Genomic DNA, 58,837 nt, shown 5'->3' with positions numbered 1-58,837 from the left:
TGTGGCTGATCATGAGCTAAGTTTACAAGAAGCCTATAATGATCTATGTGAAGAAGTAGTCAAATTGAAGAAATTAAATAAGAAGCTGTATAAAAAGCTCACAGCTATGGAAAATGAGAAGAGCAACCTGTTCGAGGTATTAAAGATATCTGAAATTGAAGTATCAAGGTTACATTCTCAACGATGAGTACTTGAAAATGAGTTCAAAAAGATTCAAGAATGCAAATAAAAAAATACAATTCAGAAACTTGACGAGATGTTGAGTTTTAAAAAAATCTAGTTGTGATCGCACGGGTTTGGGTTACATGTATGGAACTTAAAAGCTCATCATCCGCTGCCACTTTATCAAAATGTATCTTTTTTGTTATTGGAAGTCAATATGAGGAAGTTTCAAAGAAGGCCATGTCTAAAACTCATTTTCCAAGAGCCTCACATGATAGATCAATGACAAATAAGCCCAACCAAGATAAGTCCAAAAGTAAGTTTACTCCTATTTGTCATTTTTGTGGTATGCTTGGTCATATAAGATCACACAGCTTTAATTTAATAAAAGTGCAAGAAAAAGAAGGAAAAAGAAAAATTACAATGAGGGAAAATAATTTAGAAAATAAAGTTGAAGAGTTGAGTCATCAAATAACCTCCATAAGCCTTAAGCTTAGTGAACTAGCAGAATTTTGTCTTCTCAACAAAGGAAAAAATGTACAAATTGATATGGATAAGTCAAAACTTAAAGCAAAATGGGTGGCCAAAGAAGATAGTGAGTGGACCTTGTCAAAAAAGAAAACTATTGGTGTGTGTAATATCAAGTGAGAGACACCTTATATTATTGCTTTAGTTTAGGACATGCATTTTTTTTTTTATGTTTTTGTTTTTCAGTTTAAAATACATTATTTTTTCTGGTTTGTTTTAAGTTTATTTTTTAAGGAAAGTGCATACTTAGTGTGTCAAGGTTTGAATACTTGAGCTCTCACATAGTAAATTTTTGAACTTATACATCTCTTTATTTTGTACAATCAACTTTGAGCTTACTAACCCTATGGGTCATCTTGACAAAGTTCATTTTCAAGCACTATGAGGAACGTATAGTTATGCTTATTATAATTATGTTCCATATTTATTATTGAGATGCTCACCATAGAGGGAGTTCTTGCCTTAAATTGATTAATACTAGTTGAACCTACTACTAAAAGCAAGAATTCTCCCCTTACCGAACATAAATGGTTGATCCATATATAAAAAGTAAGTATTTAATCAATGCGGAAAAAGACAAACACCCTACACGGATCTGTTCCTTAAGTTCTCATAGAAAAAATCATTGTGGAAAAATATGAGCAATAAAAATTGACATATCAAATGGTTGTGCAAACTTGTGTTTGGAGGAGATACTCTTCCAAGTATCTAGGTCCTAGTATAAAATTTGACTTTTAAAAGTGAAAGACAATCTCTTGGGAGTATCTATGGAAAGAAAGAAATAAAAAAAAAGAGATGAAATATATATATATAGATGATTTCTTGAAGTAAGTATTTTCACTCACACACTCACATGAACTTTGATATTGATGATCTTATGAAGTGTGAACAATCATTATGATTGTTACGAGAGTGTATTTTATTTTCTGTGTGAGTGTCACTAATACTATGCTTGAACTGAGATGCATTTAAGTATGTTCATTACCTAATTTTTTTTTTAAAAAAAAAGGGGAATAGTTTTTTTTTAAAAGGGGAAAATATAAAATATATTTTATATTCTTTTTATGGTTTTCTTTTTCTTACTCAGTTTTGAGTAGTTTAGTGTCTGGTGCATGAGTCTGGGAGTAATTGTTTCTAAGTCCCAGTGAGACTCTATAGTGTAACCCGTGCAAGGCACTAGTCACTTAAGTGACTTAAGTCATTTAGTCCAACTCGGTTTCACGCCCAGACCCCCTTCCCGATATACTCTCTCACCCACACACGGCACTCACATTTCAAGAGTCCTAGCCGCAACACCATTCCGTCTTACCTCTTTCAATTTTTTTTGTAAAAGTAATAGTTCTGATTATCTTGATTCATTGGTCTATATCACAGTAAGATTACTTCGTTCAAGTCCATCTCTTTCTCAAGTTCTAGAGTTCGGCGCACATATACATGGAGATTAGGATTTTGGTTTTTGATGTGTGAAGATGGCACTTGGATATTTGTTGATTTGAGCATGCATACGTTCCCATGGATTTATATAATTGATGTATAAAGGCTTGATTTTGGTGGGGTATGTGATTACTCAGTTCGGTTTTAACCTGGTACCCACCAAGTATTTGTGTTTATATCTCAACCAAACCATGATACTTATTTATTCATAATTTTTTGTGGTTCTCTTAGTCATACATTTAGAACATAAGAGTGGTTGGTTTTTGTGGAGAGTTGAGACACTTCCTACTTTCAAGTGGTTCATCATGTCATGTACTTCATGGTCCTCGAATTGCTCTAATTCTGATCATTGTTATTTTTATTCTAACCTTGTTGGTGTGGTCATCCAGATGAGGTTCAAAGAGAGAGAAAATAGGAAGAAATATACTGCTACAATCACTGACCTTTCACATATGAGATTCACATATGACAGCTATTATTGGAAATACAACAGGTGTTGGATATTATCATTGAAAATATAATGATTTTTGTCGGATTAGTGACAAAAAGGGGGAGTGAAGAGAATAGTTGCTTTGATTTTTTTTTTTAATTTTTATTTATGGGAAATTTAGTGGGAGTTGATTTTTTTTTTTTTTTTTTGGTTTAAGATAGTTTAATATTGAGGGGGAGAACTAACTATAATATTGAGAGGGAGAACTAAATTCTGATTTGAAAAAATTAATTTAGAAACTTTTACTTTATGATTGATTCCATTTAAGTTTATTTTTCTAGACATAATTTTGATGTTAGACTAGAACATTCTTAGATTTTGGATTAGATTTTAAATCTAGTGAATTTGTATAGTACTAATCTTAGTTACTATTTTATGTCAATATTTTTTATTCTTGATTATTGTCTTGGAATTTCTACTAGGTTTCTTGGTCTGCAAGTTGTATTTTGCCAGGTCTATATTACATTCATCAAAGTTGATTTTGTCATCAATCTCCCAAAGGGGGAGATTGTAGATGCAAGAGTTTGTCACCGATCTGCCAAGAGGGGAGATTGTAGATACAAAAGTTTAGCTAGTATTAAGCGACTAAGTTGATAAGTTTGGATAGAACTAGGTAACTAAGATGATAGAATTTATCCTATCATTAATTTTGTATTTTGGATGAATATAAATTATATTGACTTTATCTATAATAATATTGAGTTTATCTAGGTAGTCTTAGATGTTATTTAGACAAGTCATAAGTGTGAAAATCGAGTCCCAATGAAACTGCTCTTATCCAGAAAAGAAGTTGAACTGGGTTCAGTTTTTGTAAAGAGAATTTATCGCGGGTGTCAACATTCCGTCAGGAGAATTTTTCACGAAAGATTCGCTCCGTCAGTAGAGTTTTACTGAAACTAAAACTTCTTTTAGATTGTTTATTTAAAAAATCTTATTGGTTATGATCGGTAGAGATTCAGTTTTGAATATTTTCTAGAACACTTCCAGTGCATATTTTGGTGTGAAAAGTTTTTAGATAATTTTCATATTGTTTCTCTCAAAGAGTGTGATCGTTGATCTAAGATTGAGATGGAGTGATCGTGATTCGGCCGGCCACTAGAGTTCTAGAAAAAAAGTCAATATTTGAAGATCATCAGAGATTCTAGTTGTTATTGCGGTAAAAGACAAATGAGTCATTTGTTTGGTCAAGTAAGAGTGTTAATTGACAAAGATTTTCTAATTGAACTTTACTTGTAATTGCTTTTCAAATAATAAAATTGACTTTTCTGGGTTTGGCTGCTCCGTAGGGTTTTACCTTTAAAGAATTCTTTAAAGGGTTTCCCTTCAATACCAATCTTGGTGTTATGCAATTTATTTACTTTACGTTATTGCTTAATTATTAAATAATTGCATGATTAACGATTAACCAATTTGTTAAGTGAATCGGTAGATATTTATGCTGCGTTACGATACAGGAGTAATTGGATAATTTCACTTTTTATTTTTTAATAGGCTATGAAGAATGTCCTAAACTTGGTTACTATCAAACTAGACGGCGCCCATTTCATTCTCTAGGAGCTTCAGCTTCCTCTAGTTCACAATCAACAATTGCTTGGTTTTATTGATGGAACAATGCAAATCTAAAAAAAAAAAAAATTCCCTCCTCACATACAAAAAAGTCTGACGAAGTGGCAGTATCTCCATTTAGATCTCTCCATTTATTTTGTTAAACAAAACTATGAATTTGGTTTGCCTTTTGTATTTTTCCCAGAAAATGAATTATTAAACAAAAGAATCTTGTGTTTTGTAAGTTCTATACAACTTCTTGTTGAGTACTGTGAGGAAGGAGCCGACGTCAAGCTGAGGAAGGGGACGGAGGCTTCAAGCTGAGAAGGGGACGACGGTGCTTCTCTAAAGGCGACAGCAATTTAGCAAAGATGAAGAGATCTAAAGCATGTGTTTATCTTGTTGAAGAAGGGGATGGAAGAGTTCTTTCATGTTTTTTAATAAAATGACAGCATACAAGCCATTAATAAAAAGACTCGTTTAGTCGTGCCCAAGCAATCCCTGAATGGAGACTGCATACATAATTTTTCTTATTAAAAACGTTATTATCTACAACAATTTCAAACGATCATATTTCCGAATAATTTACAATTGATGACTATTTTTTTTTAGGGCAAATTGAATTTTGTCGATGAAATTCTCTACAAGAGATATTGAATACAACCAAGAGTTTCCTCAATGTTAATGATGACATCTGAAATAGCCAAAGCATTCTTACCAAGAGCATGATCTATATTATTGGCTTCTCTTTTGATATGTTTAACAGACCAATTATCAAACTTAGCGAGCATGTTTTTTACATCAGAAATAAGCATTCACTTGTTGTCCCAACTATCTTTTATTCCATTGATTACCTTAACAACAAGTAATGCATCCCTTTCAAGAATGATCTTCTCAATTCCTAGCTCGAGACCAAGCATAGTGGCCTGAAGAGCAGCATAGAATTATGCTAGTAATGGGTGATATAAGTATTAGTGAGTTTTTAATACAAATATGCAATAGTCTCATCTTATTATAGAATATTATATATTTATATGAGTAATTTTAATTAAATAATAAGTATTAATAAGATGTATGCTACGCTATTCATGTTACAAGAGTTTTTAAAAATTTTACAAGTAGCATAACTTTTAAGAATGATTTAGGAGTTTTTTATGAGTTTTTTTTTTTTTATTAAGATATAGAATAAATAATAAAATTTACTTCTTCTTATCAGTGTAAACTTTTAGAATAAATGAAGATTTTAGATAATATTCAGAACAAAAATCCTAAATTAGAACTCTAACCCTACACTTAATCTCATTAGTTATATATTTCACGTGTTGGGCACTGGTTTTACATTATCACGCAGCAAAAGAAACTTTGAATGTGTAGATGATAAGGACATAGAGATGCAAAAATGGCCATTTTAGATGCTGAATAACGCCTATACAAAGATGAAATTGAATATATAATTAAGCTTGAATTGAGATGAAATTATGGTCATTGAATCATTATGACAGTTTGAATCTAGAATTTTCTCTAGAAATCTCATGCATGGACAAATCTTAGAAGCTGCCAAAAACAAAAACTCAATATCTTCCAAAAATGAGTAAAACTTTAGTTCTAGTTTATATACTTAGAATATATTTGTGAATAGTAGTGAAATAGTTTGAGTTAAAATATTTTATTAAGTTTCAAGAAATGAGAGAAAAAAAGTTGAATAAAAATATTAAAAAGTTTAAAAAATGTTTAAACTATTTTTTAATATTATTTTTATTTTGAAATTTAAAAAAATTGTATTGTTTTTTGTATTTTGTTTGAGAGTTTTGAAAAGTTATAATGATTAGGTAATGATTAGATGAAAAAGTTGAATATTAGAAATTGAAAAATATTTTGTTTTTGAGTATTAATGTTTGGGAATGAAATATATAAGAATTTCTAAGAATATTCTAGAATAAATATCCTAGAATACTTGACAACAATTGTGTTGCTAAACAGATAAGAGTCTGTTAATTGAGAACATAATTGTTCTCAGATATTCTCAAACGATTTTACTACTATTCACAAACTATTCATTACTATTTTTACTACTATTCACAGATTATCTAAAAATATCTAATATACTCAGTATCCAAACGAATCAATATCATATCAATATTTGATATGATATAAATGTATTAAACAAAGTGTTTGAGTTTTAGGCCGAGACGAGATGTTGATATGATGTGGAAAGCCATATGCAAGTGGTTGGATTAAGATAGGGGGCATTGCTTTTTCTGGCTTCCCTTTTGATGCTTAGTAGTTGACGAGGCCATGAACCTGAACCCATTCTGGTGTCGAAAACTACCAAAGGGGTCCCGGAGATGGAAACTAAACATAGAAACTCTCCCACTACATTTTTTGTTCTTGAAGCCTAGGGCACATTTTCTGACAGAAAGTGTTGAAAACTTGGTCTCTTCTTATGGCACCTAGGATTTTTATCTAAGTTTTGGGTTCGTTTGGATTCGGAGAGTGTTTCATCTCATCTTATCTCATCATTACAATTTTCTCAAATTTTCATATAAAATATAATAAACAATTTAATTTTTTTAAATATCAATTAAACTTTTTCAAATTTCAAAATAATAATAATATTAAAAAATAATATTATAACAATATTTTATTCAACTTTTATCTAAAACCATCTTATTTTCTTACTATCCAAACCAGCCCTTAAACTGGATAGGGAAATAGATACATAATGGGAGAATTACAACATTTATAGTTACCCGAGTGAATAAACCTAAACTAAATGATGAAAAACTTCATCACTAAGGGTGCAGGAAGCTGTTTGACCACTCCCATTCTCCTATCTGTGAATCATAATATGTTAAAGTGCTGTTACATCCCAAAAACTTAATTTGGAAATTATGCAGTTAAGGACTTGTTCTCCAAGAAGGGAAAACAAATATATGCCACTGACTTGAATAAATGTAGCCAAGAAATAAAATAAAAGAAACTAATGAAATGCAGAGTTGATGGAGTACCTCAGCAAAGCAAAAGAATCATTTCTGCTGTGCAAACAGTTTATGGTTCACTAAAGACTGTTAGGCAATCTTATGATTGTGTTTTCTTATTATAAAATAGAGGCACCCATGGTGGGCACTATTTCATGAGTCTTGATGGCTGGTCTTTAATGTCCAGCCAAAGGGACTATATATATAGCCCCTCCTCCCTTTGGATGAGATACTTGCATCACAAATTATGTCTCTCTCAAATGGTTCTCTCTAATCCCGGCATCTCGGCTATGGAATATGTGAAAATTGCTTTAGTATATTACCACATAGCACACTCTACCATCGCGGAGAGGATTACGGATGAACAACGACGACGACAGAAAATTTGTAGAACAATGACAAATTGACTGTACGGCGCTTGTGCAATTCACGACTGAATGTAACATTACTCGTATGGCATATACAGATAATCCGGTTACTCTTTTCACCTAGCATATTAAGCGCTGTAACTGGCTCTAGAATAAATTGATGGTCTCCGGCTGCGTTCATGCAAAATCACTACTGATATTGGTGTTATTCCCATATGAATGGAGGGAGTCACTCCAATTGAGATCTTCCCTAATTTCTTGACCGAATTAGAAGGTCCAATGCAACGAGAAATAGATACAACATTAAATGCGCATGTGGGATTCAAGCTTCTATACGGATAGTGCTAAACATTGTAAGTTCCACATGTTATGTCTATTTCTCTCCACAATTAAATCATCCAATTTGATCAGACAATTGAAGAGGATTTCTACTTAAAGAGAAATGATAGTTGCAGTCGTAAGTGTGCAAGTACCGTGTAATCATTTTGAAAAAAGTGAATAAATACATGATCACATGAAAAGAAAATTAATTTTTTAATAGTAAACCTCACTCTTTTTCAAAATGACTGCACACGGCATTTGCATTCTTCACGATTGTATGTAGCATTACTTCTATCCAAATCCCTTGAAACATGAAAAAACTAGCTACCCCTGCATATGGCGTGGAAAGGATTGATTTATTGACATCAAGACATTCTTCCTTCATTTTTGATTTCCTTCAACATGTTCTTCTTGTGGTGGAAGTAAGTCTGGTTCGTTGAATGAGAGGCCCCTAGACAAAGATATCATACTCGGGGTCCTAGGATGGTATGCTGAGATCCTTTTTCCCTTGCCATCATAAATAACAGCATCTTCCTCGTCCGGTACTTTACATTTTTCCCCTAATATAATCGTCTTCATCCAAATAGAGTCCTCCATCTTCAACTCCTCTTTCCTCTGACGATTTTCCTCCCTTCTTGCCAATGACAAGCTTCTTGGAAGTTTTATACTTAAATTCATCGATGCTTTTCGGTAAGACGAGGTCTTGGTCATGTTTCTGCAAGAGTAACTCTCTCTCACTTGCTTCATTGCAGGTGGAAGTGGCAATTCTTTGACTTGTGGTTCTCTGTTCTCCAAGATATCCTCAGATTCTACTGGTTCTGCAGCTTTTGTAGGTGGAGAAGGAGATGTCATTGTCATTGTCATTGTAATTGCTGTTGAATCAACCAAACCTGGCTTTTCTGCCGTTTCAAATGGAGGGGGAGCTGAAGAAGGAGGTGATGTTCTTTTCCTAAACCGAGATCCACATAGAGCTGTGATCGTAGCAATGGCTGCTGCTATCCCTACAACTAGGAGTGAAAATGAGAGCAATGGATGTATTAATGGCTTCTCATTCAAAGGGATTCTCCTTCCCATGACTAAAACATCCAAAGAAAGATAATGCAAACTTGTGACCTCTCTTTCTTTGGATTTTCTCACTTGTCTGCTCTCTCTATATGCTCTTTATTTATTTATTTTCTTTCTGATGTTTGAAAATGGTGCAACGAGGTTGTTTGGATCTTGGTAAAGGAAAAAAATTTAGTCTGAAAATGAAGGTGGGTGTTTTTGTTCCTTCTTGGTCTCTATAGGAGTATCCGAAACAATTTGCTTGAATTTAGGAATTGAGAGGACATAAGAAGAGGAGGGGAGGAAGAGTCATACTATTCTGAGGCTTTCAAGACTTTGTATTTTGGCCAAAGCAAGACCATTCAGACGGTTAAGTTAGTTAAACCATTCATCTATATATATCTTTACTCTCTAAAATACAACTGCAAAGTGGACAATTTCCTCACTCCCCCTTTTCACACATGAGCTTTTGTATGATGCAGCTCAAGTTAAATGGGAGGCAGAGTGGAGTCAGGTTCCAGCATAATGTCTGAAGTATATAAGAAATTCATTTGTCATAATTCCCAATATTCAAAACATCTCTCTCAGGGTTTAATGTATTGGGTTCATAACAGAAAGAGGAAATTCATAAAAAAAATGTCTATAAATTTGACGATCAATTGGCTGAATGGTAGCAATCCCTGAATACAAAAGAATTAGAGAACTTTATGGCTTTCTTTCTATACAAGTGCATGGAAGTCCCCATTTGGAAGATTGTCTCAAACATTCTCAAGGGCTGTCCTCCTCTCCCCTAGTTTAGTATATATCTATTACAACCTTTGATTATCACATTAAACGATTAGCGGGTAAGTGAAAAAAAAAATTTAATAAATAGTTTACTAGTTGTTTGATGTTTCTTAAGGGATGATGAATAGAGATAATATTTACAGTCATAGCATGTGCAGGTTTCACATACTCTTTTTGAAAAAATTGGTTAAATTTGAAACTTACATGAAAAAATCATTTTTTTAATAGTAGATCTTACTTTTTTCTTTAGAATGAGTGCGCAAAACTTGTATACCCTAATATTCTATCTAGCATTACTCGATGATAAAAGGATGGTAACTAAAAGACGAATATCATTTTTTATATAAATTATTTATACTTAATTTGATATTATGAACTTTCCGAATTTAATATATATATATTTTTTTAGTAATGATATTTGCGGTCTTAGGATGTGTAAGATCCACACATTCCTTTTGAAAAAAGTAGGTAAATAAGGGATTCATATGAAAAAATTATTTTTTTAATGGTGGACCCTATTTTATTTTTCAAATGGAGTGTGCAGGGCTTGTATACCCTAAAACTGTATTTAACATTATTCTATTTTTTTACTTACCATTAGTACAAAAAAGTTTTCACTACATGCCTTTTTTTCTGTCTTCTGTGGTTGATGCTAAATTAATTCAAGAAATTGTGAAATTACCACTTGTCTCAAAAACTTAAACCAATAGAAACATGTAAATTTTATTATTTATTTTTTATGAGAAATACTTTAACTACAAGTGATTATACAAAAGTAATTTCACAAACTGACGTAGATTGATATGGTTCATCAGATTGTAAAATTATTTTTATTATAAAATAGATCTAATAGATCAGATGAAGTCACGTCAGTTTGTGAGATTATTTTTATATAATTCCTATATAGATGTAGTAGTACTCTTATTTTATATCTTAACAGAAATTAGCTGAGGCAAAGATGGAATTATAGATAAAAAGAACTCAAAGCACCGCTCCCCCCTCAAATCCTAAGAAAGTGAAAAATAGAAAAGAGAATAACATTAGTAGATTTGGGAAAATGTTATTTATATTTATAATTTTTACTTATATAACAATACGTGCTGACGTGTCAATTATTGATATGTTGAAAATTATAAAATTTAAAATTTAAAATTTAAATTTAAAAAAAAAATTAATCAAATTGATAAGTAAAAAAATCCAGGGAAGACTAGTATTATTCATCTAATTACTAGATTTTTGTTTGCATATAAGTGAAGTCCAACCAAAAGTAATCTTTTTTCCCCTTTGCCGCTTCCTTTACACCTAATAAAACTATTCTCGCTTTTTGGATTTAGCACGTGCAACTCTACTTTGGATAGAGAGGAACAAAGAAAACATTTTTTCTCCTTTATTATTATTAGATTAGATTTGTTTGTTATCTCTCATATCTATCTGTTTATCTTTTTCTTTTCAAGTTTTTTGTATGATAATTGTTTATAAAGCCGACAGAAATAAGTTGGATTAGAAATGAAATGTATATATGTGGGGTTCTCGTGGTCCCATTTGACAAATATATAAGACCCATATATTTATAGAATTCTTTTTTTTTTTTTTTTTCTCTTTTTGGCATCTAATTTATCGAATTTATTTCCTGTTTATATCAGTATAGAGTCAATCCAGATAGCCTTTTGAAGGCCTTTATAATCTAATTTCTTTTGTTTCATTGATTTATATAAGTTTAGGGTGGTTTGCAATCGAAGTACCATTAGTCCATTAACTGCATAACAAGTTTTGCCTTCTTGTATTGTTTTTTCCTTCCCTTCCAACTGTTTGGGACCGGATTGGGGAAACAAAAAAGAGAAAGCAGTCGTGAATGGAAGAAAGCAACACAAGAAGCAAGTTCAGGAGGGTTTGTGTCTTCTGTGGGAGCAACTCTGGGCACAGAAACGTCTTCAGTGATGCTGCTCTTGAATTGGGCAATGAACTGGTTTGTTTGTTTCTTTTATTACTCTCTTCCTATTTCTCTCTTTGCTTAAGTTTAATGCAGTCATAAGCTTTGCTATATGTTCTCCGATATAGTTTGTTTTGATGATAATGTATTTATTTTTAGCTGCTGTTTACTGGGTGTTTGATGTTTTGAACTGGGATTGTTTCTTGGGATAATGGAACTGTTCTTTGCTTTTGGGTTTTGGCCTTCAATTGAGTTTCTGATGATTTCTGCTTTATGCTGCGAGTTGTAAAATGACAGTTTGATGTGTTAGTTGGTTCTGTTTGGTAATGAGGCTTATTGGGTTTTGGTTTCTGGCCACAGAACATAATTTAACCAATATATTGATATGATTTTGAATTGTGCATTTCAAATACCGAACAGAGCATTTCCTGTCTCATAAAGGCATGTTCTTGACTACTATCCTTGATTGGATCATTCCTAAAGGTTTATTTGTTGTCGGTGTTGGGTATCCATAACAGGTGAAGAGGAAGATAGACTTGGTGTATGGCGGGGGAAGTGTCGGGTTGATGGGTTTGATTTCGCAGAGAGTTTTTGATGGAGGTTGCCATGTTCTTGGGTATTTCTAAGAAACATGACTGATTACCCTTCAATATTACATTGTCTGTGTCTTTCATATTTAATCCTTTCATTTAATGCAAGATTGGTGTTGATCACATCATATCACTTTGACAAATTCTTAACTGCTTTTCACATGCAGGATCATTCCAAGAGTTCTCATGCCTCTTGAGGTATCTCTTTGTGTATTGAATCAGATTGTAATTCTTAGCTGCCCATAAGGGTTAGAAATTCTTATTACATCCTATATAATATTAGTTCTAGTCCTCTGCGCTTATATATGTTGTTAGTTGAAAAACATGTTCACTTGTTCATTAGAATATTGTTGGCTAGCACTGACAGATATCTGGTCAACCTGTGGGAGAAGTAAGAACTGTTTCGGACATGCATGAGCGTAAATCTGCAATGGCTCGAGAAGCTGATGCCTTTATTGCTCTTCCTGGTAATCACCTGGAAAATTCTCGTCAATAATCAAAAGAAAATGAACAATCATCCCCAAGTGTTTTGTTCCTTGAAACCATTGAGTTCTTCCTTTACAAATCAAGATGGCTATTCTCTTAGTACTTAATACCTACTATCTTGTTCTTTTCTGGTTTTAGGAGGATATGGGACCATGGAAGAGCTGTTGGAAATGATAACATGGGCCCAACTTGGAATTCATACAAAACCGGTAACCTATCAATTTCACATTTGAAGATATATTGGGAAAATTACCATTGCAACTGGATGTTAATTTCTGTAGGTTGCTCTGCTGAATGTTGATGGGTACTATAATTGCTTGCTGGCATTATTTGACAATGGGGTTGAAGAAGGATTCATCAAGCCAGTTGCTCGGCATATAGTCCTCTCTGCTCCAACTGCAAAAGAGCTAATAATTAAGATGGAGGTATCCTTATAACCCAAGTAATTTTCTCCCAGAATCAACTAGGCTTAGTGGAAGGAAACACCCCCTTCCTTTTGAAAGGAAAGAGAAAGAGAGATAAATTCAAGATTAACTTATTGTAATGCATGTTCTTTGCTTCCCCCAAGTGGAAAAAATGGATCAAGCTTCACCAGATTTCAGGAAAATGACTGAACTAAAATTGTTGAACTAGCCAAGTTTCTTAAGAAACTCTTGTTGAGCTTGTAGAGTCCTCAAAATCATAATTACAAAAGCATACCTGCCCATTAAATGGATTTGAGTTGTTAATTAATTGATTCACCAAGTGAAGCACAAATATAAAATGAGTTTGGTTGGTTGCTCTGTAAGCTCAAAGGCTTGGGGGATGAGATGAGAATTTTGTGTTTTGTTTGAAAGTATAAAATATTATGTTTTAATATTATTATTGTTTTGGGATTTGAAAAAGTTGAATTGTTTATTATATTTTGTATGGAGATTTGAAAAAAGTGTAATAATGAGATGAGAATTTTGTGTCTCATTCCGCCCCCCAAACCTGCCCGCGCAAGACTAAAATTTCAATTTTTTGACTGGGAGATGATATTGAGTGTAATAAAATCTTCTGACTATATATCTCATCAAATTCTTTGATATGTTTCTGCAGCAGTACATTCCTTTCCATGAACATGTTGCTTCCCATGAAAGCTGGCAGATGGAAAAACTTGGTAATTAATAATTATGCAGGGCAAGAAAAGGCACTCTGATTATGGGGTTAGGTCTTTCTCCTAAATTTACTTTCCGATGTGATTCATCATCAAGTAGTGCTATTTGAAGATCTTTACACCACACACCATCCGCATGGCATAATTTGATTTGTAAGATTCAAATTTTAAAATTTATTTTCCAGATCAAATTATGCCACGTGGATGGTGTGTGGTGTAAAGGACTTCAAATAAAATTATTCTTTATCATTATCCAAGTGGAAAAGTCTATATAGATATAGATGGGACCATGTATTGTTCATTCTCTGTCTGAATTGCAGTGAATTCGTATAAGCAGCTTTCTTAGGTGAACTTGGCCTTGCATCAAATGCCAAACTGCAATTCACATGGATTTCTCAAGGGATCATCAACTGAGGGGTCCTGATGTCATGGGCACCTTCCCTCTGATGAGTCATGACTCATGACTGACTCCTCATGGACTAGACGGTTGATTGTGAAGTAATAATATAAACACAATCTTCTTTGATTGCTGAATGTAATAAATTAGATATACATGTAAGAAGACAAATAATTATGCAGAAAATAAGTAAAAATCTCTCAAGCTTTTCAAATTTCAAATTGCATAATATTAATCGACAATTAGCTTTTAAATTACTTCAAATTCAAATTACCAAATTTGTAGATATTTTTAAATTAAGAATGGATGATGTGGCTTTAACATGAACAAAATTCATGCTTCAAAAATCAAAAATGTAATAAACATTTATTAAGTAATACTAGATACAGTCTAAGGTGTGCAAGCTTCATGCACTCCATTTGATTTAATTTTTTTTAATGGCAGATCTCACTTTTTTTCAAAGGGAGTGTGCAGGATTTACACACTCTAGAACTGTAAATATCATTTCTCATACCAAATAACCTCTTTTTTTTTTTTTTTTATAAGTAATGGTTATAGGGATACAATAGAATCATAGATTTTACTACAAGTCTGGTATAAATCGATGTGATTTACCTGTAATGGTGCTAAAGTGTATGGTACTTATCCATCATGAACTCTACGTGACAAATTCATAGGATACAATATTCTGCTTGTTGTGGGCTTAGTGGGACCCATTATAGTTATTAAAAAATAATAATAATGTGAATACCAATCAATTTTCTTTGATAAATGTGATTTTTGTAACAACATGACACAATGGTCATGTAGCTTGTAATTAAATTGTCCTAAATATATAGTACTCCAAGCATCTATCTCTGCCAAAATGATTGGTCCCTTTACCATGAAGTTTCCTATTCCAAAATGGTTTTGTTCTGGCATTATGGATGGCTTTATTTTCCCGGATCTGGATATGCAACTAGAAAAATGATAAATACACAACACTTTATATAATATTTTATACAATAATGTTTTAAAAGGAGGGGTATTTTTGTAAAATACCTTATAAAACTAACATCATTTTACAAAAATACTCTTATTTTATAATGTGTTATAAAAAGTATTGTGTAAAGTGTTGTATGTTTATCACTACTCATACTCAAATAAATAAATAAATAGAACTTTTAATTTTTTACAAGGTAATTCTATCATATTGGTTGATTGTAAAAGAGTTGTAAAATGTTTAAAAGTATATCATTATTTAGTAGATAAGATAAAATGAATTAAAAGAGGAATATGACTATTTTTTTAACTTTTTTTAAAACTGAAAAGTATAATCAGGTCTAGTTTGCTCAGCAAAATAGTGGAAAAAATAAGGTCTAGTTTCCCAGAAATTACCATCATTCTGCTGTCTATCATAGAAATGTCGAAGAGGAGAAAGTGCCAGAAGAAAAAGGTGAAAGCACTAAAACGGTTACGCAATTTAGATGAAATAAGATGAGATATTTTGTTGAAAATTGAATAAAATATTATTATAATATTATTTTTATTTTGAAATTTCAAAAAGTTGAATTGTTTATATTATATTTTGTGTGAATGTTTGAAAAAATTGTAATGATTATATGAAATGAGATAGTTTAATTTTATGTAACCACACCGGCCTTTAATGCGTGACTATGCTTTGTAGGTTTGGTGATAGAGAGACTGAAAAATCTCATGCGTAATATGGGACAAGTGGTAAACTACATTTACGAGATTACCTCCTAAATGGAATATAAGAGGACAGAGTTTCAAGTTACAAGGATTTTACAATAAATCAAGCAATGGATGTCTTATAGAAAGAATGACCTACAAAATTACACTCCCTCTAAAATCAGTAAACATGATCGTACTATACATCTCACCCTCATTAAAGCCCCGGTGGAGTGACTCAGTGTCATCTACAAGCACATCAACAAAAATCTTGACATATTCAAGTGACAATCTGCTCCCTATTGTCAGTTCAAGCCTTCTCTTTAGGAGGAGATGATATCAAATGATGCAATGTTGCTGCCTGGATAACAGCACTTGGGCTTGTATCCCTAATTCGGACAGACCCGGACCGCCTAGTGCTGAAACTCCTCTCAATGCCACTTGGTAAGAAATTCTGTAATGGCCAAGGAAGGTATCTCACCAGCCGTGATGAACATACAAGTAAAATCACGCCTATAATAATAAGTAACCTGCAGTTGAGAAAAAGAAAACAGTAAATAACGAACGCAATGGCACGCGGATACTGAATGTAAGCACTCGTATCTCCATATGAACCTCAATGCACGTGGACTAGATGTTGAAAAATCAATGATAGGGACTGAACAATTAATGGATCCTTCGAACAAGTGAGTAATTGACAAGTAAATAATACGACCAATTATTTTGAATCCCATCCTTCTACCTGGTTAACACTTAGGCTGATAACCATGATATTGAGGATGTGCCGGGTAAGGTTTCTAAAACGAGGTAAATTGACATTCACTGAGTATCAAGCTTTAAGAACTCATGCTTTAGGCCCAAAGATTAGACTCGTGAAGGTATCTTCTGTAAGCACATTGAGTAAAAAATAGTGTAGCATTTTCAATTACCACCCAAGCAGAAGTGAAACACGAGCTGTTGGTGCCGAAGGCAATTGTTCACCTAATGCAAGCATACCAGCAAGAACACCAGTCACAATTGATGCCACAGCAGCACACGTGGCTACTACAATTGCTCTACCATGCTTTAGACCACGAGTCTGTTAAAAATAGAATGAAAATATGTCATGAAAAGGATATTCGCGCAATATTTTGACACAAATCCACCATTTTCAACAAAAATGGTTTCTCATAAACAAGTATACAAACTGGGGACCGTGAAACATTGATTTCTTATGAGTAATGAGTGTCAAACATATAAGAGAACACCCAACCAATTCCCCCCCCCCCCAAAAAAAAAAGAAAAAAAAAGGAGAAGAAAAGAACAGTACAGACATGATACAACATGGTTTGAAGGTTATTTAGCTCAAAAAGGTTAAATGGTTCAGATGCAGTTCTGTCAACAAAATGAAATCAAATTGTCAATTTGGTCAACTGTTTGAAATACCTGATAATAAAAACCTGTACCGCTAAAAGATACACTGATTGAAATGCATATAGGTACCAGCATCCTGTGGAAGCCCTGCTCCAAAAATACAAATCCCATCTTTGATATTACCGATGCCATCCTGCAATTATGTGTGTTTAACATTACTTCAAATATTTTAAACAAATAATTTTGCTTCAGGAATCAAGTTCTGCTCTTTATACATGTTCAACTTCATAACAGAGACAAATTTGACCATAAATTGCTCAACAAATTTTCATCTCAAATGGAAAGAAATATTATGATCTGGCATTAAAATATGTATTATTCAGGTTTGACAGATCTCACGAGAAAGCATGAAAAGATCCTAGTTGTAGATGCTGCAAAGCTTTCCGTTAAGTAGATTAAAGGTTTTCTATGTACTCTACCATGTTATTAAGATGAACTGGCATGTACTATATCCTTAGAAGTTAGATCACATGAAAAGGAATAAGTTAGAGAGAGAGAGAGAGAGAGAGAGGATAAAGTACCCAAACAAAACACCAGATTCCAAGCCATATATAATTTCTTCAACAACCTCATATTCCATCTGAATTGAAAGGGCATGTCAATAAAGGATAGAGGTGGAGGAGGGGGAGAACCATGGTAATCAAACACCATGGTATCGAAAAACAACGGCATAAATCTTGCTAAGTGCAAAATAACTGAATGGGAATTTTTACCATCTCCTGTTCTCTTCGGTGTCGTTTGTAGATTCGAAGCCATCCATTAAGAAGCACCTAAGTAAAAGGATTCTACAAGGCTTACAATCGTCACATAATTGATAAACGAAACCACGTGGAGTGCTTGTACTATTATGACAAATTTCATCCAACTGTGATGTCATAGATAAAATAGCAGGAATCAAGGTCGTCTGAGCAAAGCATAAGGTATAAAAATAAGATTTTTGCTATGTACAAGCAAGTTTGTGTATCAATCTGCGTAATAATGTTGTTGCCTTCATATTTTAAATTCAAATTAGCACCGTTTTCAATAAAATCTACTTTTTAACCAATCATATTGAATGGGTGCGCGTATTAGTATGCAGAATGGCTTACAATTAGATTTTTCCTAAAAATAATCAGGATTTGAGGTTTGTTGAGTCTCACAGATATCTTCCAATTGAAATCTAACGCATAATTATTGCCATGTCTCACAGGCATATTGTTTTTAGAGGTCCATATGCCAGGTATCTAAGACACGTGTACAGTTAGTAGCAATTCATGCACCATGAACAGGGGTAATACTACTATTGACACGAGGTCTTACAACACCTCCATCCAGATGGGCTTTTTATATGAAATCCAAAAACAAATCCTCCTAACTTTCAGATTTGCAATATCAGAATCTGGCCACGTGAGCAGAGTTGAGAAACTCTTAAATGCTTTTGCAAAATTTATGAAAAGAATCTGAAAGACATGTCAATGCTAAGATCAGATGGTGCATAGGATAAGGTACCTACAAACAAGATGACAACTGCAAATGCTAGCCATGGTAAACGAAACATGGATATGGCAGTTGCCTCTTGCTCCTCACCTCCAGCACCAACTCCTGCAAATGCAAAAACATGCACAAATGATTAGTTTATATAGGTCAATCAATAAAATAAGAAAACTAAACAACTAACTTTAAAACATTAGACTGTTATTATCAGCCGGGTATTTTGTTTAGACATTTGGTGACCAAACAGAAAAAAAGTTTGATGGTTTTCAGATAATAAAAAACTGAAACCCAACTACCACAGAGACAAGAATTCACCGATATTCACACACCAGACAGGCCTCGAGCTGAATTTTTTTAAAAATAAAAATTCTTAACCTTTACTAAATATAATTAAGATGAGGTCAGTATTCCAAATTATATGAGTGCCTATGAAATCAATTCCACTGTAAAAAAAATATAAAAATAAAGAGCTTAAATTACCAATCGTGCCAATACCCGCAAAAGTAATTCCCACCCAGTCAATAGCATTCATGACTTCCTTCAAATAAAAATGGGAAAAGATGGAAAGAATAGCAAGTCCGCAACCAGAAACTGGTTGGATGACAGATACCTGAGAGGAAATTGTTAAGAAATAAACCAAGTTTAAGAAACAGGTCAAGATCAGCATAATATGGATCCAAAGTTTCACCTACAACAACACAGGAAGCAGTAAAAAACTCATCGTTGATATTCGTATTTCTAGAAGTGCCCGGAACTTCATCTTCGATTCAAAAAATGACAATTGACAAGGGAATTGGCAGATTTCTATTTATAATATTATTTTTGCTGTGGATAGAGTACGAACATAAATAATATAGATATGAAAGCTTGATGTAAATGCACTTACAGGGGCTTGAGATAGTGCCCTCAACATCAACATTGCTCCAAATATATCCATTAGAAAACCGATCACCCAAGTTTTGTTGGAAGCATATGCCTTTATCACCTAAAAGAACAAATAATGTACATTTATAACAGCAGCAATCGTTGATCAGATAACATGCAGATGCTACGTTTGATTGCATGGAACTGGGACATATGAATTTCAATTGAATTTCTATTCCGTGGAACTACACTGCAATTCCGCATGATGGGTCATCAAATCAAGCGGAAATCATGCATCGGACTTTCACAAAGTTGCGTCTTTTCAGGTTCATTTTCACCGTATAACTTTATATTACCCAGTAAAATTCAGATCAACTAAAAAGAAAGAAATCACAGAATCACAGAAATGAATAATGGGTGGCGAGAAAATGTTGAGAAAACAAAGAAACAAGAGCAAAAAGGTTTTGGGCGTGCCTTGAACTTGAAAGAGAGAGGGGGAAGAATAAGGGTGCCCTTTTTCTGAAAGACTTTGCCGATGTTGTTACCAGCCGTCGCCGCTAACGTTAAACAGATCGATTCCCACATCTCTCTCTATTTGTCTCAATGATTTTCAGAGGCGATCAATTTCATCGCTCCATGGCGGTAGCAACGGCCTATGTGGCCAATGGTTTTTCCTTGAAAAATAATACTAGTAATCATTTTCAGTATCATTGACAAGTGTCAAATAGATAAGTATAAAAAAAGTAATACTATATCTATAAAAGAATTATATCAAAATAATCATATAAATTAATATGATTTTATTTAATTCGTTAAATCTACTTTATAATAAAAATAATTTTATAATCTGATGAATAATATCAAACCACATCAGTTAGTAAAATTATTTTTGTATAATCATTTTGTCGTTAGGAAAAATGCTATTAGGAACACTAACAATGACTTATTCATCTTTATCTTCATATTCATATTTACATAATTTGTCTTTAAATTCATCTACATTGATAAATGCATCTCTAAATTTTTACATAGCTATGAATAGTACTTTTTCAAGTTTGAAGAAGCACTATTCACTCTCTAAATATTATTTTTAATGTTTTTTCTCTCTCTTACCCATTAAAATCAATTTTGTGAAATTTGTATTAAGATGATTTTGATATATGAAATCTATATTAAGTTGATGATACAAAGTGTTTTTTAGTACATATTAATATTTATTGATAAAATTGATCATTTTGATATATGAAATTGGTAATATTTAGATATATGAAATTTGTATTTTTAAGCACATGGTACTAATTGTAAAATATATAAAAATATATTAATTTTAAGAAAAAAATTAAAAATAATAATATTTTATTATTATTTTGTTCAAAGATGCATAATCCAATGTGAATATTTTTCTTAATATGCCAAATCAATCTTCAAAATATATGATTTTGAAAATGCATATAGAAAAACCAATGTTAGTGCTCTAACCGGCTAGAGAAACCGCCAAGGAATCGCGTCATACATGGCAAAAATGAAACAACCATGTTTCATTCAACTTATCAAAACGCATGGTTTCTTCTTCATCTTGTTAGACCCAAGAAGCCCCCATCTCCACGAAGCAAGAAGTCTTCGTCTTCTCCAGAGCAACTCCCTCGTCTTCTCCACGAACCCAGCGAAGCCCCCTTTGTTTTCGCCACCCACATTTGAAATCTACGAACCCAAAACCTACAGAGGTCTACATCAAGCCCCTTCGTCATCTCTTCGTCTTCCCAAGCATTCAGATTTAAAATCCCCTTCCCACAAATCGAGCATAGTTCATTGTTGTTGTTCTCTTACTTATCTCCACTCCTTTATGATGAACTCCACCTTGTTGTTTTCTTTAACGTCCTATACTTAAACAGGTAAATCTCAAAGACAAACACGCTCAAAGACCAAACAAAAGAATCCGTAAAAGTGAAACAAGAGAAAAAGAAAAAGAAAAAGAAAAGTCAGAAATTGGGTTTGGAGAAGCAAATAGAGATAGAATCTGCAATTCTCAGATTCCCATAAAAGTGGTGAGGGAGAGGGAAAGCTTTTTTGTGGAAGAAAATAAGAGAGGAAACAGCAAAAATGCCTAAAAAACTTACAACCAGATGGAAAAGCAACCGTTGAAAGAGAGACATAGTGGAATAATCAGATTATGGATAAACAGTTGAAAAATCAACAGTCAAAGCCTTATTTGTCCCCTTCAAGCCACGAGCCATCGACTACAACAGAGTACTCAATTTCAGTTGGCATTATCTCTTAGTGAAAGCAATACAACTGGCCCTACCTCCAAGTTAGCTCCACGCAAGGTCTCCTCTGCACAAGACTCCAGCTCAACATCATCCTTGTCAACCGAATCCTCTAGAATTTCTTCTCCTTAATTATGTTTTGGTTCTTGTTAAGTATTGTACAAAATGAATATTTTCTGTTGTAACAAATCATACTCTAGGTTGGGTAGCACTAACGCACGCCACCTATTTGCCGGTGTGCCTCACTTGTGCCGTGCACCTTTTCCTCTTTAAATAGGTCACTGCATTCACTGTAATCCTTAAGACATTTGAATATACAAAGTCTTCAATCTTTCATGGTAACCTGGCTCATTGTTAATTCATGTAAGCAAATAGAAAAGAAATTCAGCAGGGGACAAAGGAGAGCCAGCAGCACTCATGGTATCGGAAAGGTGCTTAACCTTCTGGAAATAATCTGAAACAGTGCTAAACCCTTTGGAAATGGTGGCTAGTTGATACCTAAGTTGGATGATACGAGCATGGGATTGATAGGTAAAAAATTTTTCAAGGGCTTGCCAGACTTGACGAGATCTAGAATAACCAACAACTTGAGCAATGAGGTTATCTGACAGAGAAGAAATCAGAGCACTCAAGATGAGCTGGTTTGTATCTGTCCAAGTGAGAAATTCTGAGTTGGGAGTTTTGTTGGAGAGGATGGGAGGAGGAGGAACTCCAGTGCCATCCACAAAATGAAAAAGACGTTAACCTTTGAAATATGGAACCATTTGTGTACGCCATAGTAGAAAATTTTCATTTGTAAGTTTAACAGTAACAAGATGAGAAAATTGAGGAATGAGAGCGGTGGAGGTGGGTGTTTTCGAAGATTTTTTAATAGAAGACTCTTCTGCCATTGATTTTAGACGTTAGCCTTGGAGAAGCTCTAATGCCATGAAAGATTGAAGACTTTGTATATTCAAATGTCTTAAGGATTACAGTAACCTATTTAAAGAGGAAAAGGTGCACGACACAAGTGAGGCACACCGACAAACAGGTGGCGTGCGTTAGTGCTACCCAACCTAGAGTAGGATTTGTTACAACAGAAAATATTCCTTTTGTACAATACTCAACAAGAACCAAAACAGAATTAAGGAGAAGAAATTCTAGAGGATTCGGTTGATAAGGATGATGCTGAGTTGGAGTGTTGTGCAGAGGAGACCTTGCGTGGAGCTGACTTGGAGGCAGGGCCAGTTGTATTGCTTTCACTGAGCAAGCAACTACTGGAGCATCTTCGGACCACAGAACCAGCAATTCAAAGAAATGCATATTTTTCAACTACACAAAAGGAGCGCGAGGGTAAGAGATGCCAACACCTGGGAGGCACTAAGAGTGCCGAGGGGAAAACAGATTATTGCATAGCACATGACAGTGGCAGAAGATGTGGGTTCCCAAGTGGGTGCAACAAAGCTGCACAAGGCAAGTCAGGCCTCTACGCATAGCCAAGGGGAAGTATATCCAAAGCGAAAAGTCTGATTTATGGTGGACCCAGATCAAGAAATAGATTCTTTTCCTAGTGTTCTTCTGAAAACTTCATACGAGCTTAAATTTGAATAAACAACACTTAATCCACTATCAAGGAAACACAACGCAGATGGTTTATAGATGAAAGAAACATTTGCATATGGTTTACAGATGGTACCTCACATTTTTCAATCAAATGGTACCTCAAATTTTCCAGTCGAAATGCTACAGTCTTCTTCTTAGTTTACAGATGGGTTTCGAAATGGGTTTGGAATTTGGGTGTTTCTCTCTTCTCAGATGTCTTCTTTCTGCTCAGTCGTCTTCTCAGTTTTTTTTTTTTTTTTTTAATTATGTCAGATGATGACGTGGCAAACTCGATTACCTGGCAATTGCGCATAGCCGGTTGCACGTAGCAGAATTGATAAATTATTACTCTGTTTTGAATGAAACTATACTAAAATTACATTTATTTTTAAAAAAATAATTAAATAACAAATGATTTAAGAATATTAAACGTGTCGTATTTTACGTAACCAAAAAAAGGATGAGAGTGTGCATATGTAATTATTATTATATTATTATTGTAAATAGTCATAATCATTTTAAAAGGATATTGATTCAGATATGCACATGTAATTTTCTAAAACATTGATGGTTGTTTTTTATTCAAGAATTTACATTTCAAATACTAAACATAAAATAAATATCATAGTAAGAAATTTATTATCAATATTTTACGAATTAATGTGCTCAAAAAATATTTTACGTATTATATAATGGGAAAAGCTTCTTTGTCGCCTATGTTTGACCACTCTAGTTGACCGTTGGTCAAAGTTTTTTTTTCACTTAGTGATTAAGGAAGTGATTTTAAGTGTATTGGTATATTTTTTTTATTTTTTAAAAATATTTAAATATATTAAAAAATGTGAAAAAAAAAATATCCAACACTAAAGGCTGGGCGGCATAGTAACCTTGCCCTTATATAATTGGTCCGATCTAAAAGTATATATAACTCTAAATTCGAATGTTTCACTCTAATATGCACGATCTATATCTGTTCATTTTAATACTATATAATCGATACGTGGGTGCTGCCAAATTTTAATTTGATTGGCAACAGTAGTTGGAGGGGTAGCTTCGTTCTACAATGGGCTAGGCCTAGCCCACCTCGAGAGGGCTTAAGGACAATATAAATAGTCCACAGCAAACAATAAAGAAAAAGAGGGCCCAAGGTCAACATGGGAATATTGGATAGCACGAACACCGGCATGTCTTTGTTAGAATAATCTGCAGGAGAGCCACGCTGCATTAAGGCTGCGTTTGGTTCATTGGTCGAACTCAACTTCAATTTAGATTTAGATATTTTTTAACATATAAACACCCAATTCTTAAATCACTTAACTCATTTAAACTCAAAATCTCTTTACACTTGAGACTCACAATCTTTTTCAACTCAACACCTCTTTATACGTGAGATCCACAACTTTTTTTTAACTTCTCATAAATACATTTAAATTCATCTTAACATTCAAACATATTTAAACTCATCTTAAGTAGACTCTACAAAACTCACTCTACCATCTTAACTCATTATTATTCATAGAAAATTCAACTCAACTTAACTCAACTTAATTTAACATCCAAACGATCACAAATAGGAGGCTCTGTCCCTAACAGGAAGTCCAGACAAAGGCTGCACTTCACAACCAGTCACAAGAGACACGACCCAAAGAAGTCACGCCACATTTAATGCAACGACATGGTTCCCACTACAGTGGGCGGACACCCCAGTATAGAGAAAACAAAAGTCCCACCTGAGAAATGAGCCTAGCCACAGGTAAGATTCAGGGGACTTTTGAAGGACTATAATTCTCTCTAAAAAGAGAAAACTAACTTAGACATCTCCCCCACCTATCGAGCCTTCACATCTCTTGTATTGCAGGTTCATTAAGCTCGTGAGCCGGGATGCGAAACACGTTCATAAGAATAGTAATTAGTCCAAAATAAAACTTGATTGGTTGCCAAGAATATTCAATTTTTTAAGAAACCATTCCAAAGGAAAATTGCTCGAGAAAAAACGACATTCAAACGGTGTTTGAAGCCGTAACAAAAGTCATCCCATGAGTGCTGAGCTTGGACAGAGTGCAACAAAGCATCATTCAAATATAATTTTGAGTTATATTCTATATCGTTATCCTTCTCTCACCAAACTATGTTGACATCTTATTGTTTATCAAACAGTAGATTATCTATTATTTTTTAAAATAATAAATTCAAAAGTTGATGGACAATGCCAAGTTAATAATAGTTAATGCTAAGATAAGATACAGTCAAGTGAGAAAATGACAACTCAATTCTTGACTGCTGCATGTGCTGTTGACATGAGCGACAGGATGATCTACACATGGCTAAGTTGTTTCCACATTCTATGAATTTTTTAAGTGAAATTTCTCTATAAAGTATTTCGATGTAAACACGACTACACACCTGTGAATTTAATAGCCATGATCTAGACATGGCTTCTAAGGAGAAAAGAAGTGACAAACTGTTCACAACAATATAGTTTAGTATGTAAACAAGCGGCCATACAGCAGTTCGTTGTGCCAGACATGTTGGGACCAGGGAAGGAAAAACCAGCAATGAAAAAAAAAAAAAGTAGCAATGATGGGAACCGATAGAAAAAACAACTAGAATGGAAATTCCACACAAGGAAAAAAAAAATCAAATAGAAAACCTTCAAGAAAATAAAAAGAGAGTAGAAAGAAATCTTAAGACCCTTAAAATCAGAAATGTGACGGCAGTGGGACCTCATATTCTCTCCATTCCTTATAGTAGTGAAGAAAAAATATTGGAGTGAAAATAGCACGATGAAGTTTGAGTCAATTCCCACATAAAATGCTGAGTCAGGTGAAAAGAAAATTGCTCTAGTAGCAGGATGAGGCCTTGTTCAGGAAAGGATGATGATATGGTGAAGCTCTAGAAGTTACATCTAATGACAAACAAAGACCCCTGCTCTCCTAGCATGTCACTGCTTCCACCAAAATCTTCAACCAAAACGTGCTACTGATATCTTCTGGACTACAAATGACAGATTTAAATGGTTTGAGGGCCTGGGGATGATAATATGCTTTAGTTAGCAAGACTTAGCATGTTGGAATAGATTAGCAAATAAGGGGTTCTCCAGTAGACGATAAACGGGGAGATTGAACAAAGAACATGGGTTCATACTGCTACAAGTATTGCTCAGTTTTTTGAGAGTCATCAAAAGTTATATATACTTAAATGAAAAATTCTTCTCATTTAGAGATAACACACTACAAGTCATCCATAAATAAAGAATAGCATATTTAAGAACACCCAGCAAGGGCTTCTAGTAACAATATCTGCCCATTACAAGCCGATCTTCACTCCCCTTCTCTCATTTCCTTTTTTCACTATTTTATGGGTTCTTTTGTACTCACTAATTCAATTTGATTGTCAGCACCAGGAAATAAGTTAAACATAATCTTGTCATAGTGCAAAAATCACACTCTAGTGTCAGCATATCAGTAAACAAGAGATGGTCACAAAGGAGAAAGCATCCATAAACTTGACCATTAATCATAACTGGAGAACCAAGGAATGGCCGCAAAACATTTATAAGAGATATTCCAGATGAATTCACCAGTTGGATAAACATATATTTGCCACCCAAAGCAATACCAAAAAAAGCGGGATCATGCTAGACATTAAGAACTTCGGGGATTAGGGAAATGGGTTTTTTTATCATGCTAAAAAAATCTCAGGGTAAGTTTTGTGCTCATAAGACTATGCATTACCTGCAACAAATCCATTCTAACATATCAATCCTCACCGCAGAACCCGACCTTGAAAATGTTAAGACCTCAGTAAAAGCTCACAAAAAGTAGTACAACCTTCCAAATATTAATCCAGAAAGTAGTCTATTATCAACGAGTATGTAAAGCAGTCAATTTCTTCTGAAGGAAATAAAACCCCGTCATTATATTCTACAAGTGCCAAAAATTAGAGAACATAAAAGTCCACAAAGGTGGCTTATCAATATCATGTTATCTCAAAGGACATAAATAGCTTTTGATCATAGCAGCACCAACAATCACAGACGTCTTAACAAACAAATTTATGCCTGGGAGAACATCTCCAGGATCATATCATGATATTTACCATTTGTTTTATTGAACAACGCAAAATATGACTTCCTAATCACAACCCACAACTTTTGGCATTCCTTTGATGACACAAAATTTGAGATTCTCAAACAGAAATTTTAACATACTAGAAGAAACCTTCAATACCCACAGAATCACCACCAGCCATAAACCACCTGGGTGTACTTAACTTTAAGCCACCTGAAGCTTCTCCGCAAGGACCCCTTCACTTTGCCTTCCACAGAGTACATCTTATAGCTGGCAACCCTCTTCTTCCTCTGGAATTCAGGGTCACCAAAAGCCCAAGAACTTGAAGACGACCCAGAAGCGCTCTTCCCCTTCTTGAGCTTCAACTCCCTGTTGTTGCCCATCTGGGTTTGTGCATAGGAAGCACTGTAGGACCTAAGGTCATAGGAAGCGGGCGGTCTAGGTGGCGGACGGCCGTAGTAGCTCTCCATCTGCATCGGCCCGTCTCCATACGGCCTTGATCTGTTGTCTTCCATGGGAGGCGTTTGGTTTTTGGAGGACTTTCAGGAGAGGAAAGTGTAGGAATTATTGGAACACGGAGGGGTCCAACAAAGGGTGAAGTAGCTCTGGCCTCCTCAAGGGGTGGTGTTTCTCTCTATTTTTCTAAAGTTTTTCTCTTGTTGTTTTTCCTTTTCTGGTAAGAGTGGCACTGACAATTGGGATTTGATTCCAGTTGGCGTGTTTGGTGGAGAATCATGTTGTCTGAATTATTTTCTTTTTCACTTTCTTTTTCTTTAATTTTACTTTGACTTGGTAAAATAATGTTGCTGTCTTCAATTCAAACCCGTAGGCTGGCAATGTATTCACTATCATTACTGTTAAATGTCAGTCATAATGTCTTTCTTTCAGTTGTGCTATACAACGGTGATTTGGAGAGTGAATTGAGATCAAACGAGGATTTTGTAAATAATAAAAAAATAAGTTATAAATAATAATAAAATATTTTGAATTAAGTATTTTTTGTATTTTAAAATTGAGAGAGGAAAAGTTGAATAAAAAATATTATAAAATTAAAATATTATTATAATATAATTTTATAATATTATTTTTATTTTGAGATTTGAAAATATTGAATTGTTTTTTATTTTTTGTTTTAAAGTTTAGAAAAGTTGTAATGATTAATTTGAAATTTTTGTAATGATTAGTTTGAAAATTTTATATTTAAATTATATGTTAAAAAAGGATGAGATAAAATGAGATGATATGAAAATTTTAAAATAAGATCTATTTCCAACCCTAAAGTGTCCTGAGATGCCATAACTTTGATAATCAAGTCAGTTACAAGTTTCTTACAACTTTCTTTTGGTGGACTACTTGTGTCCAGTTTTCTATATACCCTACTTTGTTTTAGCTATATCCTAATAAAATTCAGGTTGCATTTGAGTAATTTGAGTAGTATAGTGATTTTAGATATTCTATGAATAATAGTGAAAAAATAATAATAAAATATTAAATAATAATAAAAAATAATTATAAAATAATTATAAAATAATAAATACTAGTGAAAACACTCCACTGCCTAAATGTAGCCTAAGCTAATGAAAATGAGACTGGGAAAAAAATTGCTTCACTTATTATAAAAGAAAAATAAAAATATTTTTTATATTTTTTATTTTAGTTAACATTGGTGATGTATTTGATATTCAGAAAATAAGCTTGCAAATAAATTTTGCGTATATATTATATATAATCATGACCGTAGAATAGCCTCCTGTTCATTAAAAGAAAGGGCAAAACCTACACGATTTATATAGAAATTTGTGCAATCATCTATGCCGGTAAAAAGTTGGGGCAGTGGGGAAAATAAGGGGCGAAGAAAAAGGAATGAGATATCTACCACCTAGCCCAAAGGATTGCAGTTGAAACATGAAACAAATGCATCCTCCAGTTTCAGCACACAAGAAATACCTGTTTTCAAACAGACATGGAAAGAGAAGAGATACAGTAGTAAAACAGTTTGAAGAAAAGCAACTGACCAAGCTCAGTATCCCAGCATGGTCAAATAACATTCCCCACTCACACAGACACCCAAATTCATCTTAGACCAAGATGAGGTCAATCCAAACTACAATCAATTCAGCAATTCTCATAGGCATCATAATACATAGCAAACCCACATCAAAATTTGCAACCATAGATAATTCTTTTACACCCAAAATGGGAAAGGGCATCCATATCGAGTGCTGAGGAGCCCATAAAGGCCCGCGACCCAGGAGAAAGGAAGTAATAACTATGGCTCTTCCAGATGAAAAGCCATTAGCCATGCCACGCTAAAAATGAATCAAAGGAGATCGGCAACATTGGCTGGCAGCTCCTCAATCACCACATTATAGAACTTCTGGATGTCAAAGAGCATCCTCTCATCGTCTGTGGTAACAAAATTGATGGCAACACCCTTCCTCCCAAACCGTCCACTACGGCCAATTCGATGGAGGTAGTTCTCTGGCTGAGTTGGAAGATCATAATTTATAACAAGAGAGACTTGCTGGACATCAATACCCCTGGCCAGGAGGTCAGTGGTGATGAGTACACGAGAGGACCCAGACCTGAATTCCCGCATGATGATGTCCCTTGTATTTTGGTCCATGTCTCCATGGGTGGCAGAAACTGTGTGATCACGACCGCGCATCTTGTCTGTCAGCCAATCGACCTTGCGCCTGGTGTTCACAAAGATGACGCTTTGGGTGATTGCCAAGGTTTCATAAAGATCACAAAGCGTCTCAAGCTTCCATTCCTCCTTGTCAACATTGACATAGAATTGCTTGATACCTTCAAGGGTGAGCTCATCACGTTTAACCAGAATCCTCACAGGCTTATTCATGAACTTTCTGGTGATCTCAAGGGCCTCAGGCGGCATTGTTGCAGAGAAAACCCCAACCTGAATTTTTGGTGGCAGCAGCTGGAAGATATCATAGATCTAGAAAATGCGAGCCGAGATTGTTAGAAAAGGAAATTACCAGACCAGAGAGAAAGGGCCATAAACACTGAGCTCTCAACACATTGGTCATCTGCTTGAAAGGGCCAGACACATGTTTTTAATGAGAATAAGAATACCAAATGCCAACAAAAGTTATTTCTAAAAAGTAGCATGGAAGGAGTAAAATACTTTCCCTCTATCACAATGAAGTAGGATCCCTGTATAATAGCATGCCACAATAAGATTATTTTTATTTTTTATTTAGAAAAAGCACATCAAACTCAGATTTCTATCTAATATATGGGGAAAAAATAATTTTGTATTAAAAGAAAGCAAGGACCTGATCCTTGAATCCTCGTGAAAGCATTTCATCTGCTTCGTCTAGCACAAACATCTTAATGTAATCAGGGCGCAGTGATTGTCTCCGTAGCATGTCAAACACACGACCAGGGGTACCAACAACAACGTGGACCCCAGCAGAGAGAATTCGTTGATCCTCACGAACACTTGTTCCGCCAACACAGGCATGGACCTTGACACCCAAATAGTCACCTAGGGCCCGCATGACCTTCTCAATCTGTTGTGCAAGTTCTCTAGTAGGAGCAAGAACCAAGGCCTGGCATTCAACCAAACCATAATCAAGCTGCTGTAAAATTCCAGAACAAAAAGTAGCCGTTTTTCCAGTTCCAGACTGTGCTTGTTGAATCACATCAAGACCCTTGCAGAAAGGAACAATCCCCCTTTGCTGAATTGCAGAGGGCTTCTCAAAACCTGCAAAGAAGTTAAATCCAAGTATCAGCTTTCCATGTCCCCCACAAGATTGAAGTCAAGTCTGAAAAGTATATATTAAAGAAAAGCAGTCTCACATTATAAAGCATCACTTCACATGAAGCTCAAATTAGCCATTACATACATAAGCATAAGCAACAGCACTTGAAGTAGTTATGGGCAAGATCATGAATAATGGGTTTCAAGTGTGTGCATGCACGCAACGTGTCCAAGCATATATACTCTTTTTATATAACTAATCAAAAAATTTATTGTCAAATGCAAGAAGCCTAGCCTAAGTACACAAGATTTATATAAGAGGAACACAGTAATTAGAAATATAAAAATAAACACGGAAATAATTAAAACTCAGCCCTTTAGAATCTATAACAGCTGCCCAAAGGAACAGAGCATTACAAGAAAATTTTAAGGCTTCCGTCATTTCCCTCTGACTATACCAAGTTACCAACACTAGAAAGATATGTCTGCAAGTATATATATTTTCTTCTGCATACATTCAAAAAAGTGAAACCACCCAACATCTTTTTTCCAAACCCATAAACTAAGCAAATTCACGAGTTGCATGTACCAACATCTCAAGAAACACAGAATTAGAAAGTTTTGAATTTCTGAAAAGAAGAGAGAGAAAAATGAAGTACGTCTGACATACCATAAGCATAGATTCCTCTTAAGAGGTTCTCTTGCAATCCCATAGCATCAAAACTTTCATAAACCTCGTCATATGACGTGAAGAACTCTTGCCCATCGGCTCCAAGTCTGCTCCAACCAATTCAAAAAACCAAGCAAGAGTCTTTTATTTTGACAAGTCAATCAAGAGTTTTCTATTGTATGAGTCATATGGCAAGTATGATATGTAAAAACACAAATATCTAACCAATGATGTGGATGTTGAACAAAAAAGAGTATACATCACAAGCAATTCATGTGCAGTAAACATGTGAAAAGTAAACAAAGAATAAAAAGAACTTACAACTCATTCATTTTAGCATCAAATTGGCGAGCATCAAATTGCGATCCCTCAGGTGCCGAACTAGCCATGACTGCAAAGAGTAAAATGTAAATAATTAACTTATAATCATATTTCAGTACACCTTAATTTATTCATGAACAGCCATGAATATACTTAGCATATCCTCTCTATTATTAGAAATTAAATAATATCCAAGAAAAATACTTTATAATTTTGTATAACAGGTGAAGAATGATACAAGTGTCACAAAAAAAAAAAATCAATTTGAATATACTAAGCCAATTGGCAAAAAAAACTGAATATACTGTTTCACAGAGGATTTTTTTAGAGGTAAAAAGAATCAAACACACCGAGAAAAAAATTTTCTGAACCCTCGCACCAATGAACACAACTTCCAACCAAATAAACAACAGATTTCTATATAATTTCGGCAAGGGTTCCTATTCCTCCAAGTAAAAATAACAATTACTGCATAAAGGTTTCACATCCACAAATCCACCGAGATTATTACTTCTCCGTCTCATAGCACCAAGCCAATTGCAAAGATGAACTCGGCACACTTAAAAAAAAAAAAAAAGGATGAACTCGGCACATATCAAACTAGTGCATAAGGCCATAGTCAGGTATGAGCAGTTAAAAGATTACCACATTTACACTGAACCCGTGCTCATTCAGTCTACCCGGTTCTGTTCTCACTAAAGAACATATCATGATGGAAGCCTGCAACTTAGATCTTTGAGTGTCTCAGACATAACACCAATAGGTTCACCAGGTTTAGATAACCTTTTTTTGTTAATAATCATTACTCCAATCAGGGCCCCGGCGCCGGGGGCGGGGGGGGGGGGGGGGGGGGGGGTCAAACTGAATAACCACTTCTCCACATATATGACACGGCTAAATCTGTGCCAAGCGGTTAAGGTCAAACTTGTGTGCATAAGCCCCATGTCACAGGTTCAATTCCCCCTGAGATCAAACTGCGATTTAAGTGGGAGGCCATGGTGGTGGGTTGCCGTGCTAGTCTCCCCGGGGGTTTAGGTTCCATGGGTGAGTCCTAAGGGTGGTTCCCCATCATAAAAAAAAAAAAAAAAACTGTGCCAAGAAATAATCCCCATATCGGAATCTCTGTCTATAAATTACTTCTAATGTGAAGCAACATATTCACAGAAAGAAACAGGAATAAGTTATCACAAATGAATCAAACAATCCAGTTAACCCATCACCGCATATTAGATGAACAAAACAACAGCTGATCTCACCGCATAAGATACTTTAAGATCACACTATGGGTAAAGCGTATAACCAACTGCTCCATAAAAGTGTAAAACCGAAGTTAAATACATTAAATATGTCCTTATTTCGAGACAGACTTCACACTAAACAAAGCCATCTAAACATGGGCTTCATAGAACTGATCCAGAAAATTGGGGAAGAAACAACTGAGATTAAAAGAAAACGGAGAAAAATACTAATTCAAAGTTTCCTTAGTTGTTCGTGTTTTCTCATGCACTGATATATAATCTCCTTTCCTCGGAAATCAATCAAAAGCCCAACAAATAATCGATCCACTAAAAATAAACAGAAATATATGACGAAACCTATCGAAACAATAAATCTATAAGTAGAGCCAGCAGAGACAATAAAAATAGAGCCTATAAGCGAAAAATTTACAGAGAAGAAAAGAAAGAGAGAACCTGAAAGCGATAAAGAGAGCTCGAGGAAGAGAGAGGTTGCGTTTCTGTGAGCGGGTTTTTAAGGTTAGGGCTTCCCCCAAACTCGTCGGATCGTTGATTGGAGGAGTTGAAGGGAAAACAACTAACCACTGAGATAGAGAGAGCTGCGAGAGACTATGAGCAAGGGTTGAGAGTTGGGGGGAATGTGATGGGATTGATGCCCTTTGGTTTTTTTTTTTTTTTAAGTTGTCGTTTTTGCCCCTCCTTCGTCGTTATTTGTTTCGCCGCCGTTTGACGAAGACAGCGATATATATTAAAGTAATACTAGATATAATGTTACAATATAATATTAAAAGCCTCGTTCATTCTTTTTAAAACAAAATTAAATTTATTATTAAAAAATTAAATTTTTCATGAAAATAATATTTACTAAATCAAATGAGTAAATATAGAATTTACATAAAAAATAAATATTTTTTTAATAATAGTCTCTATTTTTTTTAAAAAATAGTGTACGATACTTACATAATCTATGATTATATCTAACATTACTTTTTAAGTTTTTAACTTTTTTACAACAAATTTTAAAATTAATTAATGCTAAAATATCACTTCATTTAAAATTTAGTAAAGTTAGAACTTCGTTTTATTTTTTTTATATATATTTACTAACATGTTATCCAAAGTATATAATAGAAGCGATTTAAAAGGAATCGCATAAATAAATATAAATAACAAAATTTAGAATGAAAAAATAATATTACTTATCTAGACGTGGGGTTTCTTTACACCTTATGGCTTTATACCTTCAACTCGTCTTATGAAAAAAGAATCTCAATGCTGAAAGTCTCGGGAGTCGGTACTACTCTTACAAGAGATGTATTAAGATATATATTATACAATAATATTATAAAATAAAAATATTTTTGTAAAATTATTTTATTTTTATAAATTATTTTATAAAAATACTTCTCATTTAAAATATAATTATATAAAATATTATAAAAAATATTGTGTATAAATCATTTTTCATAAGATTTTACAGTTCGCATGAGATGCTACATAACTGAGTTTTCGTGAGAGTTGGGTTGTAATCAGCCAGCCGGTATTTGAATTGCTAAGCCTAGTTAGACTCGTTCAATAGACTCAAATTTGAGAATATTTATAAATAATAATAAAAAAGTAATGAAAAAATAATAATAAAATATTAAATAGTAATAAAAAATATGTAAAAAATAATAAAAATATGTAAAAAGTAATAAAAATATGTGAAAAATAATAATAAAGTAAAGAATAATAATAAGAGTATTTGAGAGTACTTGAGATACTTGGATACTTATTCTAAAAGTATATCATTATTATTTATTATTTTTTACTTATTTTTATTATTATTCACTATTATTTAATATTCAATTATATTTTTTCACTATTATTCACAAAATATACGAGAATACATCATTATCCAAATGCAATCTTAACTTATTTTTATTTGAGCTCTACTCAATGAGCTAAGCTCTTAGTTTGAGCTCCAGCTCAATCCAAAAATGAGTTACTCGTCTCGAATTTATTTTTTATTTTTTGAATACAAATTATTAATTAAATAATTAGAGAAATTGAAAAAAAAAAAGCTATAAATTTAATATAAATTCGAGAATATCTTGACGGAAAACACTATGGGTCCCGAGATATTGTCCCGATAATGGGTTTCGACTGTATTGTTGTTTTTCTTTTACGAAAATATTTTTTAATGATGTTATGAATTTTTAATGTTTAAAAGATCAACAAAAAAAAAAAAGACATGAAAAAAAAAAATGAATTACACTCATTCTAGTCAGTGACTTAGAGCACTTTAATTGGATTAGTCAAAGTTAAAGGATATTTTTTTATGAATGTAAGAGAATTTTAACTTTTGACTATTTTATTCACATAAATTTCTATATTGGAATAATTATTTTTTCATTATATAATAATAAAATAATATAAAATGAATTTGATTTTAGTTATTCACATCAAATTTTTACATTATATTATACATTTATTCATTATAATAACTAATAATTTCAAAAATATTTAATTTTTTTAATTATTAATTTATTTTATTTTATCATATTTTACTATTCTACCTATTATATATTAATTAATAATTATATTCTTATTAAATTAATATATCACTAACTCAAATTAATATACCAATTATGATAAAATATATAATAGAAAGAAATTGAGAGATAAATAATTAATAAAATATATATTTGATGTATGTACAGTAACCTTCAAATTTGAAAAAACTTTTGAAAGTCATTATAACTAAATTCTAAATATTTAGAATTTAGCTAATACATTATGAGCATATTTTGCTCTCTAATAATTAAATACTCAATGGATTTAGTTTTTAATTAATCTAACGAGAGTGCTCTCATGATACTATCTTCTAATGGGACATGTCGTCTTTGCACGCTTTACACCCACGCTGTCTTGCGCCACGTTTTGCCTTTCAGCCTAGTCAGGGGTGTCAAATCATGTTCGTGTCGAGTCAAAGTATATATATTATATTATATTGATCGATCCAAACACGACCAATTAAATTTATCGTGTCAAAATCTCAAACTATAACACGACTCTTAGAGCACTCTCATTGGATTAGTTAAAATTAAAGTACATTTTTTATAAATGTAAGATGAATTTAGTTTTTAGCTATTCCATTCACATAAGTCTCCACATTGGAATAGCCATTTTTTCATTATATAACAATAAAATAATAAAAGATGAATTTGACTTTGCCTATTCACATTAAATCTCAACATTGGATTATGAAATTATTTTTAAAAATATTTAATAATTTCAAAAATATTTAATTTTTTTAATTATGAAATTATTTTATTTTATCATATTTTACTATTCATAATATTATATATTAATTAGTAATCATATTCTAATTAAATTATGGGTTAAAAATAGAAACTAGAAAGACATTGATGGAGACCTCGGGAGAGAGAAGCAAATGATATAAAATGGATTTGATGAGTAAACAGTGTCTTTCAAATTTAGAGATCACTTTAGAAGTTACTGTAGCTATATTGGAATATAGCTATTCCAATGTGATACATTTTATGGTTCAATAGCTAAATTCTCATTAGATTTAACTTTTAGTTAATCCAATGAGAGTGCTCTAACATAATGGGTTGACACGACACGAGTTGTTTTGACCCGTTAGTGAATACTACGAAATAGGTTAACACGACCCGACCCAACCCATTTCAACACATTTATGTAAATAGATTAAATAGATTCGAAATCAACCTGTTTGTCCTAATTAAGTCTAGCATAATTTTATATAAATGTTAAAATCATAATATCTATAAAAAAAAAATATAAAACTAATTACAAGTCCAAAATTACAATCTAAACAATAAAAATATCAAAATTAAAATCTCAACAATTTTACTTTTAGGTATAAGGGTATAATTGTAACTTTAATTTTCTTAACGAATCATAATGGATCAAAATGGGTTGACCCATTATCAACTTGTTAAGCAATCGTGTATTAATGAGTCAATCCGTTTTGACTCAAATCCGTTAAGACTAAACTGAAATCTATGATTATCGTATCGTATTCATATTATATTAACGGTCATATCACATATTATCACCTTATTTCAAGTACGTACTCATTTCTTTTTTGTTTGACCACTTTCTATCATTGCAAAAAAATGATGGGCTCAGGATAGGAGGCGAGTATAGGCCACCCAGTCAATAGGTGGTTTCTCTTGGGCCAAATTCATCATAGGCCCATCTCTCCTTTATTCATTTGCCCCTTACTCGGGCCTTAATCTAAGCCCCAAGTGTTGCTCCACTCCTGGCCCATATGCAGAAATCAATCTGTTTTTGGTTTTCTTCAAGGTAAAACATGAATGCAGAGGTTGTTCTTGGTAGTGCTGGTGTAATGGATGACAAGCTGCCAAGATAGATAGATAGATCACTTTGTTGTATCCACATCAGCACTTCTTCTTCCCCTTTGCTCCTATATTTTACTATCTCCTACCTCCATAAATGATAATTTATTAGATGAACTTAAATTCTTTTTTTTTTTTTTTTTAAATGAGCCAAAGGGGAGGTTTTGGTGTCTAATATTGTTTTGTTTTCTAATTTTAGTACTTGGATTTTCTATTTTTTCTAATTTTATTACATATAATCACCACGTCAATTTTTTTTTTTTAATTTGAATAATTGATTTGCGAAATACTTCAAAACGTAACACGTTAAGTTGTGTAATTGAAGATGATAAAATCGTAGCCACTTCCTATCTGATGATAGTTGCAGAAATGGAACATGTGAGCTATCGTGTGGGATGCAATATGTGAATTTTACTGTATTAAATGTTATAATAAATACAGTAAGATTTACGTAACGTCTTTATCTAACTCTCTCAATTATATAAGAGAAATGTTAGGTAGACCGAGCATTTACACCGATTGGTGCATTTTTTTTTTTTTTTCTTTGCCTTAAAACTAAAAAACAAAGAAATTGGTGGAGAAACACCCATTAAAGACATGGTAGTCCAATGAAAGACGTACAACAACGTACGTGATTCATACACGCATTGACTATCTACGCTGATAATTATAATGTCGAGTGGCGCTACATTTATCGAAAAAATGTCTCGAATTTGTATTTTAAAAAGTATATTTTACTTTTTTTTTTAATCTATTTTTTTAATCATTATAAATATTTTTAAAAAAATAAAAAAAAATTACATCATTAAAAAAATATTTTCTTGATTATCAAATAAAAAAAAAATTATTCGAGATATTTTTTAGATTTTAAATTCGGAATTAAAAGCATTTCTCTTATAATGTCTAGCCAATTTTGGAATGTCAAACTTTTCGGCTCTTTGCTTTGTCTCTCCATGATGTCTGCCGCCGCCATGACCAAGTTCTCTTGGCGCTTCTCTCTCTCTCTCTCTCTCTCGTGCTGTGTGCCGTTTAACTGATTTTGCTAAATCGATCGGTTTGTTTACACGACGAAGCGTTTTTCGGTTTTTCCATCACAAATTTACGAGGGGATTCTGTTTATTTTTTTTAATAAAAATATGCAGAATTTGTTATGTATATATCATTATTCTTGTATATATATATATTGTAAAACTTGTACCAACTATTTTTCATTAATGCATTCTATATGTAAATATATATAATTAAAAACTGTTGGATTTGAAGAATCCGAACACATGTTAAACCATTGTATAAATTTGGTAGAGAGAGCATATATATATATATATATTTACACGTGTGTGTGTGAGAGTGTCGCCATTGGAGAAATTAGTGCAGTAGTTTGGTTTTTCACCTTCAATATTTACTCTATAAAAAATTAATTGCGATGGGATGAATATAAGTTTATTCTCAATGAGATACGCAGAGTCAAAAATAAATCTAGAGTGAGGACCATGACATATATGTAATGCTTGAATTTCAATTTTGCCCGTCATGAAGTAATAAAATTACACAAATCCTTAATGAGTCTATATATAAATTTGGCCCGTACTACTTTAATACTCGAGATTTGAGTTAAAATCATAAGTTTTTATAAATGTGTCAATAATAGGCCAATTATGTCACTTTATTGATCACATGTAACAGGCCTGCCTTATAGATATTATCCAAATTTTATATTTGATAATTGTACAATATATAATTTATGATCTTTATAAGTCTACTGATTAAAATATTCTTAACAAGAACGACATTCAAGTCCTTCGTCATTAGTAATTTCCTTGGCTAGGACTGGAAATTACAAATTAATTTTTGTAAAAGAAACACATATTGTTGTAATTTATGTAAAGCATGCAGTACCATATATATCGAATTAATCTTATCTAAATGATAGATATGTAGGTGGTTGATATGATAGAATCCATCGAATCATGTGATTAGAATTGGTCAAACATGACCTTTTTATCTATATACTTATCTAATCATGATCCAGATGGTTTCAAGTTCGGCTGCCGACAAGAATAAAAAGGTTTTTTTTAATTTTTCTTCTTCAATTTTTGTATACTTCTAAATATTTAAAAAAAAAAATTTACTACATCATTAAAATAAAAAAACACTTCTTTAATTATTAAGTAAAAATAAATAAAACATTTTTTTGTAGGGACCCAACTCTCGGTGAAAATAGCATTTCTGCTTTAATATATGGGCGTGGTGATGTGATCTGATTGTTCGTTTGATTTAAGAAAAAGAATATATATGATGAATAAAATCAGTACTTACTCATGATATATGTTCCCAAAAACTTATAGCCTAAAAAACAGTGAATGCATGTTAATCCAGTTTTTATATATACACTATAAAAAAATTGTCTATTTGTGATCAATTATTTTTATGTGAAAATGACTATCTTCTGTTCAAAATGAATATATTTTTTTATCACAAATAGTTATTCTCGTTGTAAATAATCTGTTACAAATAATTCGTAACAAATGCTTATTTTTCTTGCAATGTATATATCATAACCATATGCTTGATGATCATGATCATGTGTTGATTCTTGACCAACATTAGCTTTGTTTATTTTTTCCAGATAAAATGAAATGAGTTGAGATAAAAGTTAAAAATTGAATAAAATATTGTCACAATATATTTTTTTCAATATTAGTATTATTTTGAGATTTGAAAATTTTAAATTATTTATTTTATTTTGTGTACAAATTTTAAAAAATTGTAATGATTAGATCATACGAGATGAGATATATTGTGAAAACAAACGAGGTCTAATATGCTCACAATTAGTCTACATATGTGGAGGTGAGGCAGCGAGCATCAATATGATCTCCCGCCAAATCAGTAGCATACATATATATATATATATATATATATATATACATATATATATATATATAGCCGCTTATTTACAATGAGTAATTATTAAGTAGTTATGGAGTATCATATACATCATCTATGTTTCGAAATTCTAATAATTTTTGTTGTAAAACACATGCAATTGCATGTTATATATCCAACGAGTCGATAGTATTCAAGCAATTTGGCTATCTATTGCCTATCTATTGCCAGCACATGCATTCACATAATTTAGTTTAGTCAAGTACTTAATTTCATGATCCTACATCTATAGCATGATCATGAAAATTATCATTAAAAAATAAGTTACAGCCGGCAATTCTTTAGTTAATTTGGAAAGAACTTTCTAGAGTATCGATCTAATAAAGTGTTTATATGACATAATTTAATTTAAAAAATAAATTTTGAGAACAAATTTTATTCTCAAATCGATATACATTGATCGATTATGTCTGATGATCTCCTTTGCAAATCAGACAGATCATGCATATATGCATGCACGAGACACACCAGGATATATATATATATATATATATATATATATATATATATATATATATATATATATACTTTTTGACTAGATCGATCCAAGCTATTTGGATGAAAATAATAGAAATTCCCAGGCATGCAAATTGCTATTACATATATGTAAAACACATAATTTTTATTTTTGCAAACTATTACTTTTAAAAATATAATGAATTATCCTATTCTCAAACCGATATGTAAAATACGAAATATGTACACATAACTTAAATAGTAGTAAAATTTAATTTGTCAGATTCAAATTTTAAATTTATTTTTTATATCAAATTATATTATATAAATATTTTATTAAATCGATACTCTATCCATTGATTTGAGAATAAAAATTTTTTTATTTTTTAAAACGATACATGCATTGTCTGATTTCCTTTCACATCATGCATGCATGCATATTTGAACGAGACACGTACACCAGGATATATACTTTTTGACTGACTAGATCGATCCATGCCATTTGGATGAAAAGAATAGAAACTTCTAGGCATGCAAATTGCCATTAATACAGATCATCATCATCATTAATCCAGCCAACAAGTAGCTGATTAGCAAGCTAGCTGATTACCCGGTAACGCCACTTGGAATCCCTGTAGAAGTTGAATGTCCACGCGCATGCACCAGGCCAATATTAATGCGTTATCCGATGCTAAAGTGGTGGAAGATTGGGTGCATGACAACATGACATTAATCCAAAGTCCTTTAGCTTTAACTTTATGATGATCGGTTTGATATTGTGTGATATCGATCGTTTTATCTGTTGGTATACCACGTAATGACCGAGTAAAGCTGCGTTTAGATGTTAAATTGAGTTGAGTTGAGATGATAAAATATTGTTAGAATATTATTTTTTAATATTATTATTAATTTAGAATTTGAAAAAATTAAATTATTTATTATATTTTATATTAAAATTTGAAAAAATTATAATGATAATTTGAGATGAGTTTACATTCCAAACGAAGCCTAAGAAGTGCTCCAAAAAATGCGCATGCATTATGATCATAATTGATATTGCAAGTGGGATTAATCCCTTTTGAACGTGAGGTATTATCTGCTTTGAAACCCTGTCTGTGATCAGTTGGAATCATGATCAACGTGTATGGAAGAGAAGCACGCCCTCTCATCCTTCCTTTCCGAAAGGGGAAAGCCTGTCCCCCATATGAAACAAAACCCCACTTCCATAATAGGGAAGCTTTTTTTTTTTTTTTTTTTTAAAAAAAAAAATCTTTTTCCCCAGTACCCAGCTGCATGCCACGTAATATCATTGGAACTCTATTATATATAAATTCACTCAATGTCAAGATTAATAATTATATAGCAGTTTGGCCATGAATCAATCTGCATTCGGATCAGTAGTACTCATCTCATTTGTTTAAGGCATAGTTTGGATACTCAGGTATTATCAGGTATTTTGAGAATATTTTATCATTATTTTTTATTATTTTTTAATATTCTATCATTATTTTTTCACTATTATTCACATAATATTTCACTACCCAAACGAAACCTGAGTCTTTGATATGACACGCCTATAATTAGTTATATATATATATATATAGAAAAGCTACCGTTATGAAGAAATCTCATAAAAGTAAACACATAAATTAATATGGTATCATATGATATATTGGAGCTACTTTACAATAAAAATAATTTTATAATCTAATGTAACATTTTAAGCCACATCAGTTCGTAAATTTATTTTTATGGAACCTTTTTGTAATTAATATATATATATATATATGTATATATCTCTTTCAACTTCTAAGAGCAAGTTTAAATAGTGAAAGTGTACGTTTCATCTCATCTCATCTCATCATTATAATTTTATCAAATTGTCACATAAAATATAATAAATAATTCAACTTTTTCAAATTTCAAAACAATAACAATATTAAAAAATAATATTCTAACAATAATTTATTCAACTTTCAACTTTCATCTAAAACTATCTCATCTCATCTCACTATCCAAACTGTACCTAATTCTACCTGCTTTGATTGGCTTTGTTGGATCTATTGACTTATACTGATTGCTTAATATCAATATGATTTGAACTTTTGATTGAAACATTTTCTACAATTTTGAATATGATATATAGACTAGACATAACATTGACTTAGGTGAGGTTTGGATAGTGAGATGAGATGAGATTATTTTAGATGAAAGTTAAAAATCGAATAAAATATTGTTAGAATATTATTTTTTAATATTATTATTATTTTGATATTTGAAAAAGTTGAATGATTTATTATATTTTGTGTGACAATTTAAAAAAATTGTAATGATGAAATGAGATGAGATAAAGTGATTCTTGAATCCAAACCGGACTTATCACTCAATATCCATATCGAATTGATTTTCCTTATAATTTACTGAATCTTGGAAAAAAAAAAATTATATATAGACACAACATATATATGACTAGTAATATTTATAATATTTATTTTCTTTTATCCAAACACTTTTTATAATTTATAAATAGGAGATCATAGAAAAAATATTATATAATATAATTACTTTATTATATCATATAATATAATAAAGTACTTTCAGTACTACTATTCTTTACTTTATTATTACTTTTCACTTATTTTTTTATTGTTCATTACTTTTCACATATTTTTTACTATTATTTAATATTTTATTATTATTTTTATACTACTATTTACAAATATTTTCATCGCTTCTCTGTCTAAACCAAGCAAGATATATAGTACTAGTACTTTGGCTCAATCATACAGGGAACCTGTCTTTCGACACGACACGCATCTTTCAGCTGCCTTACCGTGGCTTTGATTGGCTTTATGGATCGGCAGGTCGTAGGACATTAAATTATTGAATCATGAGTACCTTACACATATGGGGTACTTCACGCTGCATGAATATGAACAAAAGATGGCTAAGTACCGATCACCATTAATATAGTTTGCTGCTTAACACGGCCTTCATGAAAGTATATATCAACAAGCCCAATCTTAAATCCACCCATCATAAAAATATATTTATAAATTGATATAATTTGATATGATATGTTAAATTATAAAATTATTTTAATTATATTATATAAAATTATTATATCATCAATTAATTTATAAAATTATTTTTATAACTGTAACACTTCCCTTATATAAAAAGGCGTGACACGACAATGTCCTACAGACCACACATTAAGATCATGAATGAGTGTGATTGCGTGATTGGTCCAAAGCTTTTCAATGATTCCTTCCGTCATTATTGTTTAATTAATGTAAAAGCATATATACTTTAGGTTGCTTTAGCGCCGCGTTGGATCTTTGTTTGGCCTTGTGTTTGATTATGAGGATATGTCGAGCTCTGATTTGTCAAATTAAGCATGGTGTTTTCATTTTTTAATTGAAGGATATGTCATTAATTCCATGCATTTTCCTTTCCCCTTTATCTTTTTGGAAAGGGCAGGCTAGGGGGGAGGGGGGGGACCTGCCATTATAGTTTCCATGTTACAAGCTCAAGCTTGATTTACGGACGTTAAATATTGATATAAATGAAGGCACCAGCTTGGACATGCACATTCCTTGCAAAAAGATACATGATTCCATTTTGTTGGTCTTCGCATTAATGGACCAATCTTCTTAGATTTCCAATAAATTCGAGAGAATCCATGCATTAAAATTATTGTTTTCTTCTAAAGCACAGAGGAGTTCATATGCTTTGGAGATCGAACATATTAATGCTGACAAAAATGTGACAAAGATGTTTTACATTTTACAATGTCATATGATTCGGTTCTCTGAATAGAAAATTTGGATTCGAAACTCCCAATTCTTATAGATAAAAAAAAAAAGATATAATTTTAACCTGGGAAAGTGATAAAGGCAGATCACACAATTAGAATTCCGAGTCTTTCTCATTTTTGTTAGAATTAAGTATCTGATACTTATTGATTAGATGGTTAATTATATAAGTGACCCCAGAAAAGATTAAGAAAAGATGATAAGGATTATCCTGATAGCTAGTTAATTAATCATGAATAGATTATATTAACAATTAAGATTGAGAAAAGAAGCCAAACAAAGATAAAACTCTGAAATATATATATATATATATATATATATATATATTGAGTAATGATAAAATTCGAAATTGAATTATAAAGTAGTCCACAAGCCGGGCTTAAGTAGCCTTAAAATTTGAAATTATGATATTTTTTCAAAAATGAAAAAATATAAATTATTGCATGAAAATTAAAGTAAACAAGAATCCTACAAAAAATTTGGCTAAAAGTGAAATCGGAATCACTTTCAAAACTTGAAACTAAATATTTACTAACAAGTAAAAAATGAACGCAATAGATTTTTTGGAAAGAAAAAAAAATGATATTTTCCCTGTCAAGGAAATATCATTAGTTTGGGTTTGCATCATTAAAGTCATTGATCTGTAGCTATCAATCCGTGACTGTGTTTTTGTGTTTTTTTTTTTCAGGAAAAACATAGAGGGTTTTTTTTTTTTTTTTTTTTTACCAATCATGAGCATTTTTTCCCACTAGTGGACGTGCCGGTCTATGTTTTTGGAACAAAAAGACATATGCTATCATGGTACTATATATTTACAAATATTGGACCAGCATGCAGGAACATAATTAAGAAATTAGTAGATGAAATTCAGTATCTGCTTCTATTTCTATTACATCCTTGTTCGATCCATGCATGTCTTGCTGCATGTTTTGGTTGACTCAAGCACGCATTAGTACTCTTAGAGAAAATGGCAGTGTTTGAATATTTTTCTGAAAAAAAATTAATTAATGTGGAAGATAGAAGAGAGCATGATGGGAACTATGCTTGGAGTACAAACTCATTTCAACCTATCTCAAACTAATCATCGATGAGATCCATTACTTTTTTAATTTTATATAAAAAAGTTAAATCTATCTCAATATACTTTATACATTTAAACATATATCTCAATCTATTTACATCCAAATATATCTTAATAAGATTCACAAAATATTATTATTTACATATGAATTCAGATCATCTCAACATCTAAAAGCATCGAGATAGGGCGCCTGAGAATCTGAGATCAGTTGAAGGTGGTAATTAAAGGAGGAAGACCAGGGAAATGGTGGGGGTTACGATTTTAGAATTGCAAGATATATGCATTGGTAACTGCAAATGAATAAATGAGTATGTGTGGGGGTTACGACTTGTATGATATGGGGGAGTGATAAAGATAAAGTTTCTAGACTACTTTTTCTCCTTTCCCTTCTTTTTTCTCACCTGTAAAATGCTATATATTTAAATATTAGGCATAACCAATGGACGATAAGGCCACATATATTCCATACATGATGCAACCATTCTCTTTCTAGCTTTCTGATGCTTTATAAAGCCCAACAGGTCTTCATCTCTTCACACAACCAAAAAATACAAGCTTTGTTAATTCTAAGAGATGAAGCAGGTTTTGGGTCTGGTAAAGCTGTTGCAAAAGAGGGGTTTGGCACTTTTGCCTGTCCTGCATGTGCAATTACAGGCTATAGTACCAGGCAATTGTAGTACTACTATTTTTTTTTCTTCTTCTTCCCCCCAAAGGGTTCAAGGGGTAAGGGCGGAGGTGACAGAAGAGAGTGAGCACACATGGTATTTCTTGCATGCTGGGTTTCATGCTTGAAGCTCTGTGTGCTCACCCTCTATCTGTCATCCCCCCACTCTCTCTCTCTCTCTCTGTGCAGTCTGTGCCTGTAAAATTCTTGTCCATGATTTTGCAGTGTGTGCGTCTGTGTGTTTGTGTGAATGGAGTAAAGGGCCGGCCGGGGAGGAACTGGGTTTTGGTTTCTGTAATATTTTTTGGCTACGCAACGTGGGAGGAGGCAGCCTAAGTTTTCCAGGCTCTCAAGGCGAGAACTGGGGTTCGGTGCCTGAAGGCCACTGGCATTGGTTTCTTAATGCTGCCTGTACTAACTTTTTGTGTATATATAGTGCTTTAAACGTCTGTCTTTGCAGTAGATGCCTAGCCTGAGAGACACCAGAGATTAGTATATATACTAGGAACCTTTGTGTTCATCCCATACCTGTAATGATTGGCCGTTTCCTTGCCCTAATTATGGTTCGACGTCTATGCAGGTGCCTGCAATTCTGTGACACGAACTCATGGCAGATCATATATATATGTAGTTCATGTACTTGTTTGTGTTTATACAGAAAGTACTGCCACTTTTGTCAATTCCTTGCTTTTTGTTCAGAACAAAAAGGCTAGGGGGGAAGAATCAGTTATATACTAGCTTTTGTTTAGATCGAGTCATTCTTCTTGACGACAGTTGAATTCTTGGTCGTCCTCATGTGTACTATTCTTGTACTTTCATAGAAACATGATAGGGTTCTGACTCGAGTTTCTTTTCTTTTCTTTTGATCTTTTCTTTTCTTCCAATCACGATTCTGATCACTTGATGATCAATTACCACCATATTATCTGAATTCAGCTTGTATAGGGCCTGTTCTTTTCCCTGATAAAATAAATAAATAAAAAATACAAACTCTGAGCTAGCTGTGTTGCCCTTGTTGGAATTTTCTGGTGGATACCTGTGATTAATTAACATGTTATGGGTAAGAGTAGTGCTACATGTAGTACTTACAGTTTTACTTACAAGATTCATTTTGTTAATTTTCTTTTAAAATTCAAATTTCATGATTTTCAGCATATCAATAACTGACATGTAGAGAAGTACTAAGTTTTTTGTAAGTATATTAGCATTTTTAGGTAAATCTAGTTAATTAATTGCCATAAAAGGTTGTTTTGTTTTGGTTTTATGCAACTTAATTATATGTGAAGTAGTAGTACTCATGATCTTTTAATCAGTCAGACATATATATACCTAAATATTGTGAAAATGTTGAAACCATTAAGGATCAGTAGTAGTACTACTGCTTAATTGATTATATTATACGGATCTATCTGCCTACTCGTGATCTGATTATCCAAGAGTTTATTTGTTTTCTTGATCTACCTCCCCATGATTTATCTGTCTCTCTGTTAAGGATCATGAATGTCAGGCGCTGATACCAACAGTCAATCATGAAGATGAAGATGAAGATCAAATTCTGGGAGTTCTTGAAGACCCATCATAATTGTTAGGGTTGTTTTCTCAGGAAATTTATTATATATGTACGTAGCTGATCATGAGGGCGATGAGCGAGAGTTTGGTTATCTTATTATGAATATAATTTCTTCTTGCTTAATATTATTTTGTTTTGGAGTAAAAGATCTTAGTGCATGCAAATTAATTTGGTTGTATCTTCTCATGATCATGATCTTTAAGTTCCTAGCTCTAGCTCCCGGTGCCTGCAGATTTTGGCCAAAACTTGGCATACATATCATGGGAAACTACAATCTTGTGCAATTAAGGAGAAAGATTGAGATGATCTTGTTTGTGACATTAATAAAAAGGAGATTGATTTACTATGTATTAGCTACTATTCACTTTTACATCCCACACTTACAGTTTTTTCATAGGGTGTTGGGGTGTTTTTCGTAAGATATGGAGATGTTTTTTATGATAGGGTATGTGGTGGTGAATAGTAGCTGATGAGAATAATTTTTCTTAATAAAATGAATAAAATTTCTTCCAATTAATATTTTATGGGACTTTGTAAACTGAGACAATTTTGTAGTTTTAGTACTTAATTAATTAAGGATATGCCAAATTAAGTCGTTTTCAGACTCTACTTATAATAAATTAATTGCATTATGCCAGCCCATAATGATGTTCCAATAGGAGATCAACTACTCCCATAACTCTAATTATATATAATTTGAAACCTAGCAGTTCATGTATTTTATTGTTTATTGTTATGAATTATTGAAAAATTCTATTCTCAAGCCGACGTGTAGAGTATATATATATATAGTACAGTCTTTACATCATGTCATGATTTGATTTGAAAGATAAATTTTAAAATTTAAATTTTACAAATCAAATCTTAAATTTAATTGATGTGAATGACGTGCTAGCTAGCTTTAAACGAAAGGCTTACAAAACTCCGAATATGATGAGGTAGATAAAACGTAATAATTTTCCTTTTCAAAAGACGTTCTTCTAGTTGATCTACATGCGTGTATATATATATATATATATATATATATATATATATATATATATAGCTAATATGATCTTGCATTTTCGATGTTATATATTGCTGAGAAAATCATCAAATGAACTGTTACATATTACTAGCTGATAATCTTTCGCAAGAAATCCAATGTAAGAGATCATCATTAATCTTGTTCTCATGAAAAAGTAGATAAATTTTAGAACCACATGCATGAAAATATATTTATTAAATGGTGGCTTCCACATTTTTTTTTTTTAAAAAGAGTATGTGGGAACTGCACAGTACTCTAAGACTATATATACACAGTCCTAGATCAAAATATCAATATTCCTAGAAAATTAATAATATTGCTATTAAATCTGAGAACCAAGAACTGATCATAAATGGAATTAATTAAAGAACGAACCCTAGCTGGTCGTAATTCCTGGTCCATGAGTAGTGTATATAACGCCACTATATATCTAGCTTGATCTGTGTGAAATTATTTCCTTTGCCTTTACAATGAGCAAATATATAAAGGATGATCTATAAGTACAACATGATCAAAACCCTCTATTGATTTTTTCTTATAACTAGCTCAAGTTATAACTATAATTTTTTTGAAATTATTATCGTGAGCACTTAGCTAGCCAAATGCCAGTGCATCTTTAAAATTTGGCTAAATATTAATAAAATGGTTTGCATTAAAGTAGTCAAAATAAGGAAGCTCTACATATGAGCTACAATACCACAAAAGTTTCCTTCAAATTTAGAGATATATTGTTCATCTTTTAAATAAATATTTTATTCTAAAAATATATATCAACTGCATATTGGGACATTGCTCATTTTCTTGCTACTCTGTTGGGCCTTTCACATTGAGATGCTGGATAAAATATTGAGTAATTAAATTATTAATTAACATATGATTATTATAGTTGCAAAATATGAAAAAAAATTAAAAAAATTATATTAAAAAAATAATATTATATATATTATTATTTTGGCCAATCTAATGTGGGGTTATACCTTGAATGATTTTAATTTTATGTAAAACATGTACTTTTAGCTAAATTCTAGAGATAACAATGCCAATACTCAGAGAACATTTTAGTCTCAAGTAATGTATGATCTTATAAATATGAGGTATCTTCTTCCCTTGTATGCTTTACGTTCTCGATCGTCAAATCTAGACTATTGTGACACCACTCATGAAATTTCACTAGCTCATTATAAAATGTTAATAGTTCTGGTGCTATTTACTAAATGAGAAGTGTTAAAATCATAAAAAGAGTTTACAAAAATAAATCTATAAATTGACAAAGTTTTATATAATATGTTATATTTATTTTATAATAAAATTATTTTTATAATCTAACATATCATATCAAATCACGACAACTTGTGTATTTATTTTTGTGGCATCTCTTTATGACTAAAATATTTCTCTTACAAAATCTCATCATTCACCACCCACTTTAATTTGATGGGGATGTCATAGTATATATTGGTCATGGCCAGTGTGGCAAGGAATGGTGGCTTGCAGATCTAACAGCAAAACAAAGAGTAGATGCCTCCACAGCCACACCCCAATTCTAAAACCCATTTCCCACTAAAGGTGGTGAGATTTATGAAGCCCCACTGCAAAAGATTAGGAGGGTTTGGTTTATATTAAGAATATTTTAGAATATCTGTTAATAATAATAAAATAATTTATAAAGAATAATGAAATAATTTGAATTAAAATATTTTATTGAGTTTTGAAAAAGGATAAAGAAAAAATTAAATGAAAAAATTATAAAATTAAAAAAATTATTCGAATATAATTTTTTAAGGATAATGCTATATACAGTCTTGAAATGTATAGTTTCCACGTACTTTTTTTTTTTTTTTAAATGGAAGTTATTATTTATAAAATAATTTTTTTATATAAATCTTAAATTTATTCATACATTTTTCTTTTTAAAAAACGTATATCATTTCACGTTTATAGCGACGAACGGGTAGAGATGCCGCTGGGAACACTTTACAAAGAGCGAGGGAACGATCGATTTGAAGAGGTAAAAGTTCAAATTAAAAAGTACATGGAGACAAGGACTTATTCGGTATTTTATCATTTGCCAAAATTTTGTATTTTTTTATTTTTTCTCGAGTATTTCAACTTTTGAAGCAGGTATTAGGCGAGAGTCAAGATGGTGACGAGTGCATGAAAGAAAAAAAAAACAAGGAAAATGCGAAAATTAAGGTCATATACGACATTTCATGTCGACTGAAAAAATGTACTAGAATACAGACAATTTCAAAGGCATCAATCGCAAACCAAACACGCCTCGTTTTGGAGGGAGCCGGAGCTGCACTCTATCAAAGCCGGCCGGCATGTGAATTCTCGCCACCGTCCGACTCCATTGCTTCAACCTCTCTCTCTCTCTATCTCTCTCTCTCCACAATGTCCGCCCCTAGCTCGGCAAGGTCCCAAAGATCCACCTCCTCCATCTCGCCCTTCAGGTCCCGTAAGTCACCCGCTACAAAGTCCGCCGGACGACCAGTGACTCCCTCCTCCGCGAAGTCTTCTAGGACACCACAGAAACTTCTGGTTTCTCCGAAGACCTCGGCGAGCCCGAGCCCGAGCCCGCCGACTCTGACGCTAGACCGCCCCGATATAAGCAAGGTCAAGGAGGAGAATGTGACGGTTACAGTCAGGTTTCGACCCCTCAGGTACTGTACGTTTGTTTCTTTTTCCTGTTTTGAATTAGTGCTGGAAAGTTGCGATTGGCGTTGCTACCGAGGTCCGTGTGCCTACGTCCGGGGAGCTTAGGTTTGTAAATGATTGTTTGTTTTATTTTTTATTTTTTGAGTTTTGAGCAGTGCCAGGGAGATTAACAAAGGGGACGAGATAGCGTGGTATGCAGAAGGGGATTTTACCGTGCGGAACGAGTACAATCCTTCCACTGCTTATGGTTTCGGTTAGTATCGCAAGTCTTCATAACTACTGCTCTCTAATTATGCTCAAGTTTACAAAATAGATATGCGTTAACCGGAACTTGGTGTTTCTTTGTGGGTGTTGGCATCATCTGTATCCGACATCAGAAAGCCCTTACGGGACTCTTTGCGTTAGGCTGAATTATTATTATTACTTGTATACTTATATGCTGCATTTGAAGGCAACATTTCTGGTAAAATTAAGTAAAATTTGCAAGATTTTCTTGAAACTGCTTAGTCTTTGGTTTCCTTGTCTTCCCGGAGAATTTAATTATGGCTGCTGCAGATAGGGTGTTTGGTCCAGCAACAACGACGCGGCATGTTTATGATGTCGCTGCTCAGCAGGTTGTCAATGGTGCAATGCAAGGGATTAATGGTAGGTACTTAGAAATTCCAAAGAACTTATTAGAGGAATGTTGCCAGATTTTATTTATTTTTTGTTCTTTCATATCTCTACTATTTTTCCAAATTAATCCTGTGGATACATATGATTCAGAAGAATATGTGAGTGATCTGTATGCAACCCGTTGTTGATGGTTTAACCAACTGATATTCTTTTTGGAAATAATTGAAAGATTTTTTTCTTTATCAAAATTCAATTTCATATAAATTAATATCCTAATGAACTGTGGAGTTCGTGTTGTGTGGGATGCTTGAAGGCAAACCTTTGAAAAGGTATCATTACCCTGGAGTGGGATGTAAAAAGAATGGACAACTTAAAAAATTACATAGGAAAGCCGTGTTATGTTGAAATCATATAATGTCCGATCTGCTGCAAAAATAACAGTCGTGTACTCTTTGAACCGGTGGTTGACAGGGCCTAGATCTACATTAATCTCTTTATTGAGCCTTCAGGAAATAATGATTTAATTTTTTTGGGAAGCTAGGTCTTCTTCCCATCATAACTAATTTGTAACTAGGTGCATGCTGTACCTCCTGTGTACTTAGGTTATGCCTATTTACTAGTTTCAATAAAATGTTATTTTACTTATAAAGAAACTAATTTACATACTCAGAGCGAGTTGTGATTTATATAGCCCAAGCAGTTTCCTAGATTGGGAAATACTGAAAACGGTCTGTAACATCTACTTTCATATTTATGGAGTAAATGTGAGTATAATTTGTAATGTACTTGGCTATGTCATGATATATAACTTGTGTCCAATGCTCTCTTTCTTTGCAGGTACAGTGTTTGCCTATGGTGTTACTAGTAGTGGCAAGACTCATACAATGCATGTAAGTTACTTACTGTCTGTTTTCTGTTATGTCAGGTCCCAATGTGTCCATTATTTCATCTTCATGGGCTTCACATTATCTAGATGTTTTTGGGTTGTAGATCTGGAAATTAATGGCTCTTCTTAAGCTTGATCATTGAGACTCACCCATTATGTATGTGGTCCATGTACGTAGTAGCTTGCTTAGTGTTCCCAAGATGGTTAGTTTCAATGTGTTGCTATCCGAAGGTCAACGGATGGTAGAGAGGTAAAGAAGAAGAAGAAGAAAGAAAAAGTAGCTTGCTTTGTTGCACTGACTGTTTTAGTCCGATATTAACAATTACCAGGATGGGAGGTTGATGTGAAAGCAAGTTTGGCATAAATATTACTATGCCTTGCCTACTAGATAGCTTTTAAAAAATGGCTTGCTTAGTGCCTAGCAAGAATGTGAACTGGGCATTTTTTTATTTTGACCAGCTATATTTTTATTTTAAATCAAATCCTATATTATCCTTAAGTAACAAGCACCATCCATTGTGATTGCAAGAATTTATTTTAATTTGATTGAAAACATTTGTCAGTCGTAGAAATTATCCTTCCTTGAATTTTTTCTAGATGCACCCATTGGGACCTTCTAGTACAATAAAAAGTCCCGAAGAATTAAGCAAAGGTCATGATTTTGGAAATGAAAGATGAAAGTAGGAATGAGATCCTTTAGTGCTTTTGATTGGAAGTTTTGTCCTTTGTAGGTACCATTTCTTCTTTTTTTAGATATATCTGGATTGTGTGAGATTGGAAATATTGATAAATCTCTAACGTAATTAGTTCAGTATCAGTTGGAATATCATGTTTGTCCTATTTTTCAGTGCTTGCAAAAAATATAAAGTAGAAATTTGTGCATATTCTTTTCAGGGGGAGCAAAAGTCTCCTGGAATTATTCCGTTGGCGGTGAAGGATGTCTTTGGAATTATACAAGAGGTAATCCATCAGTTTGTAGTAAGTTTAATAATAATTGATATTGTTTCTTTTGCTTAATGAAACCTTGTTCATTATATTTCAGACACCTGGGCGTGAGTTTCTTCTCCGAGTCTCGTATCTTGAAATTTACAACGAGGTCAGTCTTTTTTCCATTTTTTATTAGAACCTTGTGAATTTCTGAGCCTTCTCATCAGTAGGTAGGGTTCACGTGTTGTAGAACCTCTAGAGTTGAGGGCTTCAATTGACAAAAGAAAGAAGTCAGACATTGTTATGAAACTTTATCCTTCATATTACCCACCTGTGGGTAGCCCAAGTGGTAAAGGGCGAACTTGTGTGCATGAGCCCCATGTCACAGGTTCGATTCCTGTGGGTTGCTGTGCTAGTCTCCCTGAGGGTTTAGGTTCCATGGGTGAGTCCTAAGGGCTCTGCCGTAGGGCAGTTCCCCCGTCATAAAAAAGAAAAAAACTTTATCCGTCATATTCAAGATGTAGTTCGTTCTTCTTAGTGAATATGTCACCAAGTAGTCTGCTCATTTACTATAACAGGGGAAAAGGTAACAGGAAATCATCGATAGCTGTAAATCAGTTAACATGAGGAATGGATGGAAAGTCCTTTGGATTGCATGAAAAAAAAAGACTAATCCTCCGAAAATATCAAACTCAATCAATCCTAGCTTTCTTATGAAGTAGATTAAGATTATCAAATATGTCTAATGTCAAGTAGGTTGATATTTTGATTAGCCTTGTTGAAAATCATTTTTTGGTTTCATTTGGTCTTCTGAAGTTAAAATTTTGGAAACAGAGGACACACACACCCACACATATATTTCTCTTTTGTTTTTGGAGTCTCCTGTACCTGTTTTGAGGTGTTGAAGGGGGAGATATAATTCAAAGTTAAACTCGGGAGTTCTTTAACCTTGTAAACCTCTGTTACAGAATGTGAAATATACCTTGATCCCAAAAGTTACAATCGGGAGTTCTTTATTATACCTCTTTGTTTGTGTTGCCTGACACACTGAACAACCAATTTAAATGGTAGTCATTTCTTATTTAATCAACTAAGATTCTGCTTATCAAAAAACAAAAAAAATCAACTAAGATTCTGTTGTCAACGTTGACCAAGCATCTGAGACACTTGTGAGAATGGTTTTGTGGCTGTGCATTAAAAACTTCTTGAACACATCACAATTTGCTTTGACTACAAAATACACCACTATAAATGCCTACCAGACATTTGTCATCACTGTTTGAAGGAAAGTAGTTCTCTGTCAATATTTGTAGCTTTATTGTTAATATGACTTGCTGATTTTACATAATTAAAAACGTTTTTTTACTTTACCAGAATTTATAGTTCGAGAAAATCTATTCACTGAAGTATTTTCATTAAATTGGTGCTCATTAGTATGAAGTCTTGTCATAAATGGTGTAAATGGGTTTTGTGTCTTCATGATTATTACATATTAGTTTGTTCTTTCTTTACAGGTCATCAATGATTTGCTTGATCCAATAGGACAGAACTTAAGAATACGAGAGGATGCTCAGGTGCTTTTAACAAAGTAGAAAGTAAATGTGAACTTTTCTATGTGGTTCTCTCCCCTGATCTTTATAACTTTGTTGGCACACGTGATAGCTATTTCAAGAATAATTTATTTTTTCATTTGTTGTTGTTTGTGAACAGTTTCGTTTCCTAACAATACATGTACAAGAAACTTGAATGCCTCTAGAGTTTAGTATACCATAATATTGGATGTAGCACCTCATTATATTTTTTTGTGCCAATTGAGGCATTTCCCAGAGCTTAGGGGTCTATTGGCCTAGTTTTCAATCATTGAAGAGCAAAAGGGTATTGCAAATTATTAGCAGATGAACTGATAATATATATATATATATATATATATATATATATATATATATATATATATTAGCAGATGCATAATGAGTTAGATCGAGCATGGCCCTCTGCTTTCTAGAGGAATTCCAATCAAATTTAACCTAAGTCCAGAGATGACTTAGAACACGCTATCAGAAATAGGATACATTTATTTATTTATTTATATATTTTCTGTATAAACGTTCAGTGAGAAAGAGAGTCCCAAGTCTAAAATATTCTAGGTGGCTAGCCTAAATCGTAGATTCAAGGAATAGTTGTAATAATTTTAATGAAAGTATATTATTGTAATAGGAGCTTCATTTGAGACTATTTTTGCACAATCTGTATGCTGTATGTTGACTCTTATTATTTGGATGTGGTGTTTTTTGGGCAGGGAACCTATGTTGAGGGAATCAAAGAGGAGGTTGTTCTATCCCCTGCTCATGCTCTTTCCTTGATAGCATCTGGAGAAGGTTACAAAAATTCTACTTTTCTTTCATCTTGTCACATTCATTTCTTACTTTAAGGTTTCAATTGTACGTTTGCTTTTCTCACTATCCTCTCAATGATTCCTTCTTGAAACAAAACCTTGTAGTGTAGGTTTATATGCACACATGTTTTGATGTATCACTTCCTTATTATGATATTGCAGAGCACAGACATGTAGGTTCCAATAATTTCAATCTACTTAGCAGTCGCAGCCACACTATATTCACCTTGGTAAGTGCATCTAACTTCCATATAATTGAGTTTGGAATTTATAATTCTCTGAATATGCGGCCATGTCTTTAGAAGCTAAAGCACAACTTGCACCTAACTTGTAAGAGCACATGTTGTAGACTATCACTGGTATGGTTTATTTTATCTGCATAAATTGATCTCTTCCTATATCATTACAGAGAAATGTCCTTGCTCCTTTTAAACATCATATTTGTAATATTTTCATCTGCAGTGAATTACAAGAGGTAATGTGAAGTTGAATATTACTTATCAAAAAATTTGAGAGGATTATCAAGTCATGTGTTTGATGTGTATCTTTTTTTTCCCATTAAGTACAAAAAAAAAAAAAAATCCCTGGATTTTGCAAGAGTCTCTATCCTCACCAATATTGGGTAGTTGGCCCGTGCATAGGACTATCGTCATTGTCATCAATTTTATCATCCTCATCATTATGCATAGGACCATCATCATTGTCATAAAAAAGATTTGTAACGTCATCACCTTTCTCATCTACTTCACTTGAGTTAATGATCCATGCAAGTAATAATAGTTAAAAAACTGATATTTTATGTATGTTTAAAAAAAACTACATGTGCTTTGCTTTCGGTAAGCTAATTACTTTGGCCTTGGTGCTTCGCGCCTAAGTGCAGTTATACCACATTGCAGCCACCACAGGTTGGGCACAGCCAGTCACCCCCTAGGTGGCGTGTCAGGCCTGCAAGGGCCACAACAAGGTGGTTGAAGGGGCCACCCCATGGTTGGACCAGTCTGGCGACCGAAGTGGTGGCTGGATTGAGCCACCTCTTGGGGGTGGTTTTTTTTATTTTTTCAATTTCAGTTTTGATTTTTTATCATCCTTTTTATTAAGCATGTTGCATGCCATGTCAGCATTTCTGTTAATCACTTAACATATTGATGGAGGGATCTGTTTAATAAAATTGTAAAACCCAAGGAGCAAGATGATAAATTTGAAAATTCATGGAGGAAAAGATTTGTCCAAAACCCTGAGACTGTTTTTGTACTTGAATTTTTTTTTTGGGTGATGTGGAACCTCACCAAGGTAGGCTCTTTTAGATCTACTCCTAAGGAGTAAATCTTTGGTCCACGATCCTACCTGCCAGAACCTTGTCTAAAGTAGTCTGAGAGAATTCTTATTCAGGAATTGAACGCATGATGTTTTAGTCCACTGCTCATCCCAAGCCCGCTCTTGGACAATAGACTGCACCTAATGAGTTTTTCTATCTAAGCTTTTTATATATTATTAGCACAGAAAAGAAGAAAAACAAAATTACTGCACAAGCAACCCTTTATAACTACAAACCAGCAGTGGGGTTCTAATCGAATACCTCCCATGATACGCCATAAGCCTGCAATGTGTAATTCCGCATTGACTTGATACTAGTTTGGAGGAACCAAGTGTGCGTCCATTCAAATAAAAAGGATCTTCCCAGTGTGTTTTATCTTTGAACTTGTTCAGAAAGTTTATTGGGTGTTACATGTTGATAAATTTGGAAATTGTTTGTTAAGCTAGGATTGTACACATTCTTGACTAATCGGGCATTCTTGCAGTCGCTTCTTTCATTGTTTAATGCTGATAAAAAAGGATTGATGTATGTCTACTTACTGTTTTATCAGACTATTGAAAGCAGTCCACATGGTGAAAATCATGGTGAAGAAGATGTCACCTTGTCCCAAT

General features: G+C 32.9%; 6 protein-coding genes across 11 annotated transcripts in view; 3 read left to right on the top strand and 3 right to left on the bottom strand.

The window, feature by feature from the left end:
* Window positions 1-8,061: 8,061 nt before the first annotated feature.
* Window positions 8,062-9,276, top strand: LOC121244695. Of its 2 annotated transcripts, none has more exons than XR_005936481.1 (2): window positions 8,062-8,526; window positions 8,651-9,276. XR_005936481.1 is itself a non-coding variant. In XM_041142869.1 (2 exons), exons 1-2 carry the CDS (start codon window positions 8,468-8,470, stop codon window positions 8,923-8,925), a joined length of 324 nt encoding a protein of 107 aa, XP_040998803.1. In that variant the 5' UTR covers window positions 8,062-8,467; the 3' UTR covers window positions 8,926-9,276. The 2 variants fall into 2 exon arrangements, 1 of the variants encoding a protein (XP_040998803.1); XM_041142869.1 differs by having other exon boundaries at window positions 8,062-8,516.
* A 1,692-nt stretch (window positions 9,277-10,968) lies between these two features.
* On the top strand, window positions 10,969-14,418 carry LOC121244668 (cytokinin riboside 5'-monophosphate phosphoribohydrolase LOG8-like). 3 transcript variants are annotated; one of them, XM_041142840.1, is made up of 8 exons: window positions 10,969-11,622; window positions 12,105-12,202; window positions 12,344-12,374; window positions 12,544-12,643; window positions 12,801-12,871; window positions 12,944-13,087; window positions 13,746-13,849; window positions 14,121-14,418. In XM_041142840.1, exons 1-7 carry the CDS (start codon window positions 11,509-11,511, stop codon window positions 13,809-13,811), a joined length of 624 nt encoding a protein of 207 aa, XP_040998774.1. In that variant the 5' UTR covers window positions 10,969-11,508; the 3' UTR covers window positions 13,812-13,849; window positions 14,121-14,418. The 3 variants fall into 3 exon arrangements, with proteins under 3 accessions (XP_040998774.1, XP_040998773.1, XP_040998772.1); XM_041142838.1 differs by having other exon boundaries at window positions 10,976-11,622; window positions 13,743-13,849; XM_041142839.1 differs by having other exon boundaries at window positions 10,975-11,622; window positions 13,743-14,418.
* A 1,484-nt stretch (window positions 14,419-15,902) lies between these two features.
* Window positions 15,903-20,332, bottom strand: LOC121244667 (probable magnesium transporter NIPA9). 2 transcript variants are annotated; one of them, XM_041142837.1, is made up of 9 exons: window positions 20,093-20,332; window positions 19,641-19,739; window positions 19,250-19,364; window positions 18,774-18,862; window positions 17,995-18,051; window positions 17,803-17,861; window positions 17,294-17,414; window positions 16,798-16,946; window positions 15,903-16,398 (listed from the first exon to the last, which is right to left on the bottom strand). In XM_041142837.1, the coding sequence occupies exons 1-9, from the start codon at window positions 20,201-20,203 to the stop codon at window positions 16,179-16,181; spliced, it is 1,020 nt and encodes a 339-aa protein (XP_040998771.1). In that variant the 5' UTR covers window positions 20,204-20,332; the 3' UTR covers window positions 15,903-16,178. The 2 variants fall into 2 exon arrangements, with proteins under 2 accessions (XP_040998771.1, XP_040998769.1); XM_041142835.1 differs by having other exon boundaries at window positions 19,235-19,364; window positions 20,093-20,331.
* A 7,070-nt stretch (window positions 20,333-27,402) lies between these two features.
* LOC121244909 lies at window positions 27,403-28,409 on the bottom strand. The gene has a single exon (XM_041143152.1). The coding sequence runs from the start codon at window positions 28,046-28,048 to the stop codon at window positions 27,701-27,703; it is 348 nt and encodes a 115-aa protein (XP_040999086.1). The 5' UTR covers window positions 28,049-28,409; the 3' UTR covers window positions 27,403-27,700.
* Window positions 28,410-29,528: 1,119 nt separating this feature from the next.
* On the bottom strand, window positions 29,529-34,153 carry LOC121244357 (eukaryotic initiation factor 4A-2). Its single transcript, XM_041142401.1, has 5 exons — window positions 33,940-34,153; window positions 32,249-32,318; window positions 31,928-32,034; window positions 30,830-31,260; window positions 29,529-30,489 (listed from the first exon to the last, which is right to left on the bottom strand). Exons 2-5 carry the CDS (start codon window positions 32,314-32,316, stop codon window positions 29,854-29,856), a joined length of 1,242 nt encoding a protein of 413 aa, XP_040998335.1. The 5' UTR covers window positions 32,317-32,318; window positions 33,940-34,153; the 3' UTR covers window positions 29,529-29,853.
* Window positions 34,154-51,677: 17,524 nt separating this feature from the next.
* Window positions 51,678-58,837, top strand: part of LOC121244428 (kinesin-like protein KIN-7C, mitochondrial) — a 16,382-nt gene continuing 9,222 nt past the window's right edge. For both annotated transcript variants that reach the window (XM_041142491.1, XM_041142493.1), the window contains exons 1-10: window positions 51,678-52,096; window positions 52,247-52,344; window positions 52,647-52,736; window positions 53,544-53,596; window positions 54,487-54,552; window positions 54,635-54,688; window positions 56,034-56,093; window positions 56,816-56,894; window positions 57,074-57,141; window positions 58,777-58,837. The exon at window positions 58,777-58,837 is cut by the window's right edge and continues 2 nt beyond it. In XM_041142491.1, the coding sequence (XP_040998425.1) occupies window positions 51,828-52,096; window positions 52,247-52,344; window positions 52,647-52,736; window positions 53,544-53,596; window positions 54,487-54,552; window positions 54,635-54,688; window positions 56,034-56,093; window positions 56,816-56,894; window positions 57,074-57,141; window positions 58,777-58,837 (898 nt within the window). In that variant the 5' untranslated portion in view covers window positions 51,678-51,827. The remainder of the gene's footprint in view (window positions 52,097-52,246; window positions 52,345-52,646; window positions 52,737-53,543; window positions 53,597-54,486; window positions 54,553-54,634; window positions 54,689-56,033; window positions 56,094-56,815; window positions 56,895-57,073; window positions 57,142-58,776) is intronic.

Source organism: Juglans microcarpa x Juglans regia, chromosome 8S (assembly GCF_004785595.1).
Source record: "Juglans microcarpa x Juglans regia isolate MS1-56 chromosome 8S, Jm3101_v1.0, whole genome shotgun sequence".
Classification (NCBI taxonomy): domain Eukaryota; kingdom Viridiplantae; phylum Streptophyta; class Magnoliopsida; order Fagales; family Juglandaceae; genus Juglans; species Juglans microcarpa x Juglans regia.
This window is presented reverse-complemented; position numbering and strand designations above follow the sequence as displayed.

What these genes read in the sequence shown, in the direction of transcription:
- LOC121244695 (XM_041142869.1), top strand. Translation starts at nt 8,468, where the DNA reads ATGACAAGCTTCTTGGAAGTTTTATACTTAAATTCATCGATGCTTTTC. An exon ending in AAATTCATCGATGCTTTTCG is followed by an intron (nt 8,517 to 8,650) that starts GTAAGACGAGGT and finishes CTGGTTCTGCAG; the next exon opens with CTTTTGTAGGTGGAGAAGGA.
- LOC121244668 (XM_041142839.1), top strand. Translation starts at nt 11,509, where the DNA reads ATGGAAGAAAGCAACACAAGAAGCAAGTTCAGGAGGGTTTGTGTCTTC. An exon ending in GGAGGTTGCCATGTTCTTGG is followed by an intron (nt 12,203 to 12,343) that starts GTATTTCTAAGA and finishes TTTCACATGCAG; the next exon opens with GATCATTCCAAGAGTTCTCA. An exon ending in TTGGAATTCATACAAAACCG is followed by an intron (nt 12,872 to 12,943) that starts GTAACCTATCAA and finishes TAATTTCTGTAG; the next exon opens with GTTGCTCTGCTGAATGTTGA.
- LOC121244667 (XM_041142835.1), bottom strand. Translation starts at nt 20,203, where the DNA reads ATGTGGGAATCGATCTGTTTAACGTTAGCGGCGACGGCTGGTAACAAC. An exon ending in GGGCACTATCTCAAGCCCCT is followed by an intron (nt 19,365 to 19,640) that starts GTAAGTGCATTT and finishes ATTTCCTCTCAG; the next exon opens with GTATCTGTCATCCAACCAGT. An exon ending in TTGCAGTTGTCATCTTGTTT is followed by an intron (nt 18,052 to 18,773) that starts GTAGGTACCTTA and finishes CCTTTTACTTAG; the next exon opens with GTGCTTCTTAATGGATGGCT.
- LOC121244909 (XM_041143152.1), bottom strand. Translation starts at nt 28,048, where the DNA reads ATGGAAGACAACAGATCAAGGCCGTATGGAGACGGGCCGATGCAGATG.
- LOC121244357 (XM_041142401.1), bottom strand. Translation starts at nt 32,316, where the DNA reads ATGGCTAGTTCGGCACCTGAGGGATCGCAATTTGATGCTCGCCAATTT. An exon ending in GATGCTAAAATGAATGAGTT is followed by an intron (nt 32,035 to 32,248) that starts GTAAGTTCTTTT and finishes TGGTTGGAGCAG; the next exon opens with ACTTGGAGCCGATGGGCAAG. An exon ending in AAGAGGAATCTATGCTTATG is followed by an intron (nt 31,261 to 31,927) that starts GTATGTCAGACG and finishes ACTTCTTTGCAG; the next exon opens with GTTTTGAGAAGCCCTCTGCA.